This window comes from Leuciscus leuciscus (assembly GCF_965113295.1).
Source record: "Leuciscus leuciscus genome assembly, chromosome: 20".
Lineage (NCBI taxonomy): Eukaryota > Metazoa > Chordata > Actinopteri > Cypriniformes > Leuciscidae > Leuciscus > Leuciscus leuciscus.
In genome coordinates this window covers 31,114,729-31,186,817 of record NC_138744.1, presented here as the reverse complement: position 1 = coordinate 31,186,817, position 72,089 = coordinate 31,114,729, and the positions used below count along the sequence as shown (strand labels likewise).

Sequence of the window (72,089 nt, the reverse complement as noted above, 5' to 3'; positions counted from 1 at the left end):
AAATGTGATAAGACCTTACAGTTTCATTTACGTCACCATCTTTGATATTACTTTAGTCACTGACACTTTGGTTACAGTTGATGGATCCAGTTGGACGCTCATACATATATCAGGATATTTTGACACTCAAATTCTCAAAAATGGCCATAGTAAGAAAAACAAACAAAGCTAGAAAAACAAGGAAAAAAGTTTCTAAAGTTATATCATTTGAATTTGTTCATGCATGAGCACAAATTGAAATGTCTATGCATTGAATAAAGGCCTAGTAGCATTTTTATTCGGGGTAGGTCGGCCTAATTAATTCCTTTTATTTTGTGATTATTTTAATTCATTTCTGTGTAAAGCACTTAGAATTACCATAGTGTATGAAATGTGCTATATAAATAAACTTGCCTTACTGTAATGATGTAGCCCAGGGGCCTCTGGTTATCTAAAGGTGCCTTTGCATGGCAGCAATAGCAAACCACAGTCATCAAAATCAAGTCCCATGACCCCTGCCCTACATTATTTCTGGTTCGAGAAGCCGTTTGACTCAGATATACGTCACAATAGGGAAAAGACTATAACTTCGGTTTCATGCCAATTCTAACATATTGACCAATAAAGTGTTAGCAAGAAGGAAATGTATTAATGTGAAGCTATTGTATGATGATACAGTGAGTGCTCTGTGCAGTTTCCAGGATTAGACTCTCTTCGATTTAATTTTCCTCTTATGTCAGATAGGATTCCAGAATATTTTTCCCATGAGAGTTGGCAAAAAGGTCAAAGCCCATAACGAAGGTGCACTAAAAGTATTGCAAAGGAAACTTCAACTAAGTACAAATTACTCAACAACCTTTTACTGGCCAAGTTAAAGTTGCTTATTTTCTTTGTTAATTTTACTTAGTTGAGTAGAGTTTACTTAATTTTTCTCTTGCAAATTTTTGCAAGAAGATTTGTCAAGTAAATTTCACAGTCAATTTTACTTATTGTTTTTTTCTGTGTAGCATGCACTTTCAACAATTGCTGAAAGATAATTAATTTAACCAAAGTCAATTGCTAAGTGCCCAACTAAAAGGAACACTAATCACCATTATGCAGTTACTTTTATATATATCAGTGGTGGAAAAAGTACACAAATTAAGTATATGAGTACTTAAGTATATTTATAATATAAGTATATTACTCCAGTAAAAATATGAAGTATTCCTTTTTAATTTTTCTTGAGTAAAAGTACAAAATTGGGGTCCATCTAGACACACTGATGGATGTTTTATTTTATTACCAAAACTTGTTGTACACTGATAGCTACACTACTCATTACTGATCATTCAAGTGTACCATATAGTATATTGAAGTGAGGAAAATAAAATGTGTAAAAAACTGAGTTGACAAATATAAACATAAAATCAGACATCACATAGGTCAAAATGTGTAAAGATTTTAAGAAGAAAGCTATGCAAACATACTAGTTTTATATACTTTGAAACTGCTACGGCAGCAGGGAAGATGCGTGAACATTGATTTACATTGATTTAACGCTATGCTTAGTTTTTTTTAACTAAAACCTACCCTGTTCAGACAGTAATAGGCTACACAAATATGGACTACATTCTACATGTCTACATTCAAGCATTTCATACTGGCTCAGGCGGGGGCCAGTTCTCCTCTGGCCAACGAGCGAACAGTGTATGATTATGATTCAGGCAGCATTACAGGTCAGAAGTCAGACTGGATCAGAACATTCAGAATGTTATCCAGTTCCATCTGGTTGGAAGACGTCATCACGCCGTTATGGAGACGACTTTGTTGAGGATCAGTGCCAATAAAGTATGACCTCAGGTACCTCCTGATTTCTTGGATCCTCCGCTCTGTCTGGCTGTTGGTTTGGGGATGATACCGAGAAGTTTGAAGAAGGCTTGCCAGACACGGGAGATAAACTGAAGGGCCTCTGTCGGAGACGATATCTTCTGGGAGACCAAAGTGACGAAAGATGTGTTGAAATAATATTTCTGCGGCTTCAAAGGTGGTAGAAAGTCCTTTTAGGGGGATGAGCTTGCAGGATTTGGAGAACCGGTCGACTGAGCATCCTCTGACGTATCGCTTGCCACCATAAAAAACATCTCCCCTAGACCTTCTTCTATTGGTGGAACATCTCAAACCATTTTATATAACACATTTTTCTTCCAGTGCCTCCCAACACCTGCATCCCTCCTACAGGTTTTTGGGTACTTTTCCATTCTCTTATCCTTGTGACCTATTTTCTGCTGGGCATTACAGCATTCAGACTTTTACATGAGACAAGGGAAATTCTCCAACACTTCTTAGAGTAGAAGGTACATGGATGGAGGCGTAGGGGATCACCCTGCCGCTATGACAGCACTTCTCCGAGTGGTGGATGCATCAACCTCGACGGAAAACGGCAGCTCAGGGTTCAGATGGCAGAGGACTGGAGCGGAGACAAATGCTGTCTTAAGGTCTTCGAAGGAAAGGAGGGCAAGAGGTGTCCAGGACAGAGACTTGGGCCGGTTATTCAGGAGAGAGTGAACTGATTAAGCTGTAATTCTTGATGAAACGATGGTAAAAATTGGTGAATCCCAGGAATCTCTGCAACTCTTTAATGGTGGTGAGTTGTGGCCAGTTCTGGATTGATTCCACCTTCCTCTGGTCCATTTGGAAACCATGTTGGTCGATTGAGAAAATGCGAGCCCCACACAGCTGTTCCAATGCTGCTGGGACCAGAGGAAGGGGATAACTAAACTTGATGGTTTGTGAGTTCAGGATCCGGTAATCGATACGGGGCCGCAAGCCTCCATCCTTCCTGCCCACGAAGAAAAAACTGGAAGACGCAGGGGATATCGAAGGACGAATGAACTCCTGTTGGAGAGCCTCTCTGATGTACTCCTCCATGGCCTTCTGATCCGGGATGGACAGCGGGTACACCCTTCCTGTAACGGTCACAAGCTGGAGTGCCCATGAGAGCCGCCAGAGGGCACTCCACACCAGACTATCTTGTTCACTCAGACTACATTTCCCATAACTCACTGCCCGGACTCATCATCACTGATTGTATTCACCTGTATCTCATTCACCTGTATCTCATCACCTTGTTAGTTTCAGCCTATTTATTCCTTGTTCATTCATTCAATCATTGCGAAGTTTTGTTTAGTGTCACACTGCAACTCTGAGCGGTTTCCTGGTTTTCTTGTTTCTTGGTTTTCGGATTTCTTGCCTGTTCCTTGGATTACTCTCTTGCCTCTGACCCCTGCCTGGCCTGTCTTGTCTTGTTTTGTTTTGTTTTGTTTTGTTTTGTTTTGTTTTGTTTGTTTGGACTGCCTACCTGTGTTTTGACCCATTGCCTTTTTATTGGATTACGTGTCTGGATTGCCCCTAAATAAAAGCTGCATTTGGATCTACCTTCGTGTCTCAGAGCGGTGCGTAACAGAAAACTTTGCCACACCTAGATCCAGCAGCTATGCCAACAGATACAGCAGTACAAATCCTGCGTCTCCGTCAGGGGAATCGGCCGATCGAGAGGTATGTCGAGGAGTTTATTGAACTGGCACATCTCACCTCAATGAACACAGAATGCCTTAAGATCTTTTTTCGGGGAGGGCTATCTGAACTGCTCAGTTCATTCATGCCCTTGCATGATCCTCACGAGACTTTGGAGCACTATATTGATCTGGCCCTTTTGTTGAGCGGCTCATCGTTTACTGTGGGCGGGGTAGAGGAGGAGCTCCGTGAACCTGCAGTATCCCCTCAGCCTGAGCTTCTCCACGTCAGTCCTGCCGAGCCTGCGCTCCACGTCAGTCCTGCCGAGCCAGAGCTTCACGTCACGTCTGCCGAGCCAGAGACGGTTCACGTCACGTCTGCCGAGCCAGAGACGGTTCACGTCACGTCTGCCGATCCAGAGACTGTTCACGTCACTTCTGCCGATCCAGAGGCTGTTCACATCACTTCTGACGATCCAGAGACTGTTCACGTCACTTCTGCCGATCCAGAGACTGTTCACGTCAGGTCCGCCGAGCCAGTGTCTCCGGACAAGATGGCTGCCGCCGCCGCCGAACCAGTGTCCCAGGACAAGATGGTCTACGCTGAACCAGTGTCTCCGGACAAGATGGTCGCCGCCGAGCCAGTGTCTCAGGACAAGATGGTCGCCGCCGAGCCAGTGTCTCAGGACAAGATGGTTTCCGCCGAGCCAGTGTCTCCGGACAAGATGGCCGCCACCGAGCCAGTGTCTCCGGACGAGATGGCCGCTGCCACGTCGCCTGAGCCCTTAGCAGAGATGGTCGCCGACACGCCTGAACCTGAGCCCTCAGCAGAGATGGCCACCGACACGCCTGAACCTGAGCCCTCAGCAGAGATAGCCTCTGCCACGGTGTCTGTTCCTTTCCCTGAGCCGGTGTCTGTTCCTTTCCCTGAGCCGGTGTCTGTTCCTGTCCCTGAGCCGGTGTCTGTCCCTGAGCCGGTGTCTGTCCCTGTTCCTGAGCCGCTGTCTGTTCCTGAGCTGTTGTCTGTTCCTGAACCGGTGTCTGTTCCTGTGCCCTGGCCGCCTGAAGGGTCGTCTCCTCCCTGGCCGCCTGAAGGGTCATCTCCTCCCTGGCCTCCTGAACCGTCTGCTCCGCCCTGGCCGCCTGAAGGGTCGTCTCCGCCCTGGCCGCCTGAAGGGTCGTCTCCGACCTGGCCGCCTGAAGGTTCGTCTCCGCCCTGGCCTCCTGAAGGTTCGTCTCCTCCCTGGCCGCCTGAAGGGTCGTCTCCTCCCTGGCCGCCTGAAGGGTCGTCTGATCCGCCCCGGTCGCCTGCACTGCCTGCTCCGCCCCGGTCGCCTGCACTGCCTGCTCCGCCCCGGTCGCCTGCACTGCCTGCTCCGCCCCGGTCGCCTGCTCCGCCCCGGTCACCTTCACAGCCTGCTCCGCCCTGGTCGCCTGCACAGCCTGCGTCTCCAGGTCCTCTTCCGCTCCACGGGCCTGGCCCTCCATCCCGCCCCCGGGTCCGCCTCCGCTCCACCTCCCTCCTGGACAGTTTTAGGAGCGTCTGGAATCCGCTCCTTAAAGGGGGGCTATGTAACGGTCACAAGCTGGAGTGCCCATGAGAGCCGCCAGAGGGCACTCCACACCAGACTTTCTTGTTCACTCAGACTACATTTCCCATAACTCACTGCCCGGACTCATCATCACTGATTGTATTCACCTGTATCTCATTCACCTGTATCTCATCACCTTGTTAGTTTCAGCCTATTTATTCCTTGTTCATTCATTCAATCATTGCGAAGTTTTGTTTAGTGTCACACTACAACTCTGAGCGGTTTCCTGGTTTTCTTGTTTCTTGGTTTTCGGATTTCTTGCCTGTTCCTTGGATTACTCTCTTGCCTCTGACCCCTGCCTGTCTTGTCTTGTTTTGTTTTGTTTTGTTTTGTTTGTTTGTTTGGACTGCCTACCTGTGTTTTGATCCATTGCCTGTTTATTGGATTACGTGTCTGGATTGCCCCTAAATAAAAGCTGCATTTGGATCTACCTTCGTGTCTCAGAGCGGTGCGTAACACTTCCCTTGAATGAATGAATGAATGAGGCATTTATATAGCGCTTTCTTATGTACTACTGTACACCCAAAGCGCTTTACAATCATGTCAGGGTCTCTGCTCAACCACCAACAGTGTACAGCATCCACTTGGATGATGCGACGACAGCCATAGTACAATGGTGCTAGTGCGCTCACAACACACCAGCTATAGGTGGAAAGAGGAGAGAGAGTGATAGAGTAAATTCCATGGATGGGGATTATTAGGAGGCCATGATTGGCAAGGGCCATTGGAGGGAATGGGGCCAGGAAACCGGGGATACACCCCTGCTCATTTACGAGAAGTGCCATGGGATTTTTAATGACCACAGAGAGTCAGGACCTCAGTTTAACGTCTCATCCGAAGGACGGTGCTCTTTGACAGTATAGTGTCCCCATCACTCTACTGGGTCGTTAGGACCCACACAGACCACAGTGTGAGCGCCCCCTGCTGGTCTCACTAACACCTCTTCCAGCAGCAATCTAGTTTTCTCAGGAGGTCTCCCATCCAGGTACTGACCAGGCTCAACCCTACTTAACTTCAGTGGGCAACCAGTCTTGGGCTAGAGTGTGATATGGCTGTTGGCCATTGGGTAAGGTCAATGGCGCAGTCCCATGGCCGATGTGGTGGTAGTTGGGTTGCCAATCGCTTGCTGAACACATCCTGGAACATTGAGGAGCAATTTTAGGCGGAAGATGGACTGTACTCACCACTGGGCGTGGTGGTCGGATGGGACAGTTCTGTAGAGCGTGTCCTTCTCCCCCAAAGTATAGACAGAGATGGTTGTTAATCCTCCGCTGACGCTCCGCAAGAGTGAGATGGTTGGAGTCGAGCTGCATCGGCTCAGGTGGTGGAAGAGCGACAGATGTTGCAGCGGGCGGAGGATGCAGTGTGGATTGGTGCGGTGAGCAGGCTGACAGTCGTTGTGACACCCGGATGGTTTTTTGGATTAAATTATGTCAGCATTCAAGCCATGTCGAAAGGCGTTGAGAAGAGCGGTTTCGTTCCATCCACTAGAGGCTGCCAATGTACGAAAGGTTTAAGACTGATTCGATACCTTGGTGAAGACGAAAGAGTTGATTGTGAACAGAGAGGGTTGAAGTTGTTTGTCCGAAGACCTCCTTGAAGTGGTTGGTGAAGGCTGATAACGAGGTGGTTACTTGAACATTAGACTGCCCAGTGAATGTCTTTGGACAGGCCATGGGACTGGCAAAGGCAGCAGCAGAAGAAGGTGGTGACAGCGATTGCCGAACTGCTTGAACCAGTTCGACAAACGGATCTGTGCTCGTACTTGTGCTCGCGGTGCTCTGCATGGTGGGTCTGGTCTTCTGTCACGACACAGAAGGGAACAGACGGTGGATGTAAAATAAACAAAGTTTATTGACAGAGCGGGAGCAAAACAGAACACAACAGGTGAAAGATGGTATTACTAGAAGACACGTAGGACTTAGCTGACTATAACGCAAATTAAGTTGAAGGAAGTGAGGTTGATGATGATGTAGATCCGGGAACGAAGACACAGGGAAGTAATGAGGATCCGCAGACGCAGACGAAGACGAAGACGAAGATCAGGTATGGGAATGCTGGTAATCTCTGGTGAGAGCAGGAAGAGTCTGTGTAACGTGAGACCAGACAGTGAACTGAAGGGAGAGCAGGCTTGATATGGTAAGGCTGATGAGGGTGAACAGGTGCAGGTGATTAGAATTCTGGTGATGATGAACGAGTGGGCAGATCTGGTACTGATGGCTGAGTGGATGGTGTGAGTGACAGTATAAGTACAATTGGATAGATTCATATTATTTCTCACAATACGTGAACATGACTAAATATTAAATTTTTCCTGTATCTTTTCTCCGGTATCTCCTTGGTATGCTGAAGATGTGAAACACTGTCTCTGTGATATTGGTGGGTCACTCATGAACAGTTAGTCATAATTTATCTTTGGCTGCATTATAATGACTTTATAATTCGTAACATGATCAAAGATTTTGTATGAGGACGTGTTCTGAGAAATTAGCTATTGAAAAATTGCATTTTAACTCCGCTCAAATGAACGAAATGACTTAAAGATTAGCCATTTCGTTTTGCTTAACGAAATTCAGTCATCAAATCAAGTCAGTAAAATTATCTGATCTATCACTGCTGTGCATAAGTAAAGTTACACACAACACAACTTGTCTAAGAGAGCTTATTAATGTAGGCTATAATCAAGTGCATTGCTTAATATTCTGCGTTTTAAAAGTCTGAACGAAACGCAGACAGGGTGACGAATCATTCATGAACGGCCATCACTACTACTCCTGTGTCGCAGCCTCTTTATGTGGTTTCGCTTCTCTTCATTGGTCAGAGTAATTCCTTTTTGCGGAGTTTAAAAGGCTATAGTGTATAATAGTTTGAAAATAATTTGGAACGATATATTCCAAATTTAGGGGGGCCAATTTATGTGTGTGTGTGTGTATGAAAAAAAAATATATATTTATACATGTATTATATTAAAAAATGTCAAGTTTAAAGTGTTAGATTTTTTCGTTCATGATTTTTCTGAAATTGTTTTTTGTAAAAAAATTGAAAAATGATTCCTGTTTTTTTTAAATGTTGCCTATTTAAATTCTATTTACAAACTCACCACACACAAAAAATGACTCATTGAACTTGCAAAAGAAAATTTTTGCTAACATCTTATGTTTGCTTTAGGTTCTAAAGGGTCAAACAGGTAAGTAATGGAGCAGTCAGAGTAATGATGAGCAGACTAATATAGAATAACAGTGTTTCTTTTCTTTTTACCAGAGTAACAGTGAGGGACAGGAAGGATGCTGGGAAATGTAGTTTCTTATGAGATGACTGGACTGTTAAAGACGGGCAGACGGAGAGCATATGTGACACTTATCTGGACAGGATTAGATTTCTCAGAGGAGTAAGTGAAAAGGATTTTTTTTTTTTTTTTTTTTAAACAGTAGGCGATTTATCTCCTCATGGAAAACTAGTCCTGTCCAAATAGGGCTGTATATAGCAGAGAACAAACCCGTGCTTAGTCACACTATCTGATCCATGTCAAACTTAAAAAATACACCCCCTGGCTGTAAAGATATGCTGTGTATTCACTTCACATTTACTAATTAAAAAGACAGTTTCCCCAAAATTAATATTTACTCATCTTGTTGCAATAGCAAATTATGTTCTTTTCAAGGCAAAATTCGCAAGCTGCTCTTTTTCATAGAAAGACAGTGGATGCTAATTTATTGTCAAACTCCAAAGAGACCATATTTACTTTAATTAGTCAATATGACTCAAGTTAAATATTTCCACCAGTCTTCCGAGTTCAATGCTGAGCTGTAAACATTTTAGTCTATCTGAAATCACATCAGTCTGGTTTTTTCGAAGTAGGACAGACAGATAATGAAGCTTCATCCAGTACATATACACATTATTCAAACTAGAGTTTGCTCAAAAAGAGGGTGATGCAATGGGCCTCATTTATCAAACTAACTAACAGATTCGAACACAGAAATCATCTTACGACAGGGTTCACGTGTGATTCATGAAACATTTGTATGTTGCCAATCCCATTGTATGAATGATCTCTGGGACAGTTTACCAGTTAACATTAGGTCTGCACCTACATTACAGATTTTTGAATCTTTACTTAAAACTATTTTTTCTATTGATTTTAATGTCCCTTGATGATACATTTTTGCATTTGACTTCTGTTGGTCATTTTAATTTTCCATTTTTTGTTATAGTCTTTGTCCCTGATTTTACTTCCTTTTTCTTTCTTTTTGATGATGTTTAAATTTGATTTAATTGACTTTAGATTTTTTTTCTCTTTCAGAAATTTGAAAGAATTCTCATCAATAAAAATGTCAAAAAAAAATGTATTTGCCTTTTATTTATTTTATCTGATGTTGTAAAACACATTGGTCAGCTGTTGCTGTTTTAATGGTGCTATATAAATCATTTAACTTGAAACATGAATGATTGTACGTTGATAAATGTGGTGGCTCAAAAAAATTCGTCATTTAAATCATCATGCCCTAAAAATTCACGTCCAATTGTTTATGCCCTTCCCTCGCTAACTTCCCTGGGTGCTTCCCAATATCCCTCCTCGTCTCCTCGCTCCTCCGTCCTCCATCCTATGACCCGGAAACCGATTGAGCTCAGCCATCTTGAAGGACATCTCAATTCTCTAATTGCACTGCGTGGAGGCGAGGACCAAGGAGTGAGGAGGCTTCCAGAGGAGTCATGAGCGAGGATGCACAGGTGTATCCTATGCGGAAGTGTTTTATTGACTAAACGTGATGCACGTATCAATTCTCCTCCCCCTTCACATCTCTCACAATAATCTTAATTTATACTTTACCTCTGCAGTTTATATAAAACCACATATTTCAACAGGGTATCTTGCTTTATTATTATATATTATGAATATATATGAAGAGTTCAGATGCAAAAGCCTCTAAGTGCCATCTGAAATTTTCTTCTAGAAAGATAATTTTTATCAAGCTCGTATATTTAAGTTCAGTAATTTCACTTAAATGACAATTCATAGGTCATTTTCATTGCCATTTAAGTGAAATTACTGAACTTAAATATAAGAGCTTGATAAAAATGATCATTCTAGAAGAAAATTTCAGATGGCACTTAGAGGCTTTTGCATCTGAACTCTTCATATATATTATTATATATTATGAATTTCTAATTCTAATCAAACTAATACAACATAAGGGCAGATCCTGTGAGCGCAGCTGATGATGACGCTGATGAGTGATCAAGTATTGCAATGTATAAAAAAGGCTTTCCTTCGATTCCTCCGTCCTCCTTTTCTTTCCTTGCAGTCTTCCCTCGCATCCTACAGGGGGTGGAGCTGAGAAGCGAGGAAAGGAAGCAAGGAAAAGAAACGAGGATGCACAAATAAGGCCCTGTCCCAGTTGGCGTGCAAGTCCGTAGGCTGTCCGATTCAGCATTTTAACGCTCTGAAGTGTGCTCAGCAGCGCCCCCTTTGTACCCTTGAAGCTGTCTTCCGCGAAGCCTGCATAGATACAGGCTCCACACACTTTAACTACGCAGGAATCCTTGCGAAGACAACAGATGGGAGGAGATTTCGCTCACGGACAATTGTTGACATGGCTGGGAAGAAAATATTACGGTTTTTATTACCTAGATGTACATTTTACCAGTTGTAACCTACAGTTTATACACATGGTATGAATATTGAAACCTGTAAATTCATCTGAAACTCATGCACATTTTCATTATGTGTTAAAATTGTAATCTTAGTTCAAATGGAACATTATGTATTATTATGTACAACTGTATACATCATTTAAATAAGCATGATGTATCTATTGTCTAATGCCCAGGTGGCATGATTAATATCAAAATATAGAACTGTAAAATAAGGCTGTGTAGTTGACATGGAGATAAGACGTCGGAGCACAAAAATTAGATTTCTCCTGTCCAACAACAACCAGACCGTTATTTCCGGCGTGACGATCGAGTCTGTCCCAAGAATACCTTTCAATGCGCCCTCGTGGACTCACGCCAAGGGCCCTATAGGTCTACATGACGTCACCAAAGTGTGGACTCTGAGGAAGTCCACAAGTCCGGAGTGTGCCATTTGGGACAGGGCCTAAAATGAGAAGCACCCCCTATGTCTCGTTCACTCTGATGTACGACATTGCTTAAGTTGCATGAGCGCCCACTACTGGCAGAACCCTTACAATGTGTTTAAACTGAACGCACTAATCCCTTGATCGCTGGAATCCAATATGGAGCCGATTTATTATTTACAGTTTTTTTTCCTTATAAATTTGTTTACGCACCATTCTATAGTATGTATGATTGGGCTGTTAATTTTTTTTTTTATATAATAGCCACAATAGACATACAATTATTCAATTTAAAGTATTCTACCGCCTACACTGGACTAAAACAAAGTTAGCAAAATTTTCCCCAAATATAGACTCGTTGTGTGATGGATGTAGAGTTGAGATAGCTAATCATACACGTTTTAGTCATGTCCTAACCAATATCCACGTAAAACATCATCCTTGAAAATTTGTAATTCATCCAAAATATGTGTTTGGTTGGGCATGCTGTACAATTACCTTTTAATTTAACTAAACTTTTATGTTTAGTTAACTGCATTTTGGTTTGATGATAAACTCACTGAAATGTCAAGGAAGCAACGGTAGAACTGGTATGTTGTGTGTGCACGTGTGAGGCGCTTGCGTGATCAGTTGGATTGAAAAAAATGAAGAGATAAAGAAAACAATGCATTTTCTGCCTTCTCAATTTCTGTGAACGTTTGTGGAGCATGTTGTTTATAAATTTTTTTGGGTGATATTTTTAATGGGTCACAGACACCTCTATTCTAATTGAATTTCATTTTAATTTGACATTCTAATCTTGTTGTTTAACGAATAGTGATCGGTTAAAAAGCGTTGGTTGCCGGTCAAGAAAACAATCTAAATTAACTAAATGCTCATTACAACTCTCCAGATTTACTATGCTGCAGGCAATCACGCTAACTCAAAAGCTTGCGTACATGAGCTGAAACCTGACGTGAGATTTGATTGTAGCCATCGCTCACATCCATCTTTATAAATGTTGTGTGTTAACGAGGGGCCAACGTGTATTTAATCCTTCAAAAATGACTATTTAGAAAGACAGATAAAGACTGCAGCTCGATTATAACTGTTTCCGTTATAATACTTTATAATATTTAAAGATGTCCAGTAGCGTTTGTGTATGAATGCACCTCCAAAGGAAACTGTTTCTCCCTGAAACTTTATGCACTACACAACTACACTTTAAAGGTTAACGTGTAGGCATCTTGTAATCGAGATCAATTAAAAATAGAAATCTTAAATACCATAACATGACGTCCCCCAGAAATGTGGCTGCAGCTTGTCACTATCAGCATAGTACTTGAAAGTGGGTTGAGGGCTCTTGTGCGATGAGCTGGGCTGGGCTTGTGCCAACAGTTCAGCTCTGCTTATAGGTTAACACTGACATGTATGCACTTAGCACTCATAACCACCCACAAATTAACCACAAGATCATTCTTCAGCACAACGGTAACCACAAACACTTAAAGGTGCTCTAAGTGATGTCACACGTTTTTTAGGCTGACAACTCTTTTGTCACATACTGCAAACATCTCCTCACTATCTGCTAGCTGCCTGTCCCCTGAACACACTTTAAAAAAAATGCAGTCTCTGTAGACAGCCCAGGCTCTACAAACGACATGAAAAACAAACTGGCCCAGCCTGGACCACAAAACATAACAAACAGTGTTCCAGCCAATAACCGACAAGAATGATTTGGGGGTGGAGGTGGGGTTTGGGGGGTTAGTGCGCATGCACATGAAGGGGGGTGTGAGGAGTGGAGGAGAGAGAAGCATGAAGAGGGAAGTTAGCTAGAGGAGAGATGTCCTAGACAACGACAATGACTAATGTAGTGGATTTTTTTCCTAAACCGGACTATCTAGCGTCTGCAAATCGACACTTAATAAATAAATCTGTCGCATCTACTAATCGACATCGAGCGTCTGCAAATCGACACTTAATAACTTTTATACTCTAGCTCTTTGCGTCTTCTGTCGACAACTGGCCGAGTCTCTTACTCTAACTTACTTGCTTTCCTAAACTGACCTGCTGCGCAGCAGTAATAATCAACAAACAGACCTTAGCAAATGTCCTTTAAATGCTTTAATCAGGAGATCTTCCCGAGCAGTTCTCAGGGAACCTCTCCCAAGAAGCAAGGCCGGAGGATCTCAGACAAATTCCATTGAGAATCCCACCGTAAAACACAGATACAACAGTTTTTATAGAATCGAGAAAACAAATAAGACTAACATGTCACCTTCAATATGATTGGTTCAATTGGTTCAAAAGCCCCAAACTTTTTCCTCTGTCACTGGCACAAGCAAACTCTGTTTTAATGATGACTTCATTTGTTAATCACAAGATTCTAACAGACTGTCTAGTTTCATTTCCCAAACTATGTTATTTATACACACACACACACGCACACAGTCAAAGTCACAAGTTTTCCATTGGTTTCGTACAGGACATCCTGTTCAAATGTTAGATGTTAAATAAGGTTAGATGTTAGAAACATGGTTAGTTTAATATACAGTTTAAAATTTCTACGACACTAACGATAGAATTATATTCTTTTGAATTTTGATATGGTCGACACACGACCAAAGAAACGACGTTCCGATGAACAAATAGCAAAGAAGAGGGAAAAGGAGAAGGAACGCGAGGGGGAGGGGACAGGATGAGGAGGAGGGAGGGTTGAGCTAGCCTCCGTTTTGTTTGACAATACTTCGAACGTCAACAAGAAGTGACGTCACCCAACATCGCTTAGAGCACCTTTAACAGAAACTTTTGAATGTCAAACACAACAGCATTAAACACTAACAATTCTTTACTAAAAAACCCCCCCAGAAAATAACACTTGATTTCAACATTTAGAGCAACACTTAATTTCAAAATTTTCTCTCCATATCTCCTTATTTTTAACTTGCAGCCAAACACATATTTAAAGGTGCATTATGGAATATTGACAGCTATCGGTTGAAATGGGTACTGCAGTCCAAATTCAAAAATATTGGAGGGTTGTTTAACCCGTCCCCACAATTGAAAAAGGAAGGCACGGAGACTTACGTAAGTTGATGAGTTGATTTTAAATCTCTCCTATTCCTAGAGATTTTTAGATGGATGCAGAGGCTTTTTAAAAAAGGTCAGGTAGAATCTGTGATCTCTGACTCAGTTTGATGCTGCATTTTTCGCCAACTGGCATCCCGGGGTGTCGAAATACTATTGGGTAAATTGGCAGTGGGCGGGATCACACAGATCCAACCTGATCTCACAGCAGTTCTCACTCGTACAAATTCATAAAATTTTTGCTAAATCTTACATATTTTACAAGGTGTAAAATTCGTACGAATGACCTACACCTGACCCTGCCCCTAAACCTACCTATAAGGGTTTAGACAAATCGTACGAATTAGCCACTTTTTACTCACTCGAATTGGTCGTGAGGTAGCGTTGACAAAAACAGACAACCCGACACGGAACGCACATTTCAAAGTAAAATATCTGGCTGTAGTATTGTTTTTTGGAGAAACGTGTATGTGAACTTAACATGTTTCCTAAATATCTGCAAACATATGGTATTTTTATCCTTTAGTACAGTAAAAGAAAAATAATAAAAAAATGCATACAGTACCTTAGAGTGGTAATAGGTCCTCTGAATTTATTTTCTGCAGGTATAAAGGCTAGAAAGTGGAAATGGTAACGACATACCACTCACTTTGACTGAAAAAGTAAGTATGCCTTCCAATTATGACCCAAACCCATTCAAATTGGAATTTCAGTTCTCCTCTGTTCACAGTAATGGCTGACCTTTCTTGGAAACTTCAAGATATTATTTTAAGGGTTGAGAACAGTGTTTTACCAGAATAAATGAAGGCCATTCTTTCCTTTCTGCAGGCACATGTCTCATTTTGTTCTCCTGTTATCCCTGTGGAGCCCAGGAATCTTACCTCAATAGAATGGCATGGCTGTCGACACGTATTTGTCTTCATTTATTGTAATGGTCATTTAATTAAACTCAGCAGGGAGGGATGAACTGGCACTGTAAAATGCATCATAACTCCATATTAAGCAGGAGGAGCTTTTCCCTTAATGTCATAATTAGCGACATGGGATCTAGAATTAGGGCTAGGGATGCTCTATGAGTATGTCAGTATATATGCCACTATATGCATTTGAGACAAATCAATTTAATTTTTTTAAGCATTTCACAATATATTTTTAAAGCAGCTTAAATAATAATTCCTGATTACACTTTATTTCGATAGTCAATTTTAGACATTCTAATAATTATACAAACTAAGTAGTAATCATAAGTAATAAAATAATTATAAAATTTCAACTACATGTCAACTACTACCTACTACCTCTAGTAAACACAGCAAATGCAACTATGAAGAAAAGAACAAAAACCCTCAAAACAAAGATGTTTATATGATGACAATGCTTTAATTGTAAAGAAAATGATTAATTTAACGTCTTTAAAGTTAAAGACGCAGGCAGTGGTCAGTAAAGGCTAGAACCAGAGTGATATTATTAAATCTATACTAGTCGTTAGTCTACACTATAAACTGTGAGAGTGTCGGGATTATGTTTGTTTTTGATCTGTTTCCCTGTTTTGTTCATGCCTGAGTTTCACCTGTTCCTTCGTTCAGTTTCCCACCTTTGTTCAGTTTCCATGGTTTCCGTCATTATTTGTTAATTGATTTCAGCTGTGTGTCATTTATTAGCTCGTTTCAGTTTGTCCTTTAAGCCTCACCCTTGCCTTCACTCTTGGTCCAGTCTCTTATGTTTAGATGTGTTTGCTTACTTTTTGAGTATGAATTAAACTGATTAGTGTTTTGTGAGAATCTGAGTCTTCTGTCTTCAGCTTCCCTGCATGCATCGTTACAGAGAGTGGGTAACAAACATTTCTAGGCAGGTTATTTCAGAGAAGATCCACAGAGGCTTTGCAACCGTAATGGGTGTGCCAGATTATGGCGTGATAGAAGATTGTGATTATGGCGTGATTGAACCAAATTGAAGCTGGACTTACTAAGTGCTTTATAGTATTTTATAATCTATTCAACTGTAATTAAGGGAGGTGAGGAGGATGTTACATAAAGTACAGGTGGAAGCAATTGCAAGTAAAAAGACTCTTTATTAGAACAAAGTTCACTCAGGATGAACTCAGGAGAATCAATGTTCACTCGTGAAGAAGCTCAGAAAACCGTGGAACATCAGGTGGTAGACAACTGATCGCACGGAGCAGACAGCAGGAGAGCGGTGACACAGGGACTGAGATGGGCGATCCTCAGAGAGTGACGAGTGAAGTACAAATGGAGATATAGGCCCCGTTTACACGTACATGGTTATTTTGAAAAACGGAGACATTTCCCTTCGTTTGCGCCCTTCGTTTACACGCAAACGGAGGATTCGCCAATGAAACCGATTCTTTCTAAAAACTCCGGCCAGAGTGGAGATTTTGAAAATCTTCGTTTGCACGTTTGCATGTAAACAGAGAAAACCGGAGTTTTAGGCAGCGACGTCACAGAATGTGACTATTTACGGGATTCTGATTGGCTAAGGTGGGCTTGAGCTTCTCGTTACACTGCCACCTACAGGTTTGGCATGCTCTTGACAGCATATACACAGGTTCGTGTGCACGATGTTATTTTTGAAAACGAAGAGGGGTGAAATGTCCGTTTATGAAAATAGCCACCTACGTGTAAACGTAGCCATAGTGAGAGAAGAATCCAGAGCAAACGGGAAATACGAGGAACGGACACGGGAAGCTTCGACAACGATCTGACAAACACAGACAAGGCATTAAGTAGGCTGGCTAGATGGAATGCAGCTGGCGCTGATGAGGATCAATCAGCGGTAACGCCCACATGAAACAATCAGCGCAAATGAGACACACACACACATAAACACAGACAACGAGTAAGACAACGGATCTACCAACTGTGACAGAGGAGGAGTACAGGAAAACAATTAAGGACTTTATCTGGAGCGACACACAACCATCTCCACCTTAACATCTCAAAAACTAAGGAGATGGTTGTGGATTTTAGGAGGAGGAGGACAATCAATTCCGATCACCATCCAGGGCATCGAGGTGGAGATGGTCTCCAGCCACAGTGAGCACACCTTGGTGTGCAGCTCGACAACAAGCTGGACTGGAAGAGCCACATGGAGATAGCGTACAAGAAGGGTCAAAGCCGACTTCATTTTTTAAGGAGGCTGAGGTCATTCAACATCTGTCGTCCCCTACTGTGCAACATCTACTAGGGATGAGTAAGAGTACTCGAGTACTCGTTCGCAAGGGCGTAGATTTGGTCTGAACATTGGGGGGGTTGAAGTTTGGGTATGCCTCCTGATGCCTTCTTTTCATGTGATCATGGTATAAATATTGGGGGGGTTGTAATGCATAGATTTAAATATTGGGGGGGGGGGGGGGGGGGGGGGGGGGGGTTGTCTCCCCCCCCAACCCCCCCCCACAAATTACGCCCCTGCTCGTTCGTGACAGTGATGATCGATCATGAAAACGATGATCACCCTAACTTTAAAAAATATATTTCCAATTTTTTCTGATTGGTTATTGCAGCATTTTGGAGTGGTTCCTGAGGTCTGATTGGTTGGCATTAGACAGCACGCCTTCCAGACCGGCGAAATAAAGTGTAACTGAATTTGAAACGTACTGCAGTGATGCCTGGAGTCACTTTATTCATGAAATGCAGTTAAGTGCAAGAAAATGCCCATCCCTAACATCTAGCAGACAGTGGTGGCCAGTGCTGTGGTGTGCTGGGGAGAGTGTGCCCATACAGGAGATAGAAACAGAATCAACAAACTGATTAAGAAGACTGTCTCTTTTGTAGGGACTAAATTCAACACAGTCCAGCAGGTGGCGAAGCGAAGAATACTCACTAAACAGAGATCAATAATGAACGATTCCTCACATCCACTCCAGGCCCTTGGGTGATTACCAACAGCACCTTCAGTCACACACTGATCGCACCAAAGTGCAAGTCTGAGCGCAGCAGGAAGTCCTTTCTATCGGCGGCTATCAGATAGTTTAATGTGCTATAATAACATAATTTGCACATTCTTATCTTAGTACGTTAGAGCTCATTTCTTATTTCTTGTTCATTTTTATATATCTTTCTTTTTCATTTTATAATGCAGATCAGTACAGTGTCAGAAATGACTTGTTTGTTATGTGTGGTGCAGTGATTTTGTGTGTGTGTGTGTGAGAGAGAGAGTGTGTTGAAGCTGCCATGACAATGTAATTTCCTGTAAAGGATCAATAAAATATCAGCAAATAACCAAAACAACACCATTCTTCAGAACAAAACAGGTAGCTAATGAAGCGACGATAAAATGTGGGTAATATGCTCAAATTATGTGTTAAGAGTTTAACAGCTGCATTTTGTTTATGGAGCCTACAGGACATCACACCAGTAATGCATTACAGTAATCTAGTCTTGAAGGCGTGAATGCATGAACTTTTCTACATCAGCAACATCATGCATTTCATAACTTAGCAATACTTTTAAGCGCAGCCTTACTTCCGGTCACGTGAACTCAAGTGGCCAAGCCCAAAAAAGTGGGTATTTTGACAGGTCCAGACTTTACATATCAGTCAGATGTTCCGGTGGGCGTGAATAAGCTGCACTATGGGCCAGACTCTGTGCCATGTCCCTGCTTTGCGAGCCTAGGCAAGCCCTAGAATGAAATAATAAAAGGGAATGTGAATCACATGCTGCAGGCTATGTATTCCTGGTTAAACATTCAAACTAAACGGACAGTAAGCACATCGATTGGAAAACAGATGACAACACTGTGAGGACAAAAGCAGCTGGGAGTGATGGGAAGAGAAGGAGATTCTACTACAGTGTCAAAAGACAAAGTAGGGGGGGAAAACGCTGAAATATGCAGTGCTACTTTCATCTATTTGGAGTCCAGGTTTACTATGCACAAGGGGTTATTAAGAGGATAGCAAAGTGAAAGCACCCCCCCCCCCCACACACGCTCCTCCTCCTCCTCCCTCCTTTAAAGGTTCTCTTGTACACCAGCTTTTATGGCTCCATCCAAATTACGCCTGCTCTACCAAGCATGTCTGAGCTACGTAACTCAAACTCGTTATTAAAAGTCTGCCGAGAGTCACCTGCCGCACAGAGAGTTCATAAGTTCGAGATTGTCACCGTGGAAACGTGAGATAGCAAGCACCTGTTCCTTCCCTGGAGAGGGGCGACCAAGCCCTTTCCTCCAGGGAAAGAGAGATGAATCCTTGGAGTGTCATCGGCTGCCAGATTAAACTGAACACAAAGAGCCACATTTGATGCAGCCATCAAGCTCTTGCTCAGACAAACGATGTCAACAATCCATCAAACAGCTGGAAAGTTGTTTGGTGGTGTCATTAATGCTACACTAGGCCACAAACATACTATGCAAGTACACATACGTGGATGCTTGGCCCATACATTGGAAGCACATGATGCTGTTTGTTTTAGTTTGGTGGTAATATACTTTCAGGTTGAGTTATTCTCAAATGTGGCATTGAAACAGATGAACTTTACCTTACTCTGGAAGATGTTTGCCTGCATAGATCAAATGGCAATGGCAATGGGTCAATGGTGCAATTGCCAGTTAACACACATACTGATACACTGCATTCCTTGAATGCTAAATGTATAATGGACAGTTAACTTCATGGACCTGATCAGAGTTCATGTCACGACATCCAAACCAGGAATATGGTTACAATTCGAATCACTATTAAACTACAGACAGAACAAGGACTTTGTTAATAAATATTTCATGGTATTGAACTTTTTTTTTTTTTTTTTTTTTTGGCAAGCTACATCACAATGATCATCCCATCATTCACCCCGTCATTCAAAGATAAATGAGAGCAGAGAATTGTTTGGGTAAAATGATGAATGGAAATCAATAAAATGTATATTTTTGCTGTTGTTTGTGTGGGCCACACAAGTAGCTCATATGGCACTCAGCTCAGGTTCTGCTACCAGTGTTATACACTGAAATCACACCATCTGTAACATTATAGGCTAGTTCTGTTTACATAGTTTCGGTTGTATTTTTGTACTTCAAACATTAATGCGTCACATACTCTAGCATATTTTCTTATTGTTGAATATCAAACCACTGCCTGCATGTTATGGACAGAAAAGCCAATGATTCCAGCATATGAGAGCATAGCTTGTGTCTCAAGTCAATGTGCAATGCTGTTTTTATCAGAAATTAATTGAATCATGACAAGTGAGTGTTGTGTAAAAGATTGGAATGAGGGGAGGGACAAGGTGACGGTAAAAAAATGAGATAGGATGCATTAAACATATATGCATCAAGCTAATATATATATATATATTTATTTTTTTTATTACAAAAATAGCCCTAAGGGACTTCATAGTTTTCTGATGTCGGCTGAATAAAAATTGTGTATCAGAGATGGCAAAATGATTACACTGATAAAAATTAAAAAATATATATATAATTTTTCAAAATAACATGCCCAACAAGACCAGGGTATGTGCATTAAGAAGTCCATTTTAATTTCATGCTAACTCATGTGCAGTGCTTCACAAGCATAAACATCACAAATAACAAGCTAATAAATGCTGGCTATTAGTTCTGTTGCTGGAAATGATCAGGCATGATTACTGTTGCATGAATGTCTATAATGTTTGTCATTGTACTATTATGTGAGGATCCACAGGCCTCTCACAAACAGATGTTTTTGATTGTTATGCAAATCTCTTCAGCCTCAGCACCTTGATGTAAGGTCCTGTTTTACTGTGGTCTATCCTCACGGCCTGAAGGATAATAAACAGTTTTGCAAATACTTTAAAACAGTCTTCAATGTGAAACTGGGTATATGTGATAGACCCATAATCAATTTACCAGATAATGTAATCAAGTAGTGGTTATGAAGTGTCATTAGCTTTACGCACCTCTCTAAACCTAAAAATCACTGGACTAAAAAAAAAAAAAAAAAAGATCAGTGCAAGACCTTTAATTCAACAGGGCATCCCGAGAAAAAAGTTGATCTATGTCCAGTCAACAAATGCAAATATAAAACCAAATAACTCATCATAAAAAAGTGGATATTGCCATAATTTTACATCAATGAAAAAATACTTAAATACATGCATGGCAGTATTTTTTTTTTTTTTTTTTTTTTTGAAGAAATGAATTAAGCTATAAAAATAACATTAAACAATTACAGTTTGTTCAGACATTTTGCCGGTTACTCTGTAATCAGAATTTCGGATTTCATCAGAAAAGACAAACCCATCCACAGTCCCATCCATTGTATAAAAAAAGAGAAATATGAATTGTAAATGTTCTTGATTCATGCATCACTGGACAACATTATAGCAACACACCAGCATATATGATTGAGCTGAAGGCGAGCATAACAGGGTTGATCCTTGCAGAATCCAGTTACTGTCCTATCCGACAGAAAAGAATGCATGTCACAGCAAACCTCTACAGTTATATATGTATTCATGCAAAGCTAGAGTCAGATCATTGCGTGCCAGTTGTGCAAGCCAGTTTTCCAAGAATGTCTCTTCACACATCGGAGTTGAGGCTGAGGTTGGCTAGCCGTGGGTCTGAGTTGATCTCGTATCTGTAATGGTATCCCTCCATATGATCTCTGCACGCATCTCGGATATTGTAAATCCACTTCTTGATCCCCTTCCTGTTAAGGTAAAGGACCACGAGGAAAATTACCCCAATGAGGGCAAGAACCATCCCCAAAAACACATATGAGGGCTCCAGAGCACGATCCACATCTCCATTGTTGCTCCAGCACGGGATATGTGGTTGTTCTAGGTGTAAAAGTGGTGCATTTTTCAGTTCTTTTGGGTAAGAACAGGTCAAGTTTAATTTGTCCACCACAAAGTCATGTCTCTCTAACCAAATCAACATGTCCTCTATGTCGCAATCACAGCGCCAGGGGTTTCCTGAGAGACTGACTCGCAAATCAGGGATCAAACTGAGCTCCGCCAGGGTCATGTTTGACAGGACTTTTAACGCATTGTCTCTTAAGTCCAACTCTTTAAGTGCAGGATTCACAAATGTATCATTCCCGAATGAAACAAGGGTGTTGTTCCTCAAATCCAAAACAGTTAAGTCTGACAAATCTGTGAATATGCCCTCCGGAAGGAACACCAGGTCATTATTGGACAAATCAAGATGGGAAACTTTAGATAGGCTGCGTTTGAAAAGATTTGCAAACACACCCATGTAGGAGTGATTGTATAAGGATTTGCTGAGATTTAAAACCTCAATCTTGTTGTCTTGAGGTAAAGCCTCAACGTTAAACTCTGAAATCCTGTTGTTGCTGAGGTCTAGTAAACGTAGACTTGGCAAGTTTTTAAACACCATAGAGTCCAATTGCTCCATTTGGCTTCCAGACACATAAAGGTGTGTTAAATGCTCCAAAGGCTTGGGGAAAGATTCATTGTTCAGAATCCTTATATTGTTTCCACTGAGGTTAAGTGTGGTGATGTTTTCTGGAAGGGGTTGTGGGATGGAGCTAAAGTTTTGGCTAACACAGTTCACCACTGTGCTTTCGCACGAGCAATGGGCAGGACATAAGGATAAAGATAAAGATGAGCAGTAACACGTCAGGATGAGTAAAACACAGAGAGTCAGGTTACACATATTCTTTTGTTTCCTCTGAAGTTGAAGCAAACGCAATAATCCAACATTGGACATTTTGAAGCGATATAAATCAAACTGCGTGAAAGCAATTCTCTCCACAGAGATGAAAGGAACGCGAACGCGCTTCTCAAACGACCGTTTTACGTAAAGTCTCACATTTTTCTTTGTTCTTTCATTCAGGATGAGCTTCCTTACCTCCTCAGTTCCAGTACAAAGCAAAAGGGATGAAATGGGTTTAGTTCATGTGCATCAAAACCGCACGTTTCTTCAAGTTCCAAATATGTTTCTCTTCTTTTCATGAGTTCCACCAAAAGTAGTGCCCAATCCTACGAGCGATTCCTGTCCAAAACAATACCGATTTGTTATTAAATGTCTTAATATGTTAAAAAGAGCACAGTAGATCCACAAACCTATAAACGTGCTTTCGCCGCGTTTGTTGAGTTATTCTCGGGGCTCGTCATCTCAGCGTCCCGCAACGCTCGCGCTGCTCGTGGTAAATGATTCTCCCCCGCCGCTGCCTGAATCCACACTGAACGCTATTCACCGGACTGTACCATTACACGCGTACGGGGGGCGTCGAGGACCACACACGTTACCAGCAGCAGAGTTGTGAAGTTTTCCAGCCAGGTGGTACATTCTTTTCGGGGGAATGTAGGCTACAAGTAAATAAAAACGTTCTTGGCATAAAACACTATAAACACGCCACGAGTACATTCATTTAAATAACTAAATATAGTTATGATATAACAAACAGACACTGTAAATACAAGTAATCATAACTGGCAAGGTGCTATATGTATTTAAAGTCCCCATGAAATATTTTTGTTTTCGGTTTTTTGGCTTTTAGAGTGAATATACTGTTATCTATAAACTAGTGTGCTCTAAAACAGCGACAAAATTCGCATTTAGAAGATATGCATTCAAAATTTACAGTCTCTCACTAATGCCAATATGGAGCAACGATTTTGATGACATCACTCTGCATTTCAGCTTCTCATCAGATTTTCTGTCCAATCAAATGCTCTCTAGAATTTGAAGCTCCGCCCCCTACATTATAAAAAGACACTGAAGCTGCAGCTGATATCGATCACTTGTTCACTTCACACATTTACTATAATATTCAATATGTAAATGCTTTCCATTGGGGTGAATGAAGTCTGGTTTGACGTTAGAGTCGTGTGAAGTTGAACCACCGCAGTGCGCACACAGTCAGCTCCGGTCCAGAGACACGACAGCACAGAGCGGATCAAATGCGCGAGTCGGCGCAGATCAGAAAACATATCGGATTTGAATTCTGCACAGGATGCTATATTTTTAAAGCAATATGGTGGAGATTAGGAAGAGAAACAGTTAGAGATTAGTAGGAAACTGTGGCTTTATCGAGCTCAATGGCTCTGGCAGTGGCAGAGGTATGACATAAACGAAACACTATTGGCTATTTTAAAAAAGGGGAGGAGCTGTTCGATATGTCCCGCCCTGTCTTCTTGTTTCAGTGGAAATTACCATAGACAGTATATAAACTGGACACAGCGACCCCATAGGTTTCAACGGAGAAAAGTGAAGTCAATTAGAAGCTCTCACTTCCTGATGGCTGAGCGTACTGTGCAGACTCAAACTGAGCTTGACGACGTAGATGTGACGTGAGCAACCCGTCTGTCTTCTAGCTGTGCCAAGAGAAATCTGAATCATGCCCTTCCGAAACTTGCAGAGACGGAGAGTGTGAGTAGGAGGTGTCCAATAGCTAGGAGCAGGAGCAACTTTCGCTAAGTATTCTGATTAATAATTTAGTCATTTTGCCTCCACGTCCCCCCGATTGCCCGCAAGCTTCTCCTCCTGTCCATACGGTAATCTCTCTACTGTGCGACAGAGAGTCGCGTGGTTATGACGCAATCGTTAGCCTATTTTTACAAAAACTGCATCTACTGGGCCATAACGTAAGATACAAGGTAATGGAGCCTTTTATACATTTTCGTGTTGCTTTAGAAATAAATAATGCACAAATGGAGTCTTTAAACGCCTCAGATGTAAAGTTATTCGCTGTCAAAGTGACGCCAAAATGAATGGGAGTCAATGGAATGCTAACAGCAGGTGATGGTCCGCTAATCAATGGCGGCGCCCGGGGCAGCTTCAATATTTTATGAAACCCTGCCCCCCTGGAAATTACGTAACGTCACCAAATTGAATAATGCTGCAAGTTTCAAGGCACTTCAGTGGGCCTTTAATAAGTCTGTACTGAAGAGGTGCTATATGCTTGTTTTTAATAATATAATAAAAAATAAAAAAACACAATAAAATAAAAAAGTATAAGAATGATTATGTTTTAGAAAAGTTTTTGAGAAGTTTAAAACCTTATAAACACAAGTACTTATTTTTGTACATAAATTATTTTTGCTATTGAGATGACTTGGAATAAAGTGCCCCAATCAACCTAAATTCACCTAAATTAAGTTTTGATATAATCAATAAAGAAAGGCAGGGTACTATATTATATTATATATAGGCTACTATATTAAATAAGTCAGTACTGAAGAGGTACTATAAACTCTTCAGTTTCAATGATCGCCTAATAAAAACATAATAAAAGAAAAAATAATGGTTGTCTAAAAGAAAAAAAAAAAGAAAAAAAGAAAAAAAAAATATATAGCAAAAAAGAATGAAAGACATTGAAATATTTCCTTTTAAAAAAAAACATACCAATTATCTGGTTGACGTGATAGTCATGCGACTCCTGTGGAAGGTATGCCCCGTAAGCCCCGCCCACAGCGCCTACGCAAGAGAGGGGACTCCCTTGCCAACTCGCTAGTCCGTCTAACAAGCCATGGATGCATAATCATAAATTACTTGAGTACCTCCATTAAAATTTGTGTCACAAGTGCAAGACTGGTTATATACTGCTAAGTCTTTTACATATCGAACTGTCCTATCACAAATAACAATACAAGGCTGCAAGGTGAATTGTCCAATGAAATGTAAGGATACATGTCTAATGGGCCAATCAGAATTCGTTTTACTCTTGTGTGCCTCCGCCTCTAGATCTTACTTAATCGACTAGTATCATCTGCTGCAACATATTTACCGCAAAACACCAATCTTTCCTTTAAAGATGTTTCTCTGGATCTGTCGCATAGGGAAAAACACTAACATGGCCTTTTCTTTCATCTAGCGTCAGGTGAGTGAGAGATATCAGCGCGTTGTCTTTTAATCTGGCAGTCTTTCAGTAACTGTTACATAGTTCAGCCCAATATGGTTCATAAAAATCATGATGATGTGTCAGTGACTCAGAACAGATACTTCGTCACACATCTCATATGTCCTGTTATTGATATTCACGAACTGTCCCGTGCTGTAACGAGTTCATTTTCACCACATATTAAAGCTTGATGAGTGTGTAGCTTGATTGTCCCTGACTGACATTACATGAGAGGTTTGCAGTCTGCAAATGTAAACAGACGCTTTCAACAGACTTACTTGTTCAAATATGTGATTTTAATAGGTTAAAGTATTGGATTTTGGATTTAGGGTCACAGGGTTATTAAATATCCAGAAACTGATGCAACACTGAAGCCATATTTAACGTTAGCTGGTGTAAGGATTGGGAAGGTGTCAAAATACAGCTCTGCCAAGTGTGGCACTTGATAATGCTGGGCTGTTTCTTCAACTATGTGCACTTTTTATTATTTTCATTAATTAGTTCACAGATTTATATTCTTATTATCATTATTATTTATTTATTTTTGGTTTGTAATGATCACATGCAAAGTTATAGAAACTTTGCATTATTTTGTCATTGTTTATTCATTTATTTATTTTACTACTTTTCTAATGCCTATTTTGTATAGATTTGATCTTTTTATGTAAGACCAGACCTAATTTTAAAGTATGACCTATAAAATGTATAATAATTAGTACATTTTATTACTATGATTATCGCAACAGGGTCCACTGTTGAATATTGTTTGTGGACAAACTAGCATGTTTAAAAGTGTTACATTTTTTAAAACAAATTCTACATGGCCAAAAGTGTTCATAACTGAAGAAACATGCACTTATGTTGTACAATTTTACATTATTAAATCAGATAAATCAATATTTTTAAAATACATTTTCAAAGGGTGTTGTCTAGTCACAAATAAAGGCACAACAGAAGTGCTTTAGTATGATGTAGGGGTTGCACAGACTTGTCGACTTTAAAGGTGCAGTAAGCGATTTCTGAGAAATTCACAAGTTCGTTATGGCTGCATCCGAACTCGCATACTCTCTTGAGTAGGTAGGTACTTATTTTGAATAAATTACTTCACGACCATTAAAACAGTATGTTCTATTTAGAATGAGTGTGTGTAGTATGAATGTAATCTGGACGCACTACATTCGCCATGTTGTCATTATCATGTGACGTACCAGCGTCAGTTACTTCGCTTCACTGCCATTCACAAATCCTCTCCCGTGGCCTCATAAGATAGTAAAGTCCATCGTATGCACACTTCAGAATCTTCCTGGAAGAAGTCATCCGGGTACTTTTTGCCTACTCTTTTATGAGTACTGTGAATTCAGACATACTACTTTTGCCACATAGGCTACTGTCTTTCGCCTACTATATAGTAGGGAAGTATGTGATTTCGGATGCATCTCAACACATGTACCTGCCCCCTCATGAGTGGACACGCCCCTGACTGCTATTTGACTACAAGTGTGTTTTCGTTCTCTGTCCAATCCACTTTCTACAGCGTTTCTCAGAATACTCTTGCTGCACCTTTAATGCTCTGCCATGATGCTTTAAGCTTGACATTGATTAGTTGCTGCTGATCATGTGATTTTTGATACTAACAACATGGCCGCCTTGCAGAAGACTACTGGCAAAAGACCTTCAGACTGTTCTGACTTGGTGTGCCATATCTTTTCTAACTGATCGGACTTAAGGTTTTCGTATAAATTACAATGTAAATGCCAAAAAATCGCATAGATTTGCATTGGCTGTAATACTAATACTGTCCAATAGAGGGGGCCACAGGAGAAGAAATCGTTTGAGTCCATGATTTTTACGCTCCATTTCCATCAGTTAAAATACAAAAATGAATCGAAAGGAAAACACTATAATAATCTCTCATTTACCGTCATAATTCAGCAAATACGGATTTATATCATTTAAACAAATCTTTAAATATATCTAATAAAAATGTAATCTTAGAAACCTTGCAGTCACGCACGATCAACAAACTTTAAAACCTTGATTTCAAACTATGGTGCACTATATCCAGTAACCCTCAATGCCATATTCATTTCTTTTTCACCGTGTGCTATATGTTAAATTAGTGTAACTTTGTCTTAGTTATTTGAAAAAAATATGATTCCCAGTGTGCTCAAACTTACCTGATTACTGAGATCCCTTTTGGTTAGTGTTCACTTCATTTTTTATAAATTTTTATTTTTTTTATTTCTTTATTTGTGAAAAATAGTGAAATAGGATTACAGAATCAAGAAGTTGCCATCTAAAGTTATAAGTCCGTTTATTTTACAGAATTATTTTTTAAATCTTAAAATTTCAAATTATTTATTTCTAATTGATTACATATTAAATAATAAAAATAAAAATATATATAGCCATATTTATCAGCCATCTGGCACCCTGCTCTTTAAGATATCCACGTTGGCCATCAAAAAAACAAAACAATATCAGTCCAACACTAGTTAAAATAACAAATAAATGCATACTTTGCTCCACAAGTTATGTTTGTTTATACCATCTCAATATCGGGTAAATGCATGGTTTAAACAGTTTATTGTTCAGGTAAGTTCTAAACTAATGTGCATTGTAACGCACACACATAGACAGTAGCTCGCACATCATGTATAGATCGTGCGAAACATTCAGTAGCGCAGAAACTTACTATCAATGTTGTCCTGTTATTTATAAAAAAAATTGCTTAAAAATCGAAAAGTTCTGTCATATATTTCTTTCTGTTTTTAAAGTACCTAAAACCCACAGCTTTACTATTAGTAGAGAGACACTGCACAGACAGGTAGGACTAATATACGCACGCAATTGTTCTCTCACTAATGCATTCAAATAAATGTAATCTTACTAGGTGCTACTGTATGTCATTTAGGACGAGCAGAAATCTGTAAGAAATATAACGACCCATATACAAAGTAACTGATAAAAATAAGCTGTTATGTAAGCGCAATGGCACTGCGGGCATCGTTCTGTCATATGCCCAAGTTCGTGTCTCAGCTCGAGGTTCATGCTTCTCAAGCCAACATCAAACTTTAGCCTCTAGTTGCAAATTGTGGCATGTTGCAAAGCATTCGCATCTCTTGTGTTTTTATTAAAAACGTCATCAGCGATTAGTCAACGTCAACTTGACTTTAATCACATGCCTATCGACTTCAAAAATTCTGAGGTCGTTCAACCCCTGGGCCTAGGGTGATGTGCAGATTAATTTGAATTTTGGTGGGATTGTTGTTGTGGATATTAATCTGAAAGACATTCTCTCTTTTCAGGCACCTTTTGCAATTATGGAGGCTTAAATGGTGGAGAGTTTTGGGGGGAAGGAGTCTTTCCCCTCAAAGTTGATGGACTTTTTGGCTGGACAGTACAAAGAACTGAAGGATTTGCCTTTTGTAAAATACGATACACACATTACAGGTTAACTTATTTTTGAGTCAACTGGAATATATTTGTATGATTTTGTACAGAATTATTATTTTTTTCTTTGATGCAAATGATTGTTCCAAAGGTTTTGTCGAGTGTGTTGCTGAGATGGTGGACTGAGATGAGGTAGATCTTCTCTCTGGGGCCGCTAGGGTGCTGTGGAACCTCAACACACGCACAATTCTAGCGCCCTGAAATTCACAGCAAGGCTAAACGTATTCCCTGTTTTTTCATTCTGTTTTCCTTAATTTATTGCTAGAAAGTGTGAGAAATCTAAGCTCAAGCTTGTGGGTGTTTTGGATAATTCTGGTGTTGTAACTCAGCTAAAATGAGTCTGGGAAGCCCAGACTGCACACCGAAGTGCCGTTCTGAAAGGCACGCTGATGAAGTGATCGCCGCTTTGACCAGCGGCTCGGAGGGGCGTCTGCGGGGCTTTCTCTCTGTCCACTGTCACAACGCAGCCACCCTGCGGGATGAGTTTGGGCGCACGGCTCTGCACCTCGCTGCCTCTCTGGGGAAACGGGACCTGCTTCAGTGGCTCCTGGACCGTAAACATGCCGACCTGTTGGCGAAGGACAAGGAGTCTGGGTGGACCGCACTGCACCGCAGCGCCTTCTATGGGCAAATTCACTGCCTCATGACGCTCATCAAGGTGAGAACTGGTTCATTAACCTTTGCCAATATTAGAGAGATGGGTGACCAATGGCCAGTATATTGTCAATATAGTTCACCCAAAAATGAGAATTCTGTCACCATTTGCTCACCCTCATGTTGTTCCAAACCTGTATGAGTTTCTTTCTTCTGTTCAGCACAAAAGAAGATATTTTAAAGAATGTTGGCGTTACCCATTGACTTCCATTGTATTTTTTTATTTAAATTTTTTCTACCATGGAAGTCAGTGGGTGACACCAATGGTTTGATTACCAACATTCGTTAAAATATCTAATTTTGTGTTGAACAGAAGAAAGAAACTCATACAGGTTTGGAACAATATGAGGGTGTTAATGATGACAAAAGATTCTTTTTTGGGTGAACTATACCTTTAAATGATGCAGAAAATTGCTAAATTAAATTGCAGTTGGACACTTCAACTTTTAAAATATGAAAACCAAAAATGTCCATTTTCGTCCAAAGCTGGTCAATTCTGGAGCTGTCACACAAGTAATATAACTCTTCCGTTAATTTAGCCAAGTGGGTATTATCGTTTTATGCCAATAATCTCAAAATGAGCAAATGATGCCCGATTAATTGGCCTGGATGATATATTAGTCAATCGCAGTTGAAAACTCCTGCAGAAGTCACTGAACTGCTTTATATTTTCCTCCCAATTTTATTGGTTTGCATTGTTGTCTTTCATTGGTCTATGTATTTTTGTGTTCCAGCATGGTGGAGGACTGTCCATCCAGGACAAGGAGGGTCTTTCTGTCCTAGACCTCACCATGAAGGACCGCCCAGCTCATGTTGTGTTCCGAAACACTGGTAATTAAAATGGGCTAGTGACCTTCTTTATATTTATGAGGTGTTAATGCAGTACTTATAACAATAAAACCTCGAAATTAAAATTCTGCCCTGATTTATTGATCCTCATATTGTTCCACACTTGCATGATTCTTAGTTCAAAAGTTAGAACTTTTGAGAAATATGATGCGTTTAAATTTATTATGCAGTAAAAGCATACAGTGACCAGTGGTTGTCATGCTCCAAAAATGATGACAAAACACCACAACAGTAGCTGACGCATGGCATCCTGTTATGAGACCTGTCAGAACCAATGGTGTTTGGTTTCATTGATGTCAAAACTGGTGTTTTGCGTCATTCAAACTTGCAGCATAAAAAGTGTAAGTGTGAATGATATTTGGCAATCTTCACGGTCCCTGGTCACTGACTTCTTTCATTCAGTGGAAAGCTGAATAAGAACAGCAAGAATATTATTCTAAATGAAATATAGGGAACATTTTCAAATGCTGGTTTGGAATGAAATGACGAGAGAGATTTAAAATGAGAGAGTTTACTTTTGGCTTAAACCTTAAATCAATAAACCAAAACTTATCACACGTCACATTTCTGGGTCCAACACTCTATCAGATCCCAAAAGCAAACGACAAATGGTACTAATATACACTGTAATACTACAGAAATAGCATGATCCTAATCTTTATCTCTATGCCGAAAACTCAGTTGGCCAGGCAGTGATTCATCTCTTTATGAATCGTTAAAATATTGGTGTCTGGGATGCCGTGAGCATAAAGATTGTAGTGAACATCATGAGTTTTAAAAGCTTAATGTGTGATATGAAATGGATTGGAGGCTTGGACCTAGAAACAGTATTCAATGCATTAAAACAAGTGGATAACTTGTGTCCTTGTTCTGATCTCATTTCAGACCCTACTGAAGTGTACACTTGGGGATACAACACAAATTTTAGTCTCGGACATGGAAACCAGGAGAGCAGACACCATCCTGAGATCGTGGACCTGTTTTCAAGGTCTGGGATCTATGTGAAGCAGGTAAATGTCTTTTAAGTGAATTTTTTTTTTAGGTTACACTTTATTTTGATGGTCCACTAGAGTCTGTAAACATAACGATAAATAAAATCATAGATTTAACACTTTTGTTCATAGTGTGTAGACCAAGATTCCATTCACAAACAGCCAGAGTCCTGACTGTGAACACAGGAAATCTCACAAAATCTCTCACGATCAAGCGTGACTTTAGAGTAAACAAGCATGGTGGACGACGGGAAAGAAGAAATGGCGATAATAGTGTTTGCACTGGGTTTTACAGAAAATGCATGGGCTTCTGTCTCCCATCATCTTGCTTTCTGATTGGGAACATTTCATTCCACGTGACAATCTATAGAGTTCGTGCGAGATGGTCCTCGGGGGTTTCTCCCACACAACAGGATTTCTGATCGTCAAAAATCAACATGTTGGATTACAATTTGATATCTGTGAGGCCCCGGCGTTCTTCCGAGCAGATTCAATCACTCTTAACACACCTCACACCACAGGAGAATCTGTAGAACCATCAAGATAATCAGGACTTTAGAGATTTAGTTGACATGTAGTTGCAAAGTTTCTTATAGTTAGTAGAATGTCTAAAGTGAACCATCTAAATAAAGTGTTACCTTTTTTTATTAAATTTTTTCATTTACTATTTTCACTTTTTTTTTTGCTGTTTTTTTTCTTCAAAAGTTTTCATTAAAGTCGTCATGAAACGGAAGTTGCGATATACTTTTTCTTCCCTACTACGACGTATATACGAGTGAACCGCTTCTGCAACAAGACAAAATGTAGGCTTTTTGTCCATTGGGAATTGATTGGATGGTTGTGGTTTGCTATTGGTGGATCTCATGTGAGTGACTGGTTGCCCCGCCCTCACGCCAGTAAACACGTCACCAGAGAAGAGGAGAGATGTTGCTGCAAGAGGGAGAAGTTATTTTGATCAAAGATTTGAATAAAAAATATATATATAATGTGCACTGATATATAATTAATTAGAAATAATTAAAAAAACAAAAACAAGATTTTGATCTCTTGGTGACTTTAGTGATAATATTTACGATGTGGTCACTCTCAAACTTCTCTTCATCTTATTACTTATATTTAGAATCATTTTTGCTGATGCGGCACATAATGCTATGAAATCCTCATCTGCAATGCTATTCCTCAGGGTTTATTTATGCAAACCGGGTCTAAAACTCCCCAGGGGTTATATGTGACAACAGAGGACGGTGAAAAACAGAGGACCTGCTAGTGTTGCCTTGATAACCGGCTTCTCAACAGGGAACTCCTTCAAAACAAAGATCTCCAAGAGTCCTTGCAAACCATCTGAGGAGACTTGAGCCCTATTCGCACGGGATTAGTATTTTCTGGGGACCACGTGTGATTTAGAAATCCCCCCCATCTGAATTCCGTGCGGCGCATTCGCACGAGATAAGCGAAGCCTGTGATTTTACTCGAATTTACTGACTTATCTCCCGGATATGATGTCAATATAGGCTATTGCTTGGACATGTCTTGTCGTTATAGGTCTAGCTGTATGATATATCATAAACAGAATAATGTTCCTTACCGCATGATGCTATACATGTCATCCATCTCCAGCTAATAATTTTTTTTGTTTTTGCTCTTCTGATGGTTTTCAGCTTTCTGCAAATTGTTTAGTTGTATGGTGTATAGCGATATGACCCAGCACCCAAAATACTATCAAAACACTCCAACACTCCAACTTCATTCTTCGCAAAAGATGGATAAAAAAGTGCACAGGAAACAAAAACCTTGAAAAGATGATATACGACCTTGGCCAAATCACAGAGATGCCGATTCTCACGGGACTAATATTATCACGGGACCTCAGTGTTTGTCAAATTATGGTAGGTCATTTGCGGGGGAATTTTTACTTTACAAATTACAGACATGGCCGTTTCGCACGGGATTAAGATCACAGACAACCTCCGCAATTATTACAAATGATTAGAGGTCACCAGGTAATACTAATCCAGTGCGAATAGGGCTTTAGACCTCTTTGCTTCTCTGTAAATTGTTCTTGAAAATGCCCTCGAGGATGAAAACTTTGTTCAAGCTGATGGAGAGAAGCTCTTTGTGTTGGAACTCGGGCATTTAGCAGATGTGCATGAGCACTTAGGTGATTGTCACCGCTTTGGCATACTTGACCCTGACAGCTCAACTCATGCCAACATCATGCTTTGAACGGTGTATAAGCTTCCCTTTTTTCCGTGGTCATAGCGGGGACTCATTTGCATTTTGGATGGATAACCAACATGTGCTCATATGTGGATGGGAAATGTGATCCAGTAGTGTTGCATGATCCCATTGTCAGCCTTTCATTTGGTATTTTGGCATTTTTGAAAGGAGAAGAACAAGAAGGTTAAGGGTGCGATCAGAACGAATTTAGTAAGCCAAATCTGTCAACCATTTAGGATGATGGGAAACCTCCAGAGATGCTACTGACCTATGTAAAGACACTTCAGCAACTCCTTTCATTTTTCATTGTTTAGTCGGTTGTGTGTGATTAATTTCTGAAGTGCAGGGCAGTCCTTTAATTTTACAGTGCTCATTGTAATGGCGGATCTTGTTTCCCGACCCTTTCTTCAGCTCTCCAATGCCCCCCTAAGCTCATTGTGTCCTGCCACGCTGTTCTGCAGGTGCTTTCAGTTAAATATTAAAATATTCATTCAGGGATAACAGCAGCAGATTAAATAAGCGCTGTGAATGCGTGCGTATGGAAGCGAGGGACAGCGGGTGCCAGTCAGTTCTTCAGGCGCAGAGTTTGGACACTTTACAGAACATCTCTTGCTTCTGTTTTGGCCTTGAGGAGTGTGTTAAATTAATGATGATGTTGACCCTCGAAACCCCTGCCCCGCTGTAGTCGACTCCAAGCCAATCCAGAGCTGGCATGCTCTGTAGAGAAAGGGCAAAGCTGTCATGGCTAAAAGTCAAGCCCTTATGATGAGCAGAACGCAGCAGGTTCATTCATTCTGTAGTTTTCCTATCTCAGTTCTTAATCAACCAATAATCTCACCACTATGAATTTGTCTATTTACAGTGGCATCAAAAGTGTTTGGTACACTTGGCTAAAAAGATGTCTAATTGTCATTGCATACATAGCTCAGAAATGGTTCTGAGAAAAAAAGGCCTTTTTTTTGCAGTTGCACTTGCTTTGAGATTTTTCCAGTGACATTTAACCAGCTTGTCTCAGTGGTTGTGTCTAAAACTGAAGCTACCAAATTAGTCAGTGACTTTTCAGAAAGTGTGTTTGTGTGAATTTACCTCCCAAGTAAAATGATTTCATATCAATGATAGCATCTTGTCTAAGGATCTTGAGCAAATGTTTAATGACAACAATACTTATTTCTTGTTAAAATAGAATTGTGAGATGAAAGATGAAATCATTAAAAAGGACATTTTATGGGTTATTTCTTTCAGTCATTCCACATATACGTAACATCCAGAAGTTTGGGGTCAGTACTTTTTTCCCTCTTGCAATTAATACTTTTATTAAGTAGTGATGCATTAAATTGATCAAAAGGGACTGTAAAAACATTTATAATGTTACAAAAGATTTCTATTCAAACAATGGTCTTTTGAACTTTCTATTCATCAAAGAATCCTGAAATAAAAAGTATATCACGGTGAAAATATGAAGCAGAACAACTGTTCATATGTGTTCATAAATGTTTCTTGAGTATCAAATCATCATATTAGAATGATTTCTAAAGGATCATGTGACACTGAAGACTGGAGTAATGATGCTGAAAATTCAGCTTTGATCACAGGAATAAATTATATTTTTTTAATTAATTAATATATTACAATAGAGAGTCGTTATTTTAAACTAATAATTTCACTATATTACTGTTTTTACTGTATTTTTGCAGCCCCCGTGAGAGATGTCTTTCAAAAACATAAATTCTTATCAACCCCAAACTTTTTAACTGTAGTGCATTCTGGCAAATTAGTGTACAGGATGTTACATACATGTTACTCACTCCTTGATGCTTTCTATATTCTTACTTAAAATCGACCAAGGTAATAAAATGAAAATGCTTGAAGTGAAAGTTATTGGCCAAAACCCAAATTTCTGGACTTACTGGGCCAAAAACCAAAAAATGCTAATTGTCAGGTTTTATTTGTATTATTCAATTCAATTCAATTCTCATTTATTTGTATAGCTCTTTTCACTATACATATTGTTTCAAAGCAGCTTTATAGAAAATGCGTGTCTACGTTACAATTTAGAGTGATCTGTTATCATAGGTGACTGTGTCCAAAGTTATGTATTTCAGAAATGTACAAATCACAAAGTTAGCTACAAATGTATTAATTTAAGGCAGAAACAATGAGCTCATTGAAATAATGAATACATGTTTGTTAACAAATTATTATAATTTTTTTTTAAAGCTTCTACATTAACTTCTTTTACTAAGTTCTATTTTTTATCTTTTGCTGAAAATAATGTGCTTGTGCTACATAAGTGTGATGTATGATGATGATGCATTTTATTTAATGGCGCCTTTCAATACACCCAAGGTCACCTCACAAGCAATATACAGATCACTGCATATGCAAAACACACAACAAACAAGCCACATATACAGATAAAGTGCAGCAAAGACTCAATAAAACGTGTTATAAAAAAGCCTGTATAAAAAGATGTCTTTAAAGACATGTTTTAAAAATCAACAAACAATTGCTATTGCGAACATCAAGGGGAAGAGTTCTATAGGCGGGCGGCAGCATAACTAAAAGATCTGGCACCCATTGTAGTTAGTCGAATCCGAGGTACCACAAGATAAATTGAAGATGAAGATCTGAGAGCACGTGAAGGAGTGTAAACATGGAGAAATTGAGTAAGGTATTGGGGTGCAAGATTATGAAGTGCCTTATAGGAAAGTAGCAAGATCTTGAATTCAACTATATTTTACTGGAAGCCAGTGCAATTGCTGAAGAACTGGAGAAATGTGCTCAGTAGAAGGTGTTCTAGAAAGAACACGAGCTGCAGAGTTCTGAACCAACTGAAGCTTATGTAGCAATTTGGAGGGAACACCTGTGAGAGGAGCATTACAGTAGCCTATACGTGAAGTGACTAGTGCGTGAATAAGAACTGCAGTATTATTATTTGAAAGAAAGGGACGGAGACGGTTAATATTACGCAAGTTAATATTACGCTTATGAGTTATATCAGAAAGAGGAACATGCCTGCCTGTACAAACATGATCTTGAATGATGATGATGGCGACATTGTTGTGTTTCTGTGTCTTCTGAGGTGGTGTTGTGCAAGTTCCACTCGGTCTTCCTGTCCCAGAAGGGTCAGGTGTACACATGTGGACATGGACAGGGCGGACGACTTGGACATGGTGATGAACAGACATATCTGGTAAGATGTTTTGGTGTGGGGTAACGCATATATTCTGCACATCTGCTTTCTAAGACTTGGTGTCCATGTTCACATCAAAGGTTCCCCGAATGGTGGAGGGTCTTTTGTCCCATCACTGCTCACAGATTGCAGCGGCCCGAGATCACACTGTCGTTCTGACAGAGGAGGGGTACGTCTACACTTTTGGGCTCAACACCCACCATCAGCTGGGTCTGGCACCTCCTCCTGCATCCAGCCAAGTTCCCAAACAGGTCGGTCAGCCTGGGGCCAGATTTGCAAAACATTCTTAAGAATAAAATTCTTCTTAACTGCCATTTTCTTCTCATTTTCTTACTTAAGAGAAAAACACAAGAATATTTTGTACTCCCAAAAAAACTTAAGATTGTTCTTATCGTTTGTTCCTAACACTGTTCTTAAAATTTAAGAAATTAACTTTCTTGAAAATTATTTGTATTATTATTAATTGTGTACTCACTCATTATATAAATTGTACATTTAAAAAAATTTTTTTTTACATAGTGTACCTTTAAGAAGATTTTTGTGAATCCGAACCCTTGTTTTATGTATGACGCACTGTTTCACAAATTTAATAAACTTTAGGTAATTCCATAAATTAAATTTATGTTATTTTCTATTGACCACAGGTCACATCTAAGTCCCTGAAAGGGAGGTCCGTGATTGGTGTTGCAGCCGGCCGGTTCCACACTGTTCTTTGGACCCGAGATGCGGTTTATACCGTAGGATTAAATGGTGGCCAACTTGGTAAGAGGCTCAAGTACCCAGATCTGTTTATCACAGAAAACAATCAGGGCTGCGTTTCTCAAAAGCATTGTGAGCTAAGTTGATCGTAGAGGCCATTGGTGGCAATCTGCTTACGATGCTTTTGGGAAACGCATCCCAGATTGTTTAACTGATCTAAAATCTCTCAGGTGTATAGCAAATCCTCTGCGTGCAATTTCACCAGAGCATCTGCTTCATTTGCCTCTTCCCATATGAAAAGTTGTGGTCCTACCATTGTGATACATTCAGGTTACCTGCTGGAACCCAACGGAGAGAAGTGCGTGACTGTTCCTCGACAGGTGTCCGCTCTGCACCACAAGGATTTGACCATCACTATGGCGGCTGCGAGCAATGGGGCCACTGTGTGTGTGACCGAAAAGGGAGATGTGTACCTACTGGCAGATTATCAGTGCAAGAAACTGGCCTCCAAGTGAGTGGAGTTCAGAGACTAGAGTTTGACAATTATGTTGCCTTAGCGATACATATTTTGTACAGTTTTAGATCTTGAAATGAAATTTGCAACAGGCACTTAACACAAGCTAGGTTTCCATCCACATTATTTTATGCAAATTTTGAGGTACTACATAAAAATGATGCAGATGGAAATGGTGCTTTGTTTGGTAATGTTTTATGCAATATTCCAATTCAAAGTTCAGTTGGATGGAAGTCCAACACTGTCCTTGTGTTGTTCTCCAGACAGATGAACCTGAAAAAAGTACTAGTGTGCGGTGGTAGTTTGGATCATCGTATTGATTCTCAGCTTCTGCATGATGGTGGAGGAGAGAAGCTGGTGATTCTGGCTCTAGATGAAACTGGAAGGGTGAGTGATATACGACACTGAACTGAACTTAAATATGCACATCAGACACTCTAACATTATAAAAATATGACTCAATAATTACTTGTATAACTAAGTTTAAGATGAGATTGGGTTAAAACTTCAGGTATTGGGTTAAAGCCTAAAAAGCCGATAATCAACTGATGTGTTATTATCATACAAAAATTCCTTCCTAAAAATGCTCATGAGGGAGTTGTCACAGTGCCTGTTGTGTTATTTTACTGAAAGAGAGAATTTATCATTCAAGACTCCGATGAAGATGCTGTTTGTATTCTCGGGGGGAACAACAACAATGCTGATGTGAACACCGTCAGTCTGAAAAAGTCTCACTCTCAATACAGCTACTAAAAGCAACATTTCTAGATTTCTTCTGTAGCTGTAAAATATTGTTTCTAGATTTTTCTTTTTTCTTTTGTATACTTCTTTTAATCAGAATTTGGCAAATGGAAATTTCTTGACATACAATCTTTGGAAAAAGATGATCTGATCTGGAAGAAGAATAGAGATGTTTGTGGTCAGCATAACAGTGACAGCTAATGCTCAGTTTCCTAAAATTATCACCTAAAGTGCACGAACAACAAAGGTCCTGAGACCAAGCCTTGTGGCACACCATGTTTTGCAAAAGGTCAGGCAGATTTTCATTTACACAAATAGGTGGCAACAGTCGGACAGGTAAGACCTAATCCAAGCTAGTGACTGTCCATATTTGCCTACACGATTCACTTGCCCGTGTAAAATCATTTTTTGATCTATAGTATCAAAATCAGCACTTTGATCCAAGGTACTAGCATAAGATGACATAAGTTAGTAGTTTTTCTCTCTGTTAAGTTCTTTGAACAATGCTGTGAGCAATACTTAACCAATACGTTATTGACCCCCCCCCCCCCCCCCCCCCCCCCCCCCCCCCCATAATGTCTGCTTAACCAAGATGTTCAGTCTTGTGTGCCAAATACGTGCCTGATAAAAGACTATCAGCTGCACCAGGCCAGTTAGTGGAATGGGATCCAAGTTTTTAGTAATGTCTAATTAATTTTGCACCAGTTTTCTTATCTATATATTTTTATATATATAAAAAAAGTATTAGCTGGTATTGTATTCATTCAGTTTATTTTCTGATGTTCTTGTAGGTGTTTTGCTGGCGCTCCACGGGCACGTCAGTGAGGCAGTGTCGCTGGGCTTATGGACGACAGGTCTTCATGTCAGACATCGCCCTGAGTAAGAACAGCATGATGTTTGTTACTCAGGATGGAGAGGGCTTCAGTGGACAGTGGCTGGGACAGTACAAGAAAGCTGTGGACAAAAAAGGTACTGTGACCATCAGTTTAACTAAATGTGTAATAAATAAAATAGAATTTAACTAGATATGCTGTGTTGTGTCAGATAACATGGAGGTGTCCGGCCACTCAGACGGAGGGGTTGTTTATGAACGAATCCGTCTGGAAAAGCTTCATTACGTCCACAGAGCCGTCAGCATCACCATGGATTCTAACGGACGAAACTTCGGAGTATTGCAAGCCGATCCCAAAACCAGGTGCGGTTAATTATGACTAAGGTCACAGATGTGTATGACTAAAGACATGTTTGGAATTTTGGAGTTTTTTGATGTCAGTAAATGGTTCCAGTTCCTTCTGATCATCAAAGCTGTTTATCGTACAAAGGTAAACAAAATGTCCTTAAAACCAAATGTACAGTTTTTCAAGACAAACAACACCAGAAGTATAAAACATTACACCAGTATCAGCCATGTTACCAATAGCCCAATAAATCTTTGCCTAAACATTGTATGGTTTTATTGGACACACACTTTCACTGCCTTATATAAGCAACAAAAGAAATGAGAGGCATTCTCTCCTCCATTTTAAAAGTTGATAAACCTGTTTATTATGTTATCTTAAAGGTATAGCGGAGGATGTTTTACTTCCTGGTGGGTAGTCTAAACTATTGGTCCTCCTAATTGTCAATCATTCTGGTGAATCAATCAAACTTTTCAAAAAGTGGAGAGGGCGGGTCTTATCTAAAATTTGGAAAGATCCTCCGCTATACCTTTAACTATGTGGTAATTCTATGGTTAGTTAAAGGTAGGGTAGGGAATTTTTTTTTCATAAACACTTTGTTATTCTGATTGAAACTGATTGAAACACATCCTGATAGCAATCAAATAATACAAGTATTCAACATATTTAAAAAAAAAATGCCAGAGGTGGAAAGTAACTAATTACAAATACTTTCATTACCGTACTTGAGTACATTTTTAAAAAATTAAGTATTTGACTTCGCTACATTTATTTTTCACCAAAAGTACAAAGTACTTTGACAAAGGTGCCTACGGAGCAACTGGCCGATTTTATTATTTGACGGGCACTTTTACAAACTATAGCGGTGGAGCCCTGAGCTTCAGCCAATAACAGACAGGTCTGATGCGCTTCAGCCAATAACAGACAGGTCTGACTCGGGTGCAAAAACAATCAAAACTTCCAGGCGGAGCATTCAAATTGCACTTTGACATTCAATCACTGGCGCTCGCGTTTTGAATCTGTAACATTTCAATATTTTAGTGAATGTTAGTGAGCTATGCTCATTATTGATATTATCAGAGCTCTGAGCAGCTGAAGTAAATATAAACTTAGACACATACAAGGAAGCAGTTATTGCATGGACGAAGCAAGAACAATGTAAGTTAAGTGTCTAAAATGCATGCACAGTTTGCACACAGTTCAGTTTAATGGTAAAGCTTGACCTCTTTAACAATGTATTTAAACGAAATGTGCAAAGCAAACTTTGTATGGAGCTGAAATAATCTTAACATTAGCAACAACAGTGAAATTATATCGCATGATTTATCTGTCAATTAGACGCATGTGAAAGTGTAGTTAGTTACTATAGCAACAGTGGGCTCCTGGCACATTTTCAGTAGAAAGAAAAAAGGAGCAGTTTTTTTTTTTTTTGTCAGTCAGTCATGTTTGAAATAACTTCTGTGGTCCCATGTTGCTTCTTAACAGAGAACACAGAGCGAGACAGAAAATATATTATTTTATAAAATTCTATACTGTGATACAGGCTATGTCAATTAATATATTATAGATATACATCATTCTTATGAATATACCCGAGATGGCTCGAAGAACACAACTAACACAGATATAACATGGAAATCAGAAATTGCTATGTACCATGAATAACATGCAGATAGAGACATTCTGACTGTTGAAACATGGAAGACAATAAACACATGATTGCTATCTAAGGGATTTCCTGGAATGTCATAAGTTAAATACTTCTATGAATCTCACTTGTGAATTTTCTGCACGAGCGCACCCTCCGGCTTCCAGTATGAATGAAACAGAAATTACATGAGAATGTTTAGCTCTCCATATTGCTAACATCGCCTCATTTTGGTTAAAATAGAAAAATAATACCAAAGTACTTTGTAACGTAATAAGTTGAGTAGTTTTTCAGCAACCCCCTTTGCAGAGTTGCTTGTAAAGAGGTACAGTAAACGCTGTACAAAACAAAACAAAAGAAAAACAGTATTTATGTCTACACATTCATCTAGGGCTGCACGAATAGGGGAAAACGAATATGTGATTTTAATAATAATAATAGTAATAATTAAATGTAAAAATTACTGAATAAAATAAAAACAAAATAAGAAAGATTACTATTGTGATTTCACGGTGAAATAAGTAAGGGATAATGTAGTGCGAGGCGGTTGTTAAAGCGAATTCAACCCCGACAGGCTGATCAGGAATGAATCAGCCTGAAGGTGTTGTATTCGCTATAACAACCGCCTCGCACTACATTATCCCACTTATTACATGGCTACCTACCAAATAAATAAAGAAAATAGTCCGTTCCGTCTCTACGGTTAGAATCCTGCGTCCATAGCAACGCTCTGTTTTTCATGGCAATGGTGTGTTATCCTTAGCAGCGGTCTGTTATCAAGAAATAACAGACCGCATTCTACATTAGAATTCAACCAAGCCATGTAATAAATCAAAATAATATAATAATTTATTTTACATTACAAATGCAAATTTGCGATACTAATATTTATCTTATCTCCCTTTTCAAACATTAAACCATCATTTTGATGAAACCGCAGGGAGCCCTGCAGATGGAGATGGCGGTGGATCATGATCTGCTCATGTGTAAATGAACACTGTGGCGCACTTCACTCTTAAAAACACAGTGCTTATATTTATTTTATTAAATCACACCTTTTGTGATTTAATAACTGCACTAAGCCATATTGTGATATTGCTTTTGTTTAGTTTAATCATGCAGCCCTACATTCACTTTTCTTCTCCCTTCTTCAGCTTGTATGAAGTTCCCACCACTTCTGGGTCCACATTCTCCCAGCACTTCCAGCGCCTCCTGTCCGAAGCCGATGAGACCGACAGCATCCATGACGTGACCCTGCAGGCTGGCGATCGCACCTTTGCAGCGCACAAATACATTCTGTCCATGCGCTCAGACTTCTTCCGGAAAATTCTCCTCCCCGAGGGCTGCAAAGAGGGAGAGGGAGATGGAGAGGTGAAGAAAAGGGAAGATGCAGTGGGCTGTGATCTGCTGGTTCTGGAGAAGGTTCCTCCTGAGATGCTGGAGCAAGCGCTTCACTTCATCTACACAGACTCCTGTGAGATGCTGGTGCATGGGACCCAGCCCATCATGCCCCGCTCCAACCCGAGCTCTGATCCCGAACCACAGCAGCAGCTCATCCACAGTCTCCAGGCTTTGGGCCTGGAGAACCGTTCTGCTCTGGAGGTGTACCGCTCTCTGCCTGCGAAGACTTGTGAGGAAGCAGATAAGCCCAAGGGTAAAAGCACTAAGTCTGGGAAAAAAGCCAAGAACGGAAATATTGGTCAACCGGGACAAAACCCTGTGAAGATGCTGCAGGGAGTCGCCAAAAAACTGGGCTTGGGGAGTCTCTCCGCACGGTGAGACACTTTTTGTAGCGTATTTTTAGCGTAAAGTTCACCTACAATGTCCATCAAGGTGTCTTGCTCCAAAAATAGTCATTATTTGCTTTAACAAGGCAGATAGTCAGCCTATGTGCAATCTAAATGAAGGATTCATGCTGCCTTATAAATTGGTCAAAACAAGGTATCTTAAGTGGAAGCATGTTTTATATATATATAAGGGCTGTCAACATTAATGCATGCGATTAATTCAAAATTTTAACGCATTATAATAATTTGACGCAGAAACATTACTGAAGCATGTGAAATTGAAACAGCCTTCATAAAACAGGGTGGGCAAAGCGTAGAGTATGATAACTGTATGCTAAATTACCCTTGTCTCTGCTTTAAATTAAGTGTAATCAAAATGGCTGTGTAAGTCATTTTAACTTAAATTATATTAAAACTGACAGTAAAATCAAGTTGAGTTCCATATAACTTATAAAACAAAGTTGAAATTACTTAAATTATTTTTGAGTTAAAGGGCACCTATTATGACTCTTTTCACAAGATGTAAAATAAGTCTCTGATGTCCCCAGAGTATGTATGTGAAGTTTTAGCTCAAAATACCCAACAGATCATTCTTTTACAGCATGTTTAAATTGTCATTTTTTGGGGCTCAGAAAAACGCGCTGTTTTAGGGTGTGCCCTTTAAATGCAAATTAACTGCTGCTGCCGGCCCAGGGGGCGGAGCCTCACGAGCTCCCACTCAGAACCAGGACAATCTCATCTGATAATATCAGAACAGAAACTCGCAGTTGCGGTGTTCATTTCGACTCGGAGTCGGACAATAATGCCCACAGAGCCAGAGAATATATGCTGTATGGAGATAGAACAGGTATAGTTTAGTTTAATTATGGTTATAATTTACTTGTCATCTGCTTTTATCCACTATTAATACAAGCCTGCTGTAGCAGACCCTGTCCAAATGATGACCAAAATATGCTGATGAGTTCAGTGAAGTTTATTGTACATCACACAAAAGATGAAGCGTTAGTTTTACTCCAGAGAATGACAGTAAGAGCTGAACAAACACTGTATAAGAAGTGAGCATTAAAGTCTTATCCATAAATTCTCTCTCTCTCCCTTTCATTATCAACAACATACACAGCGAAGTACACAAAACACTTGTTACAACTAACAGTAAACAAATATAAACACACCTTTTCAGTGGGTGCTAAATAAACTGGTAAACCTTATATCCTTAAAATGACTCGATGAGCTGTCATAAAGAGCGCGCTCTCACTTTCATTTCTGCTGTGGTCAGTAACGTCAGGCCTATCGCTCCGGAGACTGTAAGCTGGATCATGAACAGTACAGATCCATCCTCGAGTAACAACGAGAGTAAATGAAGACTGCTATGTTCATTCTTACATCCAACAACAAAACACCTCAATCGCTTAGGAGACATTTTTGTCTACAGCTGCTCAAGCGTCGAAACAATCGCGGGCTGTGTCCGGCTCACTCAGGGCGGGTCTATGCTCAAACTGAAGTGTCAATCAACAGTCATGGGAGGGGCCTGTGCAATTTTACGTCACATTGCATAGAATCTTAGAACAGCTCATTCTGAGACAGTGCTTATGATTTATTGAGATTGTAAAAAAAACACTGGGTGGATTTTTATCATTCTAGGGTGGTTTTGCTCACACACTGCCAACACACATTTATGTTCAAACACCATGTAAAAGTGAATTTTGCATAATAGGTGCCCTTTAAAGATGTTGCCATGAATTACTGATCATACATTTTTTTACAGTGCATAAAACAATACAATGGCTCTTCCTTTTTGTATCAAGTTTGTCAGTATACACATTTTATGAATTAATGTTTAGAATTTTTTTAACTATAAACATTGAGAAAATGTTTGTACTTGCTCCTGCAAAATGGTTAAAAACAGAGATAAACACATCATAATCAAGTTTAGGCTTTTAAAGTATCCACTAATTGATATTTGCTTCCATTTTCAAATTCAACTGCACAAATCACTATTACAAGTATTACAACCTTGTGTCGTAAAGATAACATTGTGTATAGGACCAATAGAAACTGAGGGAATCAAAATAAACGTTTCATTTTGACAAGCGTATAATATGCACCTCTAAAGGGTACATCATTACACACGCACAAACACACGTTTTCACGCACATTCAGGAGAATGTATTGTTGATTTTTCATGTGTATGTTTATATGTATATATAAATATGAGGGGTTATTATTGGCTATTGCTGTAATCATTAAGTCATCAATAACTGTATTTTATGTCTGACAAGGCTTGACGGAGTGAAGTTTGAAAATGGGAAGATCAGTGTGGCGCAGAAGAAGACAGGCAACAAGCTACGACTCAACCAGAAAAAATGGTGTGTGTTGTTCCTTTGAGAAACATCAGTCGATGTCATACACTCTCTGATTGGCTGTGAATACAGATCTTCTCATTGTGTGTCCTCAGCTTGTATCTCTGTGATGTCACACTGCGCTCTGAAGATGGAAAAGAGTTTCCTTGTCACAAATGCGTTTTGTGCGCTCGGCTGGGTGAGATCAAATGTTTTATTTCACACTTGTGTCCACTGACGTAGACTTTATTTAGAATGATTCAGATACCATATTAAATCTCCATATAAAGACTCAAATGAAAATAAAGCTGTGAGTGTTGGAAGGTGAAGAAGTCTATTACATCGAGTACCTGATTACTAACCATTTTGCTGATTAAGCATTGAAAATATGTCTTTAAATAATTGTTTTCATTGGACAGGAAAATCATAAACTTAGCTCAGTATATGTCTGACCTACACTGCCTCAGTTTCATTTTTTTAAAATAAATACACTACCGTTTAAAAGTTTGGAAATTAATATTTCAGCAAGGATGCATTACATTGATAATTTATAATGTTACAAAATAATTATATTTCAAATAATCCTTGCTATTCATCAAAGAATCTTGAAAAACACATCACGGTTTCATCAAAAATATGAAGCAGCACAACTGTTTTCAACATTGATAATAATAATCAGAAAAGTTTCTTGAGCATCAAATCATATTAGAATGATCTCTGAAGGATCATGTGACACTGATGCTGAGTAATGATGACAGGAATAAATTACATTTGACAATAATCACATAGAAAACTGTTATTTTAAATTGTAAAACTTTACAATTTTACTTAATTTTTTATTAAATAAATGCAGCCTTGGTCAGCAGAAGAGACTTATGTTAAAAAAAATTTTTTTAAACTTACCAATCCCACACTTTTGAATGGTAGTGTATATCGGTTTACTCTGACTAAACTCAAGTGACATTTATATTTGGTTTCTGACTCTGCAGTGATTTTACTCTTTCGTGGACATTTCACATTAAAATTATGTCATCATTAACACAGGTTTAATGACTCCTGTGGAAGCAAAGAGATTTTAAGCTGATAGTGGAGAGCTCTAAAAACAGAAAACTACCTCGTAACTTGTTTATTTTTTCTTCTGAGAAACAGACTGGAATTTAAGTTCCTTGCTGAAGATCCTTAATTTTATGGCTGAAAGTCCCCATTCGCTTTCATTCAGCAGCTTAGACAAAGTTATACAAATGTTACAAGTTTATACACGTTTTAAATGACACAAGCGTAACTAAAAGCTTCATTTTCACCTGTTCTGTGGTTATCGTATTTTAATATAGATGCACTATTTAATTTTCAGAGTACTTCAACAGTATGTTGGGCAGCCCCTGGATAGAGGTACGATTGAACAACATGAAGCATCTTTAGTCTCTCTGAACTCTCTGAACTGTTTTTTTACGTAATCTCTTCTGCCCTCTTCAGGCCACCAGCTGCACTGCGCTCGAAATGCCCACCACCTCTGATGTCCTGCAGGTTATTCTGGAGTACATCTACACAGACGAGTCTCCCACTGTCAGAGGTTTCAGCCCAGATGTTGTGCTTTTCTGTCATATCCTGCTGTTTCTTCCTCTCTCCTGTGTAACCCATGTCTCGTCTCTATGTGTATCTCAGAGTCTGTGAATGTGGAGTTCGTGTGTAACGTGCTTGTGGTGGCCGATCAGCTGTTGATCACTCGGCTGAAGGAGATCTGCGAGGTCGCCATCACTGAGAACTGTAAGTCTCTCTTTCAGTGTTGGGGAAAGTTGTTCATGTTCAGATATTTTGTTGTAAATTATACATTATACAATATGTCGGGAGATATGGAGTGGCTCGGAGACGATTTTTAACCACTTCATAAGTTTGTTTGAAGTTTTTTTGTTTTGTATAATTTGTACCTTAAATGGGTGGTTGATTATGATTTCACTTTTTTAACTTTAGTTAGTGTGTAATGCTGCTGTTAGTTTGAGCATAAACAACATCTGCAAAGTTACAACGCTCAAAGTTCAAAGCAAAGGGAGACATTTTCTTTTAAAGAAATTGCTTTTTAAGGACTCCAACAAACGGCTGGTAGGGACTACATGACATTCCTCCTGGGTTAGTGACATCACCAACCCTAAAATTTACATAAACCCCACCCCCGGAACACGATTGATAGATTATCAAGACAGAATATGCTAATCAATGACTAGAAGATAACTACACATAAGCTACATAAATTCATCAACTAACCATTCAGAAACGTCCTGATGCTTCTACATGTCACTTCTTCTTGAGTCTCTCCATCATTGTTTTGACTCCGGTTTGAACATAAAAGGCTAAAAGTTTTTGAAATTTTCAGTGCATGTCTGTGTGAGGTAAAAGGACGCCCCCTGTGCCGGGAGCACTAGCTCATTTGCATTTAAAGGAACCGACACAAAACGGTGCGTGTTTGCTCACCCTCAAAAAGTGACAATTTTAACATGCTATATAAAAATATCTGTGGGGTATTTTGAGCTGAAACTTCACATACACACTCTGGGAACATCAGAGACTTATTTTACATCTTGTGAAAAGGGCATTATACCACCCCTTTAATTTCAATCAGTGTTTTGTTAATCAATTATCTGGATTTAAATACATAAGAAGAAAACAAACAACGCTTGGTGGAATGAAGTGCGTAGCAAAACACAAGCCCACTAACATGCTTTACTAGTTACTTGAAAAAAGTAATCAGATTACTTTTTTCAAGTAACTAGTAAAGCATGAGAGTGGGCTTGTGTTATGTAAATAAAAAGTTCCATGACTAAAATACAAGAACGTAGATGGAGAGAAAACAAAGTTCTGGGAAAGTTTAGAGATGAAACAATAGCTTCCAAGAACGACTGCCCCTTTAATTTTGAATTGCATGGAAATTAACTATTAAGCTTTTATCTTTCACTTGACTTGATTTTTGTTATTATTAAATCGCATATAACATACTATACATAGTCTAAAATTCTTGCAGTGCAAACTAGACACCGAAATGAGATGCTTTTGTCCGGTAAGCTTCTTCATTCCTGGATATGTCCTGTAAATATCGAGTGTAATCTCTGAGTGTTGTATTGTGTGCAGTGACGCTGAAGAATGCAGCAGAGTTGCTGGAGTTTGCCACCGTGTTCAACGCTGATCAGCTCAAACTCTCCTGCCTGCAGTTCATCGTCCTCAACATGGCGGCAATGCTGGAGTCCAAGTAAGAACGAGAATCTTAAACCCCCAGAGATCCTTTACTACGGTGACCGGAAGGGTTTAGATTTATCGTTGTCATGACATAACTTGTGGGAGTGTGAGAACATTTTTCGTGGCCACAAGATCATTTTGTCGAGGTAATGACATCCTTATCGTAAGTGAACTGAACTTCAAGCGATATGGAGATGAGTTTGTTGAGGATCAGTGCTGATGGCTGTCGTGTCGATGAGGCCTTCACAGGGCTGATGAGGCTGGCGCGTCATGGATGTGTCCAGGTGCTGGTCCTTCATCTGATCTGGATACGGCCCGGATACGGCTGACTTCAGTAAACCTCGGAATAAACAGAAAGACTAACATTAGCGTAGATGCCATTCTTCTTATGATGTAACGAGTACATCAGGTGTTATAGGAAGTGTTCCCGGTTCCGGCTTACCTAATCTTTGCAGCCTAATTATCATTTAATTGATTTGAATAATAGAAATGTATAATGTTCTATATGAATGCCAGGTAAAAGAGATTAGTCTAGATTTTTTGTCTAGATTTAAACTGACGGAGTGTGTCTGCTTCCCTGACAATGTTAGGAAGACTGTTCCAAAGTCTTGGTGCTAAATAGGAGAAGGATCTACCGCCTGCAGTTGATTTTGATATTCTAGGTATTATCAACTGGCCAGAATTTTGAGATCGCACTAGACGTGAAGGACTATAATGCGTTAAGAGCTCACTCAAGTACTGGGGAGCTAAACCATTTAATGCTTTGTAAGTAATTAGCAAGATTTTTTTTATTTATACGATGTTTAAAAGGGAGCCAATGCAGTGTTGACAGAACTGGGCTAATATGGTCATGCTTCCTGGTTCTAGTAAGAACTCGAGCTGCTCCGTTTTGGACCAGCTGTAGTTTAATTAAGCGTGCAGGGCAACCACCCATAATAGCATAACAATAATCTAGCCTTGAGGTCATGAACGCATGAAGTAACTGTTACGCATTTTTCATTGAAAGCATATGTCGTAATTTTTAAGATGGAAGAATCCAGGAATTTTACAGATGCTAGAAACGTGGCTTTCTAATGACAGATTGGTATCAAAGATGTTGTTCATGTGTTTGTCTCTCCGTCTATCAGATCGCTGGATATCCTGAGCGATGACGTCCTCCGGGATCTAACATCTGCATACAGGAGGATGGTAAGTTTTAAATCATCGTTCTTATCAGGTTTATTAAAGCTTTGCTCAGAGATCCTGACAGCGAACTCCTCCATCAGATCCCAGCCATGCAGAGACGCCTCATTACACCATACGCCGACGCTCCTGATCTCAGCGCCTATGAGGACGGAGACTTCGACTCTGCTGTGGACTGTAAGAGCGGCTCTGAAGCGGATCACTCCAGGTGTGAAATCTGCCCTGCTGAAACACTGTAATCTGGATATGAAGGACTGTCCGTCTGTAAGAGTTCTCACTGTGTTTAACTTAGTGATATCCTGCTGAAGAAGGCCAAAATGAGGGCTAAGAGGAAACCTCGGCGCCGCTCTGACAGCTTTGGCGGATACAACCTGTCTGATGTCATTCAGAGCTCTCCTACTGACGTCACACACAGCCCGCACACTACAGGTCAGTCAAGTCAGCTTCATTTATACAGCGCTTTTAACAATATAGATTGTTTCAAAGCAGCTTTACAGTCATAATAGGAAATTAAAGTAACAGATTATTTTGGCTTTACAGCAGCTCTAGAATAAAGTTATTGTCCAGCTAAAGTTAGTTTTGATTGATTCACTTCCGTTGCAAAGATCATTAGTTATTAGCTTAGGGGCCGCTGACACGACACCGTTCTAACAGAAACCCCTTATTGTGCTCCGACCTGCTCGTAGGGCTGTAACAATATATCGTGTGTCAATGTTTTGCAATACAAATATGCAACAATATGTATCGTGGATAGTGACAATATGTGTATTGTGTGTAGTTCACCCAAAATAAAAATTACTGTGTGAGGAAAAAAATTCAAGTTTTAGTGTCAGTACTACATTAAACTATTATATGCATTTTTGAATATAATGTATAATAATGCAATGGGGGAATATTTGTGGGTCCTGATAATGCCAAATCTCTTATGTTACCAGTAAAAAGTGGCCTACATTATTTGAAATATACATTTTTTGCATTTTAATCAACAGTGCATTTTTTGTTAACCTTTTACCATATGTCTTGGAGTATCGCAATAATATCATATCGTGAGTTCAGTATCTCAGTATATATCAAATCGTGACATGAGGGTATCGTTACACCCCTACTAATTAGTTGTGTTTGCTAAGGCAAGCATCACTTTTACTATTGCTTATACTTGGGAATAGGGAGTTATTCAAATCCCTCTGTGGGCTCTTTTGAGCTGGGTCAGTGTGCAACCACCCCAAAATACCCTCGCAACAGATAAATACCACTCACACTTTCTTCCGAAAATGAATATTGATCATCTAAATGAGTGGTTCTCAACCAGGGGCCTCAGCAAATTTCTTTATGAGTCGCGGGATTAATTACAATTATTTAAATTAAAGGAATAGTTCACAAAAATTTTTAATACTGTCATAATTTACTCGCCATCAAGTTGTTTCAAACCTGTATGAGTTTCTTTCTTCTGCTGAACACAAAAAAAAATTATTTTGAAGAATGTCGGTAACCAAACAGTTGATGGACCCCATTGACTTCCATAGTAGGAAATCAATGGGGTCCATCAACTCTTTGTTGATTCTTCAAAATGTCTTCTTTTGTGTTCAGCAGAAGAAAGAAATTCATACAGAAGAATATTCAGTTGTTGACTTGTTTAGAGTCACAAAAGTAATTGTCAATTTAGTATTTTGACACGTTTCTGTTGATAAAAATGTTTGAAAACAAGCAGCTTTATCATAATTACAGCAGAACATACAGAGGAAATGTTATAGTTTACATCAGGGGCCTCTGAATATAATTTTGAACAATCGAGGCCTTGAAGACAAAAAGTTTGAGAACCACTGATCTAAATGGCACCCTGCACACTGAAGATCATATGACCACAAAGCAAATGTAAATGATTCATTCATTTCTATCACTTCAGTAGTTTTCTTGAATACAGATGCTCTTAGTTTGGACTGGATCTGGTTGACTGTTGTGTTTCCCCAGGTTTGTGTCGTTCGGTGAAGGCCAGTTCAGTCGAGTCTCTGCAGGAGCTCATCACGTCTGACTCGGAGGGCAGTTATATGGAGGTGGGCAGCCCTCGAGACCTGCCGTCCCCCATCTTCCAAGACAGGCCTGATACACAGGTAATAGCACAACACTTTACCATCAACTCACAATACTCCATAGTATAGACATGTTTCATTCTTAAATATAAAACAAACTAAATGTTGTTTTCAGTTTCACTAATATCAATAATATAGTTTAACAATACCATTAGTAAAATTTAAAGATGTACTACTACTTTCTGATTCTGATCATGTCAGCTACGTCCTTTTAAAGCTTTTTTTTATATATATATTTTTATATTCACTATAGTTCAACATTTTGGGGTTGGAAGTCTTTTATGCTGCATTTATTTGATCAAAAATACAGTAGAATTGTGAGTAATATTGTGAAATATTATTAGAGTTTAAAATAACTGTTTTCTATGTGAATATATTGTAAAATGTAATTTATTCCTTTGAATCAAAGTTGAATTTTTAGCATCATTACTCCAGTCTTCAGTGTCACATGATCCTTCAGAAATCATTCTAATATGATAATTTGCTGCTCAATTATTATCAATGCTGAAAACAGTTGTGCTGTTTTCAGGATTTTTTCAGGATTCTTTGATACACAGAAACATTCTAACATTGCTGTCGGACATCTTTTGTAATAAAATAGCTGTGAAAGTACCAAAATTTAAGTCATTTTTCTGACATTTTCCCTCCCGCGAGAGCTCTCATATATCATTAGGCTGAGTAAATGATGGCAGAACTTTCATCGTTGCGTGAACTCTCCATTTAAGAAAAAATGTTTTTTGTAGGAGGAGAGACGTGGACCAGTGGGACTAAAGACACCTCCTGGCAACCCTGTTTTGAAAAATGGCCCCATTCCCACTAAGTCTTCCACTCCTGAACCCATCCCGACAGTCAAAGCAAGGTGATTTAAATCTCTGTCACCGCAAGCAGTTGATCTTCTTCATTGGTGTCGCTGTAATTCTGAATGTATGTTCAGTCTCTCCAGACCAGCTCCTGTCCTGGACCTCAGGGCCATCATGGAGATGGAGGCCAACTCACTGACCCTGGGTGCCACAGCCAAAGGTCCCAGCTCGTAAGTCATGGTAGTTCACAGAGCACAGTTAAAGGAATAATTCCCTTAAAATGAAATCTCTGTCATCATTTACACACCCTCAAGTTGTTTAAAACCTGTTTGAATTTCTTTCTTCTGCTGAACCCAAAAGAAGACAGTTGATGATCCTATTGACTTCCATAGTAGGAAACAAAATACCATGGAAGTCAATGGGGTCCATCAACTGTTTGGTTACCGACATTCTTCAAAATATATTATTTTGTGTTCAGCAGAGGAAATAAATTAATAAATGTTTGGAACAACTTGAGGGTGAGTAAATGATGACAGAATTTTCATTTTTAAGTGAACTGTTCCTTATAGTGTCTTATTTTTTTTTTACTCCATTCTCTACTTAATTAATTTGTTTAAATACCAGATCGAGCAGCAGTAAAGCCGCGGTCACTCCCAGTAAGATGTCTCAGAAGCAGAGGAAGATGATGGCTCTGGCCTCCAGAGAGGGAAGCACGGAGAGCATGTCTGCGAAATCACCACCATCTGTTCCTCCAGTGAAACCTGTGAAGACCTGGTGAGAGCCTGATCACTTTCTGCTTTCCTTATTCCATTATGCCTGAGAAATGGATATACGGTAGGGTCACAGTACGGCCTTAAAGGATAACTGTCGCTAAAATGCAACCTAGGGTCTTTTTGTTAATCTTCCCGAGGCAAACTTTCGTTTAAAAGCATAATTAGAATGGAAACGCCACTTTTAAGTTTGACCGTATTTTCGTTTTAGGTTAAATGCCTTGTGAATGGGAGTGAATGGGGCACTTTTATGATAGCATCTAAAATCACTATTTTTAAAACACTAATGGCGCTTTTCCACTAGACAGTACCAGCTCGCCTCGGCTCGCCTCGACTCGACTCGACTCGCCTCTGTTTGGTTTTCCACTGTGTAAAAGTTGTACCTGTACCTGCTTCCAGGTACTTTTTTTCGTACCACCTCCAGCGAGGTTCTGAGGCGAGCTGAGGCGATACTAAAATGTGACGTGAAAACACGGCAGACTGCTGATTGGTCAGAGAGAATCGTCACTATTCACTGCGTCATCATTGCACGCGCCAGACGGAGTATCCTGAATAAAAAACAGCAAAAACAAAAACATCCAAAAACAGCATACACTCGATTTCCTCCATTGTCCTGTGTGTGTGGGTAGCGGGTGTGTCTCGCGCATCTCGCATAAAAGATTAAGTCACGGCAGTTTCCTGCGGCGTCGCTATGACGACCAGGTACTATTGTGGAGGTACTATCTGCAATGGAAAACGGAGCGAAAAGCGAGCCGAGTCGAGGCGAGTCGAGGCGAGCCGAGGCGAGGCGAGCTGGTACTGTGTAGTGGAAAAGCGCCATAAGAAGGCTCGACACAACATGAAACTTTGCTCGAAGTATCACCAGGGGCTCTACACATGAACTCGAGCATTGAGAACATTGTTTGTGTACACAGAGTTTACTAAAAAGAAAGATTTTGAACAACTCACTGTTGCTGTGTCCACCGGCATTTTCACAGTCAAAAATAGTTGATTTCCGAATGCGAATGAACTGACTCTGAATTTTAGTGAGGATCCTTTTTCAAATACAAGGTCAATATTGATTTTCACTAACAAGAAAACAACAAATTATCCGTGAATTTATATTGAACTAAGCTTTAGGAGCTTTCTATCTTTACTCTCCTCCCTGTTACGGAGATCGATTATTTTTGACGGACAAAATGCCGGCGGACACAGCTACAGTGAGTTGTTCAAAATCTTTCTTTTGTGGAACCTTCTTAGTGTTTTAAAAAGTGATTTTTGATGCTATCATAAAAGTACCCCATTCACTCCCATTCACAAGGCATTTAACCTAAAACGAAAATAAGGTCAAACTTAAAAGTGGCGTTTCCATTCTAATTATGCTTTTAAACGAAAGTTTGCCTCGAGTAGATTAACAAAAAGACCCTAGGTTGCATTTTGGCGAGAGTTATCCTTGCTTTAAATGGGATTTCTAAATTTGGTTTGGCTTTCCTATTGACTCTACAGTCCTCATACATAATATGCCAAGGGAAGTCACCTTTATTTATACAGCACTTTATAAAATACAGATTGTTTCATAGCAGCCTCGCAATAATAAACAGGAAAATAATAGATTCAGTGATGCAAACTTCATCAAATATGAGACAAATTCAAATTATGCTGTAAAGTCAATTTTACAAATTTGATTCTGCTATAAGCAGATCTTCATAAGGCAATAGTGTCATTATTCAGTCAATTGAAGTATTGATAGTATTGGTGCAGATGATTGAATAATATTACTGAATAATGAAGTGTCTTCTAAACGCTGTACACGTGTTTGCATTGCTTTGATCAATTTTTGATCCCATCATCTCTCGCACACTAGTTGGTTGAATATGTACAATGCCTGCACACTATTGGTCAAATCGCTTTTCAATCATTGCCCCCTGCAAGTGTAACTGGTGTCAGTAGCAAATGAAGATGCAAACCATTTACAAAGACGCATTATAGTCCAGCAAAGCACAAAACATCCCAGTGACCCTGTAGAGGATAAAAGCAGAATGAATGGATGGAAGTTAAACTACATGAACATCTTTTTTCTTCAATATTTTATAAAATTTTGTATAAAAATTGTGATTGTTAGTGCAGTTCATGTGAATAAGTGTGAACGCTGCCATCTAAACCTTGGAGCCACCAAACAAGCGGACTGAGACGCTGAAAAGGTGGGTCTCGGTCCTAACGAACTCTGGTGCGGTTCGACTGAAATATGAACGCAAGACGGACGGACATGATGTCATAAACATGTGACTCTATAAAGGACAGAATGCTCAAGTACCTGTTTTTTCTCATTGTAGTCTCGATGTTGCCCGTCTGAGTTCAGTACAGGCGTCAGAACCGTGTCTCCTCACAACAGATCTTGGTGTGTGTGACGGAGGGATTCCTGACGCTGTTTTAACCTCCTTTACACTTTTTATAAGCTCTTCACGAGTTATCAGCGGGTCAAAATAACATTATATGTAGCCATGCACATATAGTGAGCGCATTTATCCCAGAACACAGTATTGTTCCGTTGCGAAATATATGTAATAAAAGCCGACCAGGTTGTGAATGTATCCCTATGCCTTTAGGTTCAGTATCTTTAGGTTCGGTGATAAAATGCCAATGTGAATGCTAAGCGGACCAGGCCTAAATGTTTTTTTTGGTCTGGACTAAGCGAACCAAACTACAAGTGTGTGAACACCCTTAGTAAACTAATAAATCTGATACTAATACATTTTAACATTTAACATGTTGTATAAATTGCATATTTATACCTAGATCACTGATACCTAATGCATTATATAGTGCCTAAACTATTGCTAACAATTTTATCTCAGTTTTTTTTATTATTAAGAAGTACAAGACCATCAATTTTTAAAATAAAAGGTGGGAACATAAATACACAATGTGTCACCCTGTATAAGGGGAATTAGTCAAAAGGATTTTGGCAGAGCCATTAACTTTGTGTCATTTGGAAACAGTGATTGTCTAATGATGTTTGTCCTACCGTTGTTGTCAGTTCCTCACTCACCTTGCATCATTGTGTTGTCAGGTCGACAGCAGTTCAGTCCCCGCCCTCTTCCTGTTCCTTCCGGGATCTTTTAGTGGAGGAGGAACAGCGTGGAAAACCCTCTCCAGTTTCCCCAGTGAAGGCCAGCAGTCCAGTGGCCACTGCAGGACCGCCGATGTGTGCCAAAAGAGTGACCTTTAAATGTGCCGAGAGCGACCCGGATAAACCCGCGGGGTGAGGAACATCTCATTCAGTGCACAATATCCATTCACTAAATGATGGATGCATATGGCACACTAAACTGGAAACAGGTTCGCAAAGTCAGAAGTCCAATGATGCTTTCACACCTGCAGTTTGGTTTGAAACCTGCCATGTTTTGCATGGAAAATTGTCAAAGTGAAAGTTAAGTTCAGATGCACTGGAACTTTGGCGCGACTCGTGCGCTCTTGTTTAGGAGGTAAAGAAACCTGTGCTTGCTTTTTAGCTGATGACGTCATCATTAGTTCAACAAAACGCTTTGTAAGGTATGACAGCAGCAGAAAGCCTGCCTTTATGCGACACACAAACAGCAGACGCAAGTGTTGTTTCACTTAGCTGGATATAAAAGTATGAAAATAATAAATAAACACAATAGAGCTGCACGACTGATTTTGATAAAATCACAGTGAAACATTCAGATCTGTGTTGGCGCTGCCACTGATCCAGAGAGAACAGTTGTCATGTGTAGGTATTAAACAGCTTCACAAACACAGTATCGTTATCTCTGTGTTACAAATATCTATATTATCACAGAACAACTGGGTTAAACATTTTTTTTTTTATAGTTTGGGAAATAAACACAGATTTCTAAAATTCTGAGAAAAAAACTGATATCAACAAATACATCAACTAATTTCTCATGTGCTTTAATGAAGAGTGTTGCAATCTTAAATTAATGATGTGTGGATGATGTGTGTTATTGTAGTGGCATTTACCCACCCCTAAACGTCACCATAAACTGTTATTGATCTCTTTACATGCTTTACCTTCTGGCTAGGTACACAAGGTTAGTCCACACCAGACTCCTTAAACCATTTCTTAATGGACATCGATTTTAGCACAAGGATATTGGTCATCAGGAATAGAAACGTCGCAATTCGCCAAGCACAAAAATAGAAACACTCAAATATCTTTCTTTTTTTTTTCTCCAGAGTGTGTTCTGGGATTGCTTTCTCTGTGAAGCACACATGCAGTGCTTCCTTACAATATGGCCAAAATAAGGTGTCTTTCGCTGCCTCCCTTTGAAACGGGATGCTTGTAGTGCACCGATGATTACTTAAATTTCAGCTTTTCTAGACACTCACCAGTTTTTGGATCAGACCTTGTGTGTGAGATTAGGTGTTATTCTGATTCTTGTTCAGTTGATGTTCCATTAGATGGCGCTGTAATGCTTCTTCATAACGAGGCCTGTGAGTGATCGGTCATGTGACTGAGATGCTGTAGTCAGTGGGGACTGAAGCCACATGTTACAGTACATCTATTGACATTTACTGGTTTGTTCTGTATGTGTGATTCTAGGCTGATACTGTTTAATTTTCTTTGTGCTGTTTTCTCAAAGAAGTAATGGGATGTTCTTGTTCTTGGGTTAGTACGATTTTTCAACCGATGGAGAATGTGTTGAAATATTCATCTGGAAATTATTTAAATGGAAACCAGAGTGACCGTATCTTGGCACTAGTTGCTTTGTCGCGCTGGCATCTGGTTAGTACACTATTTATTATGCAAACCCAGTGTCGTCTGAAGTTCAGATGATTTAGACTGTTATTTAACCCTCCTAATGCATAAAAAAAACAGTATATACCTTCAGCTTGGAGCCGGTGCACCGAAAGCTTATAAAAGTCACAACTTAATATTTTCAAAACCATATTTTATCTAATCAGGAACTTATCATTAATGAGTGAATGCACAAAGGTTTTAAAGTTTTGCATGTTACCATGTTTTTTCCATGCTATTAGTCAATTTTACCCCCCTTTATTAATAAAAGAAATTGAGAAATTATTTTTAATTAAAACATTTTCAAGAGTTACAACAAAAAACAGTGTGATGCAAAACAAATTATTTATGAGAAATTGTATTTGAATATATCGTTAGATGACATTTATAAGAGCATGTAATATTAGAATTTCCAGTATGAGCTCCATTGACTTCAAATGAATTTAATTAAATTCATATGAAACGTATAACTCATGACAGCTAAAAACAGTCTAAATTTATGAAACCTACAGTACATATTCTTTATCTATCAAAACAACACCAATAAAACATCAATATTACTCTGAAATGTACTCTCAAACAAAATACATTCATTTTACTTGTATAAACTATATTTCAACATTAAGACATTATTTGAATTTTTTTTTTTTTTAGAATCATTGTGTATGAAGTGACGGTGTAGGGAAAATGCTAAATGCATTTTACAGAAGTAATTTGAGACAAATCTAATGTTAAAAAACTCCAGCATAATTTCATGTGTAAAGACACAGTTCACTTTCGAGTCAAAACGGACCTGACAGCAAAAGGTGTAACAATTTAGTTTAAATGGTTACATCTCTTTTTTTTAGTAAAAAGTATTTTGACGGTCTTAAAAAAATCTTTGTACCAAAAACGATGGATTTTTAAAGACATTTTATGAACCTCTTCCGGGTAAAAACAGACCCGAATGCAACAGGACGTCCGTCTATATGTGGTGCACAAGAGATGCTTATCTGTGGTGTTTTCTGGGATGCTCTGCTCTCCAGGACGTCCAGTGTGACGTGTCCTCCTTCATCATGTGTCCGCACTGATCTGACCTGACCCTGAGCCCGGCGTCTCTCGGTCACATCAGCTGCCCGCTGGGTCTGTGTTTATGAGTCCAGCGCTCGAGCAGAGGTCTGAATATTTATCAGCAGCCCGTCTGTGATTGTAATCTATATTGATAAGGGCAAACTTTGTCACAAACACACTCATCCCTGGGGCTCGACGTCACCTGTGTTTACGAGCGCGATGAGAAGGCAGGCTGAAATCAGTGTGTGTCGCTGCTCTCAGGTGGAAAGCGGTTGTTTTACCTTTGGTGTTTTTATGTTGTGTACAGTGTTGGGTGAGTTACAGAAGTAAACGGTTACATTACTGTACCAATTACTCTCTGAAAAGAAATGCATTACTTATTACTAGTGCTGTCAAATAAATGAATCGCATTTAACATAAAAGTAAGTCAAATAAAACATTGTTCTGTAGACATCGTGGAAGAATGTAAATGAGCAAAACGGTAAAAATAATGAGCATTAAATATTTTATATTAAATTAAAAAATAATAAATTAAAACAACCAGTGTTGTGTGTAACTCATTACTAATTACTTTCCCCTTGAAAAAGTAATGTAAGGGATTACTCATTTTTCTGTAATTTAATTAGTTACTTCTGATGTAATTGAAATTAATACTGTATATAGACTATAGAACAATTCTATATAAAACAGTAGTGGATTTTACATCTAAACATCTAATGTTAAAATGTATGTTCTTAATGTAACCATCTCCCTTTAAAAACTAGGGTCATTCAGAATAATTTATGCAACTTTATTTATTTGAAAGAATTAAAAGAGCAGGTTCATGTCTATCCTTGTATTGTTCAACTGGTTGAGCTTGATATGGGATTTAGGAAGTAAATAGGGCTGTCAAATCGATTAATCGGGATTAAGCGCATGTATCATAAAAATGTTTATATAATATGTGTGCGTACATATGTGTCTATATATACAGTGTGTGTGTGTGTGTGTGCGCAATATAAGTGTCAGAGCCGTTGTTGTGACGATCCTGTTTTCTGTTGTTTGTGCCTCAGCTTTTCCGAATACTGTTTGCTGAATCATTAAGAAACAGTGGAATAGAAGCAGGTTAAATTCCTCACAATTCACACGCCTGAGTCAGTTGAAGCATTCGAAGCAACTTCGTTATTTCGCTTCGGAGGAAGTTACTCGGCATTGAACCTTGTTCTCTCTTGTGTTTTTTCTTCTTCCCATCAGCCCTTGGGTGCTGAGAGCAGCCGGAAGCCCTCCGTCCACCTCTACGTTTGCCTCCATTGTGGAGGAGGAGAGAAAACAGGAGGCGGCACTGATCCGCAGCCGCGAGAAGCCGCTAGCACTCATACAGGTCACAAGATTCGGCATTATGTGCATGTTAATTTATTTTATTTTTTAAATAATAATAATTTTACATGTACTGCGTTAGATTAAACTGAGAAGGGTCATAGCACTTGCATATTGTTGTCCTCCTGTTAGTTTTACTGCTTCTATTGTTTTCATTTGTAAGTCGCTTTGGATAAAAGTGTCTGCTAAGTGAATAAATGTAAATGTAAATGCATGTGACTTAAAAACAGGAACTTTAACCTGGCAATGACATTAGTTAGTTCAGGTTGTCAAATGGTGTAACTGCAAGGAAACAGCGTGATATTTAAGGGATAATGTAGCGCGAGGCGGTTGTTAAAGCGAATACAACCCCGACAGGCTGATCAGGAATGAATCAGCCTGAAGGTGTTGTATTCGCTATAACAACCGCCTTGCTCTACATTATCCCGCTTATTACATGGCTACCTACCAAATAAATCAATAATTTGACACAAAATACTGATTTAAAAAGGAATTTATTGACAAAAAAACGATTGTATTGCTTCTGCTAAAAAAATAGTCCGTTCCGTCTCTATGGTTAGAATCCTGCGTCCATAGCAACGCTCTGTTTTTCATGGCAACGGTGTGTTATTCTTAGCAGCTTCAACCAAGCATGTATAAAAATGGTTAAAAAACCAAGCTACTTCAAGCATTTTCTACTTTTGAATGATAATGATTAAGATATGTACACTCATGTACTATAAAGGAAATATGAATGTTTAGCTTTACACCGCTTGGTGTTTTATTTAAATCTCAACTTTGGATAAAATTGTTATACAATTGTAAAACTATGAAAAAGACACTGTTGAGTGACAGTAAAGACTACATTGTTACAAAAATATATCCATTTCAAATAAATGCTGAGCTTTTGAACTTTCTAAAGACTCCTGAGAAAAATGTCTCGTTCTCTACATAAATATGAAGCAGCACAACTGTTTTCAACATTGATAATAATAAATGTTTGTTGAGCATCAAATCATCATATTAGAATGATTTCTGAAGGATCATGTGACACTGAAGACTGGAGCAATGATGCTGAAAATGCAGCTTTGATCAGCTTCTACGAACTGTGCAAATGTGTATTATACTAGATCTTTTAAAATATTTTTGTCATTGACCCTTCAATTCCATTTTTCTCATTTTGACTGCAGATTGAAGAACGAGCCATTCAGGACCTGTTACACCATTACAAGGCCGTTAATAACCCAGAGGAGCTGATACTGGTGGAAAGAGCTCCACAAGGTCCAATCGCCACTCCCACCTGGAACAAACGCTGATACTAGCACAGCGTTACCGTAACACTCATCACATCACATCACGCTTCAGTTTCAGGCAGTGTTAAGCTGTATCACAAGCCGTGTTCTGTTTTCCAATGCACACTTGTTCTCTTAGACTGCTTGCTGCTTTCTTTCTGTCTGCTTTTTTTCATTCATTTAGCTGTTTTCTCTTAAGAAGAGACTGGAACGTGAAGTGTAATCTATTGTTCTCAGCTCCGAAGAGTCGCCGCATGTGCCAAAGGATGTTTGTATCTCTTCTTCTGTCTTGATGATCCTGTGGTGCAGTGATCTACATCTCACAGGTGTGTGTGTGTGTGTGTCTTATGGAGGCTAGGCACACACACATAAAACTCACCCATTGTGACAAGATGAAGAAAATCCAATCAGCCGTGAAAAGCAATAAAGACTTTATTAGCTGCTCACGAGGTCTGTTTGAAGCCGCTGGTTTAAAAGAAACTTGTGCACGACGAAAGGAGCTGAGATTTACAAATATGCATTTTATATTTTGCTTCCTCGTGCAATCCACATTAATAACATTCTCATTTGGGGCTGGGTGTAATTATAGTTTATTATGTTTAAGTCATTATCACAATATGATTGGCACTATAGTAAAAAAAAAAAGATTATTGTTCTTTCTTTGAATACCTCTTAGTCATGTTTGCTTAATGTTAAGAGAAGATATTTGCAGTGGCATGCAATAAAGAGGTGAATGTGAGCATCAGCGATTGTTGTTTTGTCTTCATGCATCTCTAAAGGGAAAGTTCACCCACATGTTGTGGTCTGTGAAAGTCTCCAGATCTCCATTGGTACTGTAGGTCAAACAGATTGTTACATTTTGCAACAATTACGTATTACATACAATGTTACATATCCTTACAATTGTTACATATTAATCTAGGATTGGAGCTTAACATGAAAATATTCACCGTCATTCTAGCATAACTTCTGCACTGTGGCTTGGTCAAGGCTAAGACCATATAATATTATTTAGTACCTCGTTTTTTAAAATTTATTTTATGCTCTGGTTCAGACAATCAAGTTCGCCAAACCCTTAACCTAAAAATTGCTATGAACAATTTTTGCCCTTGATTCATTGACTTCCTTTTCTTTTCTTTAGGGGTCCATGAAACCAAGATGCTGAACCCTATTGTATTTACTGTTTTGCCAATTATTCTTTTTCGGCTCTAAAAGTTCATCTATATCCAATATTGTTTATCCCTGGGACATTTTTTCCATTTAAAATTTTCTGAAAAACATACTTTTTCTAAATCTTCCAAGGCCATTGGTTCGATTTGCAACAAACTTGGCACGTATCATCCCAATATCCTCTAGACAAAAAGTTACAAGAATTCTGATCCAATAATGTGTTGTGAAGACATAAGTATATTAAAGGAGAACTCGGTAACTCTAGCGAACTCTAGTCACTTCTTCGCTGATTTTCCCTTTTGTTGTCGCATGTTTTCCCCACGAGCTCCCCCTACAGCTGTGGGGGGGGCGTATATTTCACAACACAGTTGTAAAAAACTCATTTGCGGCGGCCTCCTCCCCCTCTCTACCGCTGCTCATGTGCGTTTGTTTTGATCGGAGCAAGCCAACTGTATCGCGTGGAGCTATGTCTACCGAGGTGGGTAATCTGGTAATACATCATACATGCGTGTGTGTTTATGTCGAATTGCCGTAAAGCAATTTGTGTTTCGCGCTCGTTCTCGTTCTAGTTCTCGCTTCTCACGAGACTTCCAATTTCTAACTTGCCGGGACGGTAGTCCCCAAGTTGCAAGGTTGGTTTTCCGCCTGGGAACGCTGGGGGGAGCGGGGAAAGTCACCAATATCACCAGAACAGGTTGTTTAACCATCCAAATGATTTCTAGACAGTTTTATTAAGTTAAAAAAGTTACCAAGTTCTCCTTTAAATGGTCTGACATCTTTGATTTTGGCTACTCGACCTGAATCTGCTCAATGCAATGTCCAAACTTGATGAAACTTGTTACACATTGACAAGGTGTATCAATATCTGCCAATAGGCGCTACAACTGAAAATCTGTCATACCTTAATATAATGAAATAATAATAATAATGAACAATAATGAAATTTGATGAGTATTTGAATTTATTGAAAGGATAGCCCTTGAGATGTAACACCACATTTTCGAGGGGGTCGCAATAACACATACAAACTACAATACAAAATACAACACATTTAAAGCAAACAAATAAATAACAATAATAATAATAATAAAAAAATCACTTAAACAGACAAACAGCTCACTCCCCTATTCTCCCAGCTACAGTCTGTATTAGACAAACAGGAGCATGTACATACAAGAGGACATACATTTTAGTGCAAACATGAAAATCAAAATGTACCTGGACCCTGAGAGATCGCAGAAATAAAAATAAATAAATAAAATGAACAGGATGATAAGCGTTGGTATAAAAACCTTGATTTAAAAACATGAGCAGGTTGTTTTCAGATGAGAAAATAGATTAGTCCTATACGGACGGAAAGATGTAATTGATCTGAGACGGGGAGGGAGATTGTTCCAGTCCGATCGAGCTTTGTCCTGGAATGACCTGCAGTAAAAATTCTCGGGACACAGAAAAACGGATGCTGCATGTGTTGAAAGGGATAGGAGGATCTAAATGGAGCTAAAAGCTGTTTTAAATAAGAAGGGCCATTAAAATGAACGCATTTGAAAAGAAACTGGAACCAGTAGTATTGCGAACAAACGCATCTTTTGATAAACACCATACTGCAAGACAGAAGTTTGTTTTTGTAAAACCAATCCTGTAATGAGTAAAATTCTGACTGCAGAGAGGACTGAATGTATGAAATATCAGAGTGGGAAGAGTAAATGACTGTCATCTGCATAAAGATGAATGAAAGATTGTGAGCAAGTTTTGGGAAGGTCATTAATAAAGGCAAAGAAGAGCAGAGGACCCAGTGTTGAGCCTTGAGGAACACCATTATCAACAACCAAATAAACAGAATTAGAGCCTTGAAAAGAAACATATTGGTGTCTGTAATGGAGATAGGAATTAAACCAGAGGAGAGAGTTTATATCAAAGCCTATAGAGTGCAAGTTATCAAGTAGAAGGTAATGGTCCACCATGATGAATTCTTTAGAGAGATCAATGAAGATTGCACTGGTAAGTTGGCCTTTATCAAAGGAAGTAAACAAATCATTGGTGAATTTCATTAAGGCCTTAGTGGTGGAAAAGTTGGGTCTAAAACCTGACTGAGATGGAGATTGGATGGTAGTTGTTCAGATCAGATGGGTCACCGCTTTTAAAAAGAGGGGTAGCACATTTAGCACATTTCCATGTGGAAGGTATTGAGCAAGTGGACAGAGACAAATTAAATAGGTCGGTAAGAGAATACATTATCTTGTTTTGCATAACTTTCCTACATGAGGCTGTGCACTATATTTGATGAGAATCGCCCACTAGGTGGCACTATAATAAGCTAATTTATGTTTTTGTTAATAATTGAAAATGTGATGGCTAGAATAAAAATTCATTTTTCCTCTGAATCTTTCAGTGATCCATTTCAATTGTATCGCCTAATCATCCATGTATATATATATATATATACACACACACACACACACACACACACTAAATGGCTATAATTACAATGAAGGTGTAAAAGGTTTCCGATATATTACAATGTGGGTTTTGTCCGGACAGTATAAATTAGGGGCCAGATTTACAGCTCCAACACAGATCACTTGGCATTAAAATACTGTCAGGATTTACTAATGACACACAGTGAAAAATTAGCGCTGAAAAGGCGTGGACAAGGTTATTTTTGCGGCTGACCTTATTACACATGCATTTGTAGGAGCTTCCCTTTCAGGTGCAACATTTATGGGAGGAGAGTATGAATCACGCAAGGTGATTTCTGGTATTTGCACCATTATTTACCGAACAAAAGATGCACCAGACGCTAATTTGCGCTCCTCTTGGTAGATTGTGTTGGTCATTATGGAAATTATCCTCTGTGTTCTTTAATATGAAAGTCGTAAGTAGATCATGTGCACAACTTTCCACTCCCATCGGCGCTTTTGTGGAATTGCGCTCTTATGCCGATTTGCCCTGTTTAGTTATTCTGGCCCAAAGTGTGTGCGATCAGTCTGCGCAGCGCCGCTTCAAGCCGAACACACCCAATGATCGGTTCAGCTCATATGAAAATGAGTTATTAAAGGACCTCTTGTCCACCTCATCCTGTTTTAGCAGACCGCTGTTGACTCTCTGTTTTTACAGTCATCGGGGTCAGAGAACAACGTGTCTCCAGTGACGTTACTTCAGTGATGTCACCTCTCTTTCATTTGTCAAATTTGCACTCATGCAGTCATCTCAAGCCCGTCCTAATGAATTTGATGTTTGGTGTGATTTGATTTAGGAGACAGTCCTTTACTTACGAGCAAACCTCTCTCTTTGCATATGTTACAATCATCAGAGAATTAAAAAGCAGCCGTTAACAGAGTGCATCAGATGACCCTCCATAAATAAGAGCATGATGGTTAAGGGTCCTAATGTGCAGTAATGACTGCGACGCTTCAGTTCAAGCATCTGCCAGCCATGCAGTGAGAGGAATGATAATCACTTACTTGACTGAATTAGTCAGAGAGGAGATATGATGCCCAGGAGATTGGGAAGAAGTATGCAATGCTGTTTCAAAAGCTGCCACATGTCTTAATACAGTGTTTTAATATAATTAACACCGTTTAAAACAGTTTTTGTGGTTTTATGACAATATACATCAATAAAACAAAATACTGACTACGTCAGACTTCGTACTTCCGCTCAATTTCAGTTCGCCTCTGTACTCAGTCTGAGATAGCGACCTATCTCCCAGTTTTCCTCCGGCCTCAAAACAGCCGGCCAATCAACGAACAGAGGGCGGGCTGAGAGCCGTGACGTAGACGCTGATTGTACCATGGATGCGTAGATTTACTTCACATATGATCTGCAAAAGTCGTTCACAGCCATGTTCAATCCGGTATTTCGCTCGATGGTTTTGTTTTCGCATCATACATGTGTTTACAGTGGAAGTTCGATGCGGCTGAGCCGGCGCTAACACACGTCATAACCAAACGTTATGTGATTGGCTTACGGGTAACCAATGATTTTAAACTTCAGACAAGCGCCCCCCCGCGAGAAAGAAAACGCTTTTCAATTATGCCCTTCCAGACTCTGTCTACGAAGCAAAGCGAAGTAGCAGAGTTTGGTATTACCAGGCTAGCATTAACCCTCTGGCTCAAAAATAAATAAAAATTACTCTTTTTTTTTTTTTTTTTGTGATATAATTGTACTATAATGTAGTTCGATAATGTTTTTTATTTAATATTTTGTATTTTTATAGGATTTTATGGTACTTAATAATTTTTATGCAGTAGTTAATCCATTTATTCACTTTTTGGGCATGGAACTGAAACGGTCTTAAACGTCATAAATCTTGAATGCTGTGGAGACAAGATTTAAGTTTAGTCTATTTTTAAAGACAACACTTAGCAAATTATTGCTGAAGTGAAAAAAGTGAACTTATAAAGTTAAAAATAATTAGAATTAAAATATTTATTTTTCAAATAAATGATCTTCTTTTGAAAAAAAAAAATATTGTGGAAAAGAATATCATGTTTTCCTCAAAAAATATTAAGCAGTACAACTGTTTTCAATATTGATAATAATCAGAAATGTTTCTTGATCATCAAATCATCATATTAGACTGATTTCTGAAGGATCATGTGACTCTGAAGACTGGAGTAATGATGCTGAAAATTCAGCTTTGATCACAGGAATAAATTAAAGTTTAAAATATATTCAAATAGATAACAGCTATTTTAAATTGTGCTAATATTTCACAATATTACTGTTTTACTGATGAAATAAATGCAGCCTTGGTGAGCAGAAGAGACTTCTTTTGAAGACATTTAAAAATCTTACCGACCCCAAACTTTTAAACAGTAATTTAAATAACTTTAAAAAAAACAATTACACTAGAATTGGTAAAGGGTTTCTAATTTACTTTTGTATTACAATGAATTAAATATGACTTCAATAGATTGTCAAAACCATGACATGTGTGTGTTGGATACAGAACAAAATCAGCATTTTAAGAGTGATACAGACACTTGACATGTTTAAGACAAGCTGCTTTTCATGCTGTTCATTTTACGTCACATAATGATTAATCCATCATATCTAATAGTTTATAGCTGTGTAATGTTTCTCATTAGCCTGATGCCTGGCAACCACATCCACTCTGAACGTGGCTCATCCAATCACGGAACTGTGTTACAAACGAATTATGTCATGATTACAGTTTAATGGACAATTTGTTGAAAATCAAGGCTGTGCTGCATCAACAAACTCTGGTTATGGAAAATCCTGCAGGATGATTTAAATGACTTACTCTGGTAGTTGTTTTAAAGGAAGAAACATCTGATATGGAGCTCCACAAAGAGAAATACACCAGAAACCCATGCCATCATCAACAAAAACGCTATTTGCTCTGTGTACTTTATGAAAGCATTACAGTCTTGGACAAGCAAATGGAAACTAAATATTTAGATCTCCTAATCCTCTTAGTGTTGAATTGATTTTTCATATGTTCATATTTGTTTGCTCTGAGGTTTTATCATGGCAAGATAAATTCTTAAATCCCTCCCATCATAGAAACTTGTAGTCAGTTCTGCTGAACACAGAAGATATTTTGAAAAATGTCGGAAACCAAACAGTTGATGGACCGCATTTACTTCCATAGTATTTTCTTTTTCTTTTTCTCCATACTATGGAAGTCAATGGGGTTCACTAACTGTTTAGTTTGCGACATTCTTCAAAATATCTTATTTTGTGTTCAGCAGAAGAAAGAAACTTATGCAGGTTTGGAACAACTTGAGGGTGAGAAAATTATGACAGAATTTTCATTTTTAAGTGAACTATTCCTCTACATGACCGCATTTATTTGACTCATGTCAGCAATTGTAGCCTACATCACTTTTCCCCTCTGACACTATTTACTCTTTATTTTCGAAGAGAAGCCGTTATGAAGAGTGTGACTTGTTCCCGACTCTTGTTTCTGATCTCATGGAGCTCATGGAGCATCAGTGTGGATTAGCAGATTCTTGTTAGTGAACTGCTCTGAATAATTACGGCTACGAGTACAGTGTATTCTGAGCGTGCCCAGAACGTGCTTACCCTTTCAGTGACATCACTGATCTCCCACGCCGTTGAGCTCATGGGGGTTTCGCCACGTGCCGCTCGGGATCTCAGATCGGATTCATTACACATAACGTTAGGCAGGTTAGTGTGTAGAAAGAGACTTCTGAGAAAATAAGCATGTGTTGCTGGGCCAGGATGGTCCTCACTGCAGAACACTAATACAGGGGGAGGAGTTGGATCCAGATCCAACTCCTCCCACCTTACATATACCTAAACCTACCCATCTCCACCCCCTGATCCCTAAACCCACCCCTAAACCTACCCATCTCCACCCCTAAACCTACCAATCTCCACCCCTTAGATGTGGATCCAACCCCGCCCCCTGGATCTTGTGGACTGCATTGAGGTGCTACTGCCAGGATTGGCCTTTTCCCCTGCAGGCCCTGAGAATATTATTCACAGCCTTGCCTAGTTTTAAAATACAGGATAAAATATGACACGCTATCCCCCTGTTGGTTTCACAGACAAGGCTTAAATAGAGTCCCAGACTAAAATGTAACGGTTTTAACTGAAAGCAACTTGCACTGATATATCTTAAAATATGTCTTAATACTGCCATTGTTTTGTCTCAAGATGCACATCAGTAATGTATTTTTCTAGGGCATGTTTATAAAAGCTACTTAAATGCTTTAATTGAACTAAGGCCTAATCCTGGTTTAATCTGAGCCTTGTCCGTGAAACCAGACCTATATTTTAAAGATGAAAATCATCAGTAATTATAATTATGTAAAGTATAAAAAATTAGAAATAATTTAATTATAATAAATTGTAAATGCATGTTAAAAGTGATAATTAGAGTAGTTTGTTCACTTTGGCTTTATCTAATCAAACTAAAACTTGCTTTCTTGAGAATATTGTTTTAATTGGTCATCAGTTTAGAGTTTTTTTCGTGTCTTTAGTATCATGTTTCATTCTGTTTAGTTTAGTGTCCTAATTAGTTAAATTCCTTTAACTAATAGAAACTCAAAAATGAAAATGTCCTGATTATTCACTCACCTCAAGGCCTTCCAAGATGTTTATGACTGACTTTCTTCAGCCGAAGTGTTGCAACTTTTGAGAGTTTTGTAGGAAAACACTCCAGGATTTGTCTCTAATGCAAGTGAATGATTTTCAATGTAAACCATATTTTATGCTCCAAAATGCTCCAATATTTTGGGAGCTTTAAAGTGCTGATGAAAAAGGGTAATCTCAATAGAAATGATCAGTCATTTTCTAATTTAAAAATGTATATACTTTAAATGCTCACCTTGGTCCAGCTCTGCTCAGCTCTCGTGTGACATATGCCAGTTGGGAAGGTCCTTTAAATCATAAATGGATGTGCTTTGATGGACTTCCAAAGACATACAGCCATTCACTGCCATTATGAAGCTTGGAAGAGCCAGGACATTTTTAATATAACTCCGATTGTATTCGTCTGAAAGAAGAAAGTCATATACACCTAGGATGGCTTCAGGGTGAGTAAATCATGGGCTAATTTTCATTTTTGCGTGAACTATCCCTTTAAGTATGAACAAGAGAAATTATTTTACACCACTTTAAGGACCTGACATGACTAGAATAAATGAACTCAGCAGGGCATGGGGATTATGTAATGACTTTCACTCTGGTATTCTCCCAAAACTGACTAAGAAAAAGTTACTATAGTTACCGAGACCACTGGTCCAACAGAAAACCAGAGGACAAATGACACATTCTAACTCTAATGTTTATTTCCCTGCTGTCTCCATGTTCTGCAGTGAGACAATCGTATTTAGTAAATATGCATTCAGTCGTAACATTCTGGCAAATATTTGGGCACATGTTTTATATGAAGGCTACACATACAGACAGAAGAATGAAGCAGAACAAAAACCTCGAGAAGAACCTTGAGTGCAAAAGACACCACTATCATAAATCACCAGTGTTTTATACACAAAATAAAGGAAAGAACAAAAAGCTTAACATAACATAATATAATATAATAATAACTAAACTAAGCAACTGGAGGTTTAAACACCACTAGGCCTTATCCATGAACTACTAAAAGTGTAAATTGTGCAAATAGTGTCAGTTATTTTCTTTCAATCTTA

At 39.2% G+C, this 72,089-nt stretch overlaps 2 protein-coding genes across 2 annotated transcripts; one reads left to right on the top strand and one right to left on the bottom strand.

Annotated features, from left to right (window-relative positions):
• Positions 1–20,674: 20,674 nt before the first annotated feature.
• tpbg (trophoblast glycoprotein) lies at positions 20,675–23,419 on the bottom strand. The gene is made up of 2 exons (XM_082150447.1): positions 23,229–23,419; positions 20,675–23,157 (listed from the first exon to the last, which is right to left on the bottom strand). The coding sequence occupies exon 2, from the start codon at positions 22,870–22,872 to the stop codon at positions 21,721–21,723; it is 1,152 nt and encodes a 383-aa protein (XP_082006573.1). The 5' UTR covers positions 22,873–23,157; positions 23,229–23,419; the 3' UTR covers positions 20,675–21,720.
• A 2,409-nt stretch (positions 23,420–25,828) lies between these two features.
• ibtk (inhibitor of Bruton agammaglobulinemia tyrosine kinase) lies at positions 25,829–63,517 on the top strand. Its single transcript, XM_082150248.1, has 28 exons — positions 25,829–25,987; positions 29,317–30,119; positions 30,850–30,946; positions 31,850–31,974; positions 37,256–37,366; positions 37,447–37,617; positions 38,011–38,128; positions 38,396–38,576; positions 38,843–38,966; positions 40,112–40,289; positions 40,365–40,515; positions 43,301–43,921; positions 46,213–46,299; positions 46,389–46,471; positions 47,624–47,661; positions 47,746–47,842; positions 47,935–48,036; positions 49,393–49,510; positions 50,625–50,685; positions 50,763–50,887; positions 50,972–51,108; positions 52,648–52,787; positions 53,510–53,625; positions 53,701–53,796; positions 54,191–54,340; positions 57,386–57,577; positions 61,379–61,505; positions 62,671–63,517. The coding sequence occupies exons 2-28, from the start codon at positions 29,796–29,798 to the stop codon at positions 62,794–62,796; spliced, it is 3,996 nt and encodes a 1,331-aa protein (XP_082006374.1). The 5' UTR covers positions 25,829–25,987; positions 29,317–29,795; the 3' UTR covers positions 62,797–63,517.
• Positions 63,518–72,089: the final 8,572 nt, after the last annotated feature.

Bases quoted from the DNA above. Each gene is read 5' to 3' on its own strand.
- tpbg (XM_082150447.1), bottom strand. From the start codon at position 22,872: ATGTCCAATGTTGGATTATTGCGTTTGCTTCAACTTCAGAGGAAACAA.
- ibtk (XM_082150248.1), top strand. From the start codon at position 29,796: ATGAGTCTGGGAAGCCCAGACTGCACACCGAAGTGCCGTTCTGAAAGG. The intron at 30,120-30,849 runs GTGAGAACTGGT...TTTGTGTTCCAG, and splicing joins GCCTCATGACGCTCATCAAG to CATGGTGGAGGACTGTCCAT. The intron at 40,290-40,364 runs GTACTGTGACCA...GTGTTGTGTCAG, and splicing joins GAAAGCTGTGGACAAAAAAG to ATAACATGGAGGTGTCCGGC.